This window comes from Anopheles nili, chromosome 3 (assembly GCF_943737925.1).
Source record: "Anopheles nili chromosome 3, idAnoNiliSN_F5_01, whole genome shotgun sequence".
NCBI classification, from domain to species: Eukaryota; Metazoa; Arthropoda; class Insecta; order Diptera; family Culicidae; genus Anopheles; species Anopheles nili.
Genome location: NC_071292.1, coordinates 36,083,888 through 36,149,318, shown reverse-complemented (window position 1 = coordinate 36,149,318; position 65,431 = coordinate 36,083,888). Strand labels below are relative to the sequence as shown.

Genomic DNA, 65,431 nt, shown 5'->3' with positions numbered 1-65,431 from the left:
TGCGTAATGGAGTTTAGAACCATAGTACACATTATCGCACACTCAGCCACATGGGACAGTTCGTCTAGCTAACCACCACACAAACAAACCAATTTCTTACGCGTACTCCTTCATGCGAAACCTCACGCCATTGGCTGGAATTCCCCTGGAACTGGACTGGCGCCACTAGAAATGGTCATCATTCGGCGCGACTTCAAATCCATAAACGCTGGAAACTTAAAACCTCTCTAAAAGCTTGAGCTGTTTATCTGATGCAAACCCTTTGCAAGAAGGTGTCATCGATTATCAAACGGGTACAAGGTCAGAAGAATATGTTTATAAGCTTTCTTCATCACGATGTCGTGTTACGCCATTTTATGTATTAGAATCCCTCGCAAGATACTTAATTTTTCATTAACTCACAATTTATTAATATACTATTATTGGCATCATAGTCATGAAACATAATCTCATCTCTTTATTCTTGGGTATGTTCATGCACGATGTGTAGATTAATTTTGACGAAAGATGAACATTTTTGAGTGAAGGTTTTTCTACATTTCAAGTACGTTGCAGCATCTTACACACTCCCTCTCGAAGATGTTTTGGTGAGAATCTTGGTGACATTCGAGAGATCGTCACGAACCGTTGAGACCTTGCTAGCAAATTGCTAGTCACTTACGTGGTATAAATAGTAGTAAATCCATGCATTTCGGAGAATGAAAATCCCATAAGACGGTATCATATGAGTGAGGTGATTGAAAAAAAAATTCAATCAATACACGCTCGTCAAATCCTTAACGTCGCCGACACTAGGCGTATAGCTGACGAAGATGAACTTGCTACCTTGGCCATTTCCAGCTGTAAGCAACGCTTAATTGTAGTAATGTGTCATCAATTATCTTCGAGGTCAATGTCAATGCTTGTGCCCGACGGTCGAAGGAGGTTTCGTGGTTGTTTCTCAAGCTCGAAACGGTGTAGAATCTTTATCGTCTCTTAACAGTTCGCACTATTTTCGCACCGCTGTGCTTCCCACAACCCTCATGCCTGTAGCCATGGTTTGTCCTTGTTTTCGGGCTCATTCTCATCACCCAGCAGGACGCCGATAAATTACCTCCAATCTTTGATAATTTTGAGCATTTTTTGCTCATTTTTGCTGAAAGTGCACAATACGTTTCCGGAAAGGTCAGATAATATGATTCATGAAGCATTCGGGAGAAGCTCCGATACCAAAATTTAAAAAAAACGTAAACGTAATCAAGAAAGAGGCGGCAAAATACATCAACAATAAAAATAATCCTCTCTGTCATACTTTATAGAACTTGCAAAACCGGATCCATTGAATTTAAGGCATTAGCAACCGGTTACATTTGCTTTCAGTATGGATCACACAGCTTCGCGTACGGCTGATATTTTTTTTCTCTTTTAATTGAACACCCAATTTTAGGAACAGGTCTTAACACACATTTTTTCAGTTTTTAAGCACGTGAGTAACATTCTTTTGCCCTCAGCTTACACGCTTACAGGTTTAGCCAGACGAACATATCTGACAATATTTAGATGTGGGATTATGAAAAATAATATCAATAATCACATGATTTCATGATTGATGATTTGCGTCAAAAGCTTTCTTCATGAAATTGACTGCTCACCAGTATCGTGACAGATTGGAAGAGAAAGTGCATATCTCCAAGTAGCGAATTTGAATACGATCACCACGATAAGCAGCTGGAGACGCCACGAAAGTTTGCGATTTATTGTCCCTCCTCCCCACATCCCAACATCGCACCATTATTACATTTTTATCGCAAATTTTGTTAAAGGTTGCAATATTTTGAGCCAATAAATAAAGTATTTTTACATCGTTCTATCGTGACTTTCGTTTGCCATACATGTTTTGTATCCTTTCATTCAATGTTAATTACAATACAAAATCAAATAAAGCATCGCAATTTCAGCATTCCAAATAGTTCCAAACCAGAAGTAGAATAGCTTACCTTAATTAAAAGCATTAAATTTCAGTTATGTGAGATTTCACAATTTAAGTTACCAGTTATGACGTTGTACTATCTTTCGTCAAAAGTATCGGCTACAATGATATAATGGAGCCCGGCAATCCATTAAATCAACATGATTTATTCACCAGCAGTCGTAAAATATCCGTCAATGCATTCCCCGCCAGAAATACCACCTTTCAAGACAGCTGTTTAGTGCATTCACGCCAATTGCCCAGATGGTTTCTAGGAGAGCAAGTGTTTGAACTGAGGCTGATATGATTTACAACAGGAACCGCAAGCGCTGAGGTGAGATACAACTCTCGGAAAATAACCAAACCACCCTGACCAGACCAGAGCCTCGATGGTGTAACAATCAAACAATCAATAAACACTTGAGCTGTTTGTGTTGCCAGAGGCTCGTGTCTTCCTTTTGCTTGCAAATCGACAAACAATCGTTACGCAACCCAAAAAAACAGCCACACGATCAATCCGGCTGCTTCCACTATTGATAAAAGCAATGTTCGCTTGGTGATAGTTGAACACATCCTATGTATCATCCGAAAACCCTCGCCATCAACATTATGATATATAATATCGCGACATCAATTGACTACGTTTGTCAATGGCAATTCACATGATCGCAAAATCTACGATCGGTTTGTGCAATAATAGTCACCTATGTTTTACGCATTTTTATGATTTTTGCACTATTTTGTTCTTCTGCAAATTTGTTTTAGCTAAGCTAAGTTGGTCTACGTTACATTGCGGCTGAGCTGCGTAAACCGTTTTGGCGGCGTTCAACGCATGTAAACCGTATGGTTAGATGGGATGTCGAAATACACGGCATTTTTGTTATCTTCACTCGCGGGAACCATACATTCGCCTCCAATGGCCACGAAATGATATCGAAACTCATTCATCAAACCAGATGTATCCAGCTGAAACGACTTTTCGGTATCTCGGTCGATCCCAGGAGGGAATACGCAAGGGCCGAGAAAAGGGAACATCCGAATGAGGTTTAAAGGTCTGTGTGTAAAGGGTCTCTTTGTGATGGAAATGCACGGGTAACATAACCGATCGCCTGTGTCCCATAGGCCTGCTGCCAAAAGGAGCCGCCTCGTGCCTCTTGCTAGCTTCGATGATGCCACTAGTTAGGACTGAAACCTTTCGGCCCAATGCACACCAATCGCCTGCCGCAGCATCCAACGGACCACCACACCGAGGGTACGGGCCTAACCTTGACTCATTTTCGGTACTAACAACGTCGCGACTGCGTCTCTTACGTATGATCGCAGGTGATCATGATTGCGATGATGCTGTCCCCACCCAACACGGGCCAACGCTGAAACGCATGATAAACAAGTCACACTTCGGCCAAGCCGCGGGAAGATGAGAGCCATCTTCAGCATAACAATGCATCTCGAGACGATGACCGTAACGACTTGCTAAGGGTGCTTGACTATGAATACATATTTATATACAACGCATAGCTTAAGCATCGTCCTGTCCGAGAGGCCCGATTTCGGGTGGAGTTGGGTAGGGCTCAGTCTCCCAAACAACTCAACCCGCGGGTCCGTCAGGCGACAGGTCGTCGACGTAAACATGCGCCAATGGGAGGAATGGAGATGCAAGATGAAGATTGTGTGCTATAACCGTAGCGGACATAAATAGTCGCCGGCTTATTATGCTTGTCGATGGCACGTTTCGCCAGTGGAATACAAATCGTTCGACACGATGCACGAAACACAGCCACAACGTGGACGGACTGTATCGAATGTCGAATGTCAACTTAAAAGAAGTTTTACCACTTTTCCACCCGTCCAGCGAATCGCAAGGCAAGGGATGCAATCCTCATTACACAAACATGTATGAGCCAGCACACCCACTACTGAAAGACGTTCCGGTGCTTCTTCGGGTGTCCAACGCCAGCCTGCACTTGCCAGCTGATATTGACTGCAAAGTTTAACAACATTTACAAACGAACCGTGAAAAGCCAATGCTGTGAGAACAATGTAAAAAAACGCGCCCTGAGCCGTGTGAGTGGTATTGGCCGCGAGCCTGCTAAGTTTTCACCATTTGCTATGCACGGACGCCATTGCCATTGCGGGTAAGGAAAGGGGCCTTACGTTTTTATTATTAATGAAACTGTCCGCCAAGTGCATTTAGCAAAAACCGCTACACTACACGTCGCTCGCTACCCAATTCATTGGCAGAAGATGCGACCTTTACGGCGACCAACGAGATGCTAATGGCGATGGCGATGCGACGATTACCGGCTTTTCGAGGCAAAGATGTAACCTCTGTGCCCATATCGTCATTTGGTTTGAACTTTACCTCTTCCATACGCCCTGTCCCGATTTCACTGCCGCCGGAGGTACTTTCGGATTCATCCTGCAAAAAACAGGTCCCCACTTTTAGGCTGTGCGAAGCAGGGAGATTTATTTTCCGATTTGCAAAAAACACTGATCATTGTCTTAACGGTGTGACTTCCTTGAAGGAACTTGTTTTTGATGTTTTATACAAGCAATATGTGCAAATATTTTATTGAAATAATCATTTTCAAGAGACAAAAACAACAATTGCAGTTGAACAGGAAACTAGTTTCGAGCAGGAAACGTTTGCGGTCATCGTCAAATGATCGAAAATTCATCTTAGAAATGATACAACAATAATAACACGAACTATCATTATAGCTCAGTTTTTTTAACTTGCTGTCGATCGTGCACAACTAACTTTTTCTTGCAAAGTAAAAAACCGATCGATGGTCGGAATAAGAATTCTTCAATTCAATTCAAACATTTGTGTTTCACTTTTAACAGTTTTCAATTGTGCAGCTTTTAATGTTACTTGAAACTTTTGTTGGTTGAGCTTCCATTTTTTTATATAGTAAAGAACCTTAGGTTTAGCTGAGGGCATTAACCGGCAAGGTTATCATTTGAATATTTAATCAACATAAACTTTCAAACGTTTACGAACAAGTCAAACATTAAGACTATCAAATTACAGCTACTTTATTTTATTCATCAGCTGTTCAAAATTATATTTCTTTTTATTTAGAAACACTACTGCCATCAATTTTAAAAATATTTTCAATTTATTTACAAAAAGTTAGACACGCACACAATAGATACACATTTTTCTTTACATTACAATGATTCGAACTATATGAAATGAAATCCTCTAGGCGAGTATGTGAAGTAAATCTCCTAGTAGAAATGTCGTGGAATGTACGTTACTAGCATAATTTTAAAAGTTGAAACAGCACCACCGGTAGAATTAAATTGCTACCAGCTAGGGCATCACTTCATACTGGCTTTCTTTGAAGTATTTTCGAGGATCTTGTAAGAATTTGTCCAATAGTTTATCACAGTTCGAGTTGCTTGGTAGCACCAGGGATTCTTCGATATTGCGTATAAAATTGCTATGGACATCTGTTCGAAACGTGTACTCTTCAATAGCCGTGTAAATGAGGTTAAAAATAGGCTGCGCTTGGGAATGAAAGTACCCCCTGTTACCATGAATAATCTTTACTCCATCAGGAGCTTCGCAAACGCTCATGTACATACAATGATCTGCGCGATAATTCCAATAGCAAGGAAACACAAATAACCGATCCGGATTGTAGTGAAACAGTACGTTTAGTATATCCTGATCACCCCAAACCAACTGCAAACGGTACTCCCGATAAATTGGCAGTATGTGTTCTTCCCAATGAAATTCCCTCATTCGAGTAAGATTCATTAGCATAACGCCAGAGTTAACTCCCAGCTCCCCATAATACGGGTGGCGCGCAAAACGGTTATACCATCCTGCGTTCGTGTCCTCGTGCTCAGGTGCCATTCCGGCAAACTGTGATGTGTTGAAGTTTTGAAACATTGCCCATATTTCTTGTACAGGAGATAGAAATACAGTGTCGGAATCAACATACAGGACCGAGTCGAGATGATGAAGTAGGGACTAAAAATATTCAATGCAATCATTAAAATCAATTTAATTCAATCCAACACGCTACGGTTTAATTCTACCGGTAAAAACAGCCGTTGTGCAGCACATGGCTTAAACAATTTCCTCCATTCGTCTTGGTTGTTTCGAGGAAAAGTCAACGAATGTATCTCGTACGTAAATACACTGTTGGTGATCTCCTGCCAGTCATTCAGCTTCTCCATGAAATTAATTTTCAATTTTTCCTCTGAGATTATAATAAATCGCAATGGTGATAGGTTTCGGTTGAATATAATTGCTGATTTAATCATGTTGAGTGCTTCGTTGTGCCGTTCGTTACATGCCACCACCACGACAGATATCTCTGTGCTATTGGAAAAATTTGTTGTGAATTTTCTGGAATGAGTTGAAATATATTTAGATTAAATTTTCGGACAAAAAAACAACGAATTTTAAATGTTACAAACCTTGCACTGGCGCCATTCGTTACACCATTTGTAATCTGATCAACTAAATCCTCTTCGCCAAAATTGTACCTTTCGCCAACCCGGTAAATGTAGTACAAGAGTAGTAAAAACGAAGCTGCCGCAAGCAATACCAAATATCTGTAGATTTTCATGATTTGCTGGTTTCTGTGCGCATGTAGGCATCGTTTGCTGTAACTTTTTTCGTACGAGCTAAACCAAATGTTGAGTATTCATTTTCCTGCGTTACTTTCAAATCCTGATATGGTACTGTAGTTTGACCGCTTGGAATATTGCAAACTTGTTCAACAATATTTAGTGTCTTTTAACCTTGTGAGCATGACTTTGAACCCTTTTCCGCCTTCACGCAGAACTCATATATCACTTTGCAACAAGTTTTAGTTTACAAGCACATCTGGTAGAAAAATAATTTCTTTTTCTTCTTCTTTTTCATGTGCAGAAAGTTTGGTTCAATGCGACCAAATGGTATGATATAGCTCGTGCACAATTTCGTTTCGCTCTTGGCTCACTTCGAAGACCGCTTGTTGTTCCTCCTGTTCTGTGGTAAATGCAATGTTCAGTTTTTGCTACAAGTTTTGTAAACAAGCACCAGATTTGTTTTCAAATTAATGTATTTTGACATTTTACTGACGTTTTTCTTCGTAAAGGTCACGGCTATTTCGAACGAAACCACATAGGTTAGTGGTTTGACGCTAGTATGACAATCTGATGATATCATATGACATATATGATATGACATATTTAGATTTACGAATACTATCAGTGTTTATGTTTGGAAGAATCAGGAAAAGCTGGGCTACTTTCACGCACCAAAAGCTTTGTGTCAAGCCATTTTGACATGGGATACAATAACAAAATTAAGAAGCAATAACAAAGTCACTTTTTCACACTCTTCAAAGACTACGAGCTGCAAATATAGTGATACTCCGAGAATCCAACCATACATTACAGGTAACGGGTCAGCCTGTAGCGATGTCGTCCACCCAGCGTGCATTCGCCTCGAAATTAACGAAGTAAGTATTCATATGTCTGCATTCGCTTCACGGTGACGGTGACGCCCTACGACCTAAACCCTAGCCATTGTTGTTTGCTTGGTGATTCCATAAAATCAATAAACTGCTTCTCTCATAGGCACAATTCCTCGGATATACGGAAGAACGTAGCAAATTACCAACTATTATCCAAAAGTGATAGCAGTTCCGTTTGTTCTTCGTCTGTAAGTGTTTATTTATACATCACCAAAAACACGCTGTTTACTTTTTTGATTTGTTTCTCAGATTTCGTTGTGCGATCTCGTGGAACCGATCGACTATGAGGAGTTTTTATCTCAACATAGCAACCTGTTGCAAAAAGACCATCTTAGATCCATTCTGGATTTTCCTCCCGGAGATGTGCAGGTGAAGATAGTGCAACGAAAAATACGCACCGTCGAACATGTGATTCCTAAGGAACCCTTAGACGAATTGCCTCTCTATGTGCAACACTGTGTAGACTGTTTTACTCGCCCATGGAAAGTAGTGGAATTTTCCGCTCGACACCATTCTAGCTCGTGTAATGCACGTGAACGCAAGGATAAAGATGCCCTAAGTCCCACAACGTTCCAACAAGAATTTGAAATTGATCGAGATTTCAGTACATTGATATCATTGGATGAATCAGTTACCTCTACTACTCTCTATGCCAGCGAAAGTTGCACCCCGAGTAGCCGCCAGTCCATTGCAAGTCTCTCTTCAGTGTCTACTTGTACAGATACTCTCACTCCGCGCGGTTCTTGGGCATCGTTCGATCTTAGAAGCTCAGTAAATGACCCTCTCATTACGGGTGTTTTAGAAAGAGTACCACCGGAAAGCGTAGATCAAAGTAATGAAACCAAACGGCAAGAAGAACGCCAACCAGCGCTGTTCGGTTTGTATGCGGATGGCGAACTGGAGGAGGCCGTTGAGAAACGTTTACCGGCCGAAATGCCGGTGGAACATTTGGGTAACCGGATCCATGTAAAATGTCTACATCTAAAATTAGAACTTGAAGTTGAGCCTATTTTCGCTTCAATGGCTATATATGACGCTAAGGAAAAGAAGAAACTATCGGAAAATTTCTATTTTGATATGAACTCTGAATCATTGCGGCGGATGCTAGTGAACCATGTGCCATTCGCCGATATTAGCACGCAAGCTCGAGAAGCCATCTTTGACATCACAAATCCGAGCAACGAACTCTACCTAGTGATAAGGCTAGAAAAAGTGCTACAAGGAGATATTAAAGATTCGGTAGAGCCGTACCTCAAGGACGACAAGGACAAGTATAAAGATAAAGCGAAGTCGAATGCGTCAGATTACTGTGAACGTCTCGGAAAGTATCGTATGCCCTTTGCATGGACGGGAATATGCTTAACCAGTATCTTTAACGGCGACAGCATGGAAAAAGATGATCGCGAAAGCATCGGCTCGGCTTCAAGCTCAAACAGTTTAGATCGCAAATCTTCCACCAGTAGCTTTGATCAATTCCGTAAGAGAGCGACCGATATGGGAACTCTCACGCGTCGTGGCTCGCTGGAGAGAAAGATGGAAAAACGTCGATCATGGTCGCCGGATGATTTTGCCAACAGCATTGAAACGTTCCGGCCGATCACCATTACGGTAGCTAGCTTTTTCAAACAAGAGTCTGATAAAATGAAGGATGAAGAGTTGTTTAAGTTCCTACCGGAATTGAAACGACCAGCGGCACTAATGAAAAAACACAAATGCATACCAGGGTCGATAAAGGTAGAGATATCCCCTGCTCCGGAAGAGCTCAAATATGCGTTGACACCGGAACTAGCCAAAATTGACGCTTATCCTGATGATCATTCGCGACCAGTGAAGGAAATTTTGGAGTTTCCATCGACACCGATACTAAATCCACATTACGCATACCGGAATTTACTCTTCGTATCACCTAAAGAGCTTAATTTCTCTACCCGTGCAGGGTCGGCTCGGAATATAGCGGTACGTGTACAGCTAATGGCTGGCGAAAATCAAAACGATGCTCTCCCTGCTATATTCGGTAAGAGCTCCTGTTCCGAGTTCAGTACGGAGGCGTACAGTGCCGTCAACTATCACAATAAACAGCCAACGTTTTACGATGAGATCAAACTCGAATTGCCAGCTAATTTGAAGCAAAATCATCACATCCTTTTCACATTATTTCACGTTTCCTGCCAGAAAAAGGAAAAGCAAGAAATGCAGACCACAGTGGAAACGCCTGTTGGTTACACTTGGCTACCGGTACTGAAAGACGGTGGTCATCTTAATGTCGGCGAATTCAATCTTCCCGTAATGGTCGAAGAACCTCCGAGTAACTATTCATTTATTCCACCGGACGTACAGCTACCCGGAACCAAGTGGTTGGACAACCACCGTCAGGTGTTTTCTGTAACAATTGATGCCGTTACCTCGGTACACGCAATAGATGACTTTTTAGATAAATTTATTTATCTGTGCGAGTGTCTTGAAATGCGCAAAGTGCCGCCACGTATAGGTGAGGGCAATATGGAGAAGGAGTTCAGAAAAACGCTTCGTGAATTGCAGAGTGCTGATCAAGAACAGCTAGTAAAAAATTTGCAAGTAATTCTGGACAAGCTGATAGAGCTGTTGGTTACGAGCTATAAAATTGGTGGAGAAATACTGTCAATCGGGCAAACGGTGTTTGAGACTATTTGCCAGATATCGGATAAAATTTTTGTAAGTATTGATTGAATCGATTTATCATATTCACTTGTACTCACTTTGTATGCCCTGCTATCTATCGCATTGACGCATTCGTTATAACTAATTTTCATTCGTTTTTGTTTGGACTTTTAGTTCCTTCAGCCAGAGGAGCGGTATGGGCGACAAAATATACTTAGTACTTACATTCAATATCAATGTAAGATACCGCATCCAATGGATCCAAAATGTAAATTGGGATCGCTTCAAATTCCTAACAGACGACCAGCGTCGGCCGAGGGCATGAACCGCAGCACAAGCAATCCCGATCTTATGGAGGCCCTGAACACGAGTCGTACAGTTGACCGCGCTCTAAGTATGCGATCCGATGGATGTTCTCCTGGATCGGGAACTAAAGATGGACTAGTGAGACTACTGCACGAAGAAATCGCCCTAAACTGGGTAGTTGCCAGTAGCTCCGCAGCTGAACTGTCGATGACTAACTCATGGATGTTGTTTGAACTGATCGTCAAAAGCATGATCGAGCATTTGGAGCTAACAAATGCGCTAACGTCACCCCGCAAAAACCGCTTTCCCCATCAGTACACAGATGACATAGCCACGTTAGTGCACCTGGTTACTACTAAAGTGGTTGGATATAATAGCAGCGATCCCAAGCTTGCCCAATCGATAAATTCCAGCTTGGCCTTCTTCATTTTTGATCTGCTCAGCATTATGGATCGAGGATTTGTATACGGATTGATCAGAACGTACTACAAGGTGATCATGACCAAGAGCTCTTCAACCCCGGATATGATACACTATAAGCTCGACTTTTTGCGCATAGTGTGCAGCCATGAGCATTTTGTCGCATTGAATCTCCCGTTTGGAACACCGTACACCGTTCTGTCTGCACCCTGTAGTCCAACTCCAAGCGTCACTTCGAATAACAGTCAAAACTCGTACGTAAGCGTCATGACAGGTAACGATCGTGCCTTGTACGCGGATCTGAGCGTGGAATTCCGTCAGCAACATTTCCTCGTGGGTCTGGTTCTGCAGGAACTATCAAACGTGTTGGATATTTCGAACACACAGCTTCATGGAAAAGCTATTCGTTGCCTTCGGAATTTACTTACTTCGCATGATCTGGATCCACGTTACAGTGATGTGGATGCGAGGGCACGCGTCGCAGCTCTCTATATTCCCTTGCTGGGAATCGTTATGGACGTGATACCACAACTACACACACCTGTGTCGCAGTCACATGATCGATTGAATACTATCGGTCATCTAGATGATTACCAGGGTCCAGCCACCTCAGTTCCCGCTTCCAGCACCATAAGTCCTGAAGTGGCTTTTGCTATTTCAGGAATACGTCGTTATAGCTACGTCTCTGAAACACCGAAACCAAAAACCGCACTAACAAACGACAGCCGAAACCTGTTGGCATGCTTTCTGTGGGTGTTGAAAAATCTTGAGCCAAGCACGTTGGTAAAGTACACAATGGGACTAAGTCCGCATCGTGTACACCAAATGCTGCAAGTATTAAATATCTGCATACCGAATTTCGAATACCGTGGCAAAAAGCAACCTCCCAGTACATCAAAGCGAAATACGTCGAGCTTCCGCAAAACCCCAGATATGCGGGAAAAATTAGAAGAGTACATCCGTGGCACCGGTTCGGCAAGAAATGACCTCATCAACCGGCGCAAGGATGGCCGTAACTCGACGGAAAAACTTCGCTGGAAAAAAGATCAAATACGGACGCAGTTTTATGATAGCAATATTAAAAACGAAGCAGAGCTGGAAATGAGCAATTTCATAGAAGGTTCACTTGCTACCGAAGTGTGTTTGATCGTCTTGGACACACTAGAGATGATTGTTCAGGTGGCTTCATCTTCCGAAGTTCATCACAATCTGCTTGGAACCGTCTTGAAGGTTTTGTTGCATGCTTTATCGCGTAATCAGAGCACACTGGCGTTACAAAATTTGTTTGCGTCACAACGCTCGCTGGTGTTCAAGTATCATAATCTGCTCTTCGACGAAGAAACGGACAACTGTGCCGATCTATGTTTGCTGCTGCTGAAACATTGCGGTTCACAGCTGCCCAACGTGAGGTCCCAAGCAGCGGCTTCGTTGTATTTACTGATGAGGCAAAACTTTGAAATTGGGAATGTAAGTATACGGTCGGGGTTGGTGATTGATGTAAAAGAATTTCGGTTAAAATTCTATTTTTCATTTTAGAATTTTGCGCGCGTCAAAATGCAGGTTACGATGTCACTTAGTTCGTTAGTGGGCACCAGCTCATCGTTTAGTGAACAATCACTTCGCCGGGCGTTAAAAACGATTCTTGTTTACGCTGAATCCGATACCGATCTGCAGGAAACATCATTTCCTGAGCAGGTGCAAGACCTGCTGTTCAATCTGCACATGATTCTCTCTGACACCGTAAAAATGAAGGAATATCAAGAAGATCCCGAAATGTTACTTGATCTCATGAACCGCATTGCAAAGGGGTATCAGAACTCACCGGATCTCCGATTAACTTGGTTAGAAAACATGGCCAAAAAACACACTGAGCGTTCCAATCACACCGAAGCTGCAATGTGTTACGTTCATAGTGCGGCCCTTGTAGCCGAGTATCTTAGCATGCTGGAATCACAAACTCATTTACCAGTGGGGGCTGTTTCGTTCAAGCATATTTCACCGAATGCTCTCATAGAATCGGCCGTCTCGGATGATGTGGTGAGTCCCGGTGAAGATGGTATATGTCTTGGAAACAGTTTCACCGAGGGCGGCTTAAAGCAGCTGCTCGATCATGCGGCTAGTGCATTCCAAGCAGCTGGTATGTACGAAGCCATGAACGATGTGTACAAAGTGCTCATTCCCATATGTGAGGCAAACCGCGACTTTCGAAAACTTGCCCAAATTCACGGCAAACTGCTGGAAGCGTTCAATCGAATTGCTCAGCTACAGGGTAAACGTGTTTTTGGGACGTATTTTCGCGTTGGCTTCTACGGCGCGAAGTTCGGAGATCTTGATCAGCAGGAGTTCATCTATAAGGAACCGACGCTTACAAAACTGCCAGAAATTTTCAGCCGGCTGCAAAACTTCTATGCAGATAGATTTGGTCCAGATGTGGTTCAGATTATAAAAGATTCAAATGCGGTTGAAGTTACCACCCTAGATCCGGAGAAAGCTTACATACAGATCACATACGTCGAACCTTACTTTGAGACGTACGAATTACGCTATCGGGAGACCTATTTTGAACGAAATTTCAACATCAGTAAGTGACTATGTGTGATTGGAGGTTTTCCGTAGTTGTACAAATTCCTTTACTTTCTTCTAGAGCGCTTCATATTTGCAACACCCTTCACTAAAACTGGAAAGGCACATGGCGAGTTGCACGAGCAGTGCAAGCGAAAAACTATCGTAACTACGGCCAACCATTTCCCTTACGTAAAAACCCGCATCCAGGTAGTGCATCGGCAGCAAATCGTTCTTGAACCCATTGAAGTGGCTATAGAGGACATACAAAAAAAGACCGCAGAGCTAGCAGCGGCTACCACGCAAGAACCGGCAGATCCAAAAATATTACAAATGGTGCTTCAAGGATGCATTGGTACTACCGTTAACCAGGGTCCAATGGAAATGGCTCTCGTATTCCTTTCCAGCATTGCAAATGGAAACACGATACCTACGAAGCACCAAAATAAGCTACGGCTTTGTTTTAAAGACTTTTCCAAAAAGTAAGTATTTTGCTAACTATCAAAGCTTGCAATTGCAGCATATAGATACTAATTTTTTTTGTTTTGTTTATCAAAGGTGTGCTGATGCGCTGAAGAAAAATCGCAACCTAATTCTTCCCGATCAAAAAGATTACCAAAAGGAATTGGAACGAAATTATCAGGTATTTACCGAGAAGCTTGCTCCGCTGATAACCATCAGTCCATCGCAGGTACAAGGGCTGGTAGCAATTAAAAATGATATTAATAGCACCAATCGCCTAACGTGTTCACTGCGTTTTTAAAAGGCCTCAACAAACGTTTGCTCTCTGCATATTTACTCTAGCAGCACGATGCTCTCTTCGCATGTTTATTAATTACTACGAATTATTTGTCAACACCGAAATGTAACCAAAAATTATATCATTATTATTGTAAGTCGATTGTAAGTTACGTCCTGAATAAGCCACCTTAAAAGTGTCTGCTTATTCCGTTCTGAACGCCCTGGTGGTGTTTAAAAAATTGCGTATACAGCACTTTGTCTCAAAAGCAATTAAGGTGAATATTCAAGACTGGTCATAAACACAAAAATGAGGAACATCAATCATAGACAACAAATGCTCTCTATTTTATGAAAGCCTAGGTATACGCATTATAGAATGCAGAATATTTTGTTCTTAAACTTTCCACTCTTGTTTCGTTCTGTTTTGAATTAGAAAGTGCCAAAGATTTTAAAATTACTTGAGCTTAAGCGTTATGCTCTCTATATCTGTATCTGCATTAACGTAATATGGCACTACTGGCATTTATATGAGCGCACATTTATTGTTTGATGTAAGTATGACATTAAGCACAATATGAAATACCTCTTCAAATGGGTAATATAGTATCGTGCCCATGTATGTCCTTTTCTTTATATCAGTGTGAATGTGTTGATGATGATCCACAAAAAAATAATAATTTACATATTGTTTATCTACGGCAATATTTTACACCTTAGCATGATACTTATTAGGATCAAAATATTTTCTCTTCTATACGATATAAATAAGTAAATAGCGAACTTTCATGATAAGTTCGTTGGCATTAAATTTCGATATGATACGGAAAGATAGTGTGATATTTTTTTTTCATCCGAAAGATTACTGATGGCTCCAAAAAATTACCTGCTATCGTAAATACATACTTTCATGATCTTTTCGCTATCGACTAGCAGTCTTATCTTCAATAAAAAATACATTTACCAAATGACATCATTTCATCGCGAAATCACTCTGAGGATGCAAATAAATTGTGGTGATTAACCCTTCTTTGCATGGTGATAGACATATCCATGATAATATTAAGTTAACAAAAAAAGGTACTAAAACCCTTGTACTGTAAATTTGTTGTTGCTGACAACTCCTTAAGCAACTATAGTTATCACAAAATAACAAACGTCTCTGTGAATTACCAGGCCTAGAACTAGTCATACCGCTTTTTATTGGGATTGGAAGAAAAGAAAAAGATTTTAAATCATGCAAAAAAGGGTTAAGGACTGCCTTGCTAGAGGTCATATTGAAATAAATATGACAAAATTCAGTTGGGCAAAGATACAATCCTATAGACAGTTTAAGAGATTCCAATATATTTCGATTATCTCAAATAAACAGAACACAAGTTATTTGGCAAACACACATTAGGTACTCGACTATCCGCTGACTATCTTTATGGCATCCGTTGTTAAATATTTAAAAAATGAAAGGGTTAATGAAATATAAAAAGTGTTACATTTGAATAGAAATAAATTAAATAGGAGCTAATACAGAGAGCGCATGATTTTTAAAAACATTCGATTGAAATGATTGGCTCAACACCTTGCGTGCCATGTCAGTCAGAGTGACTGACGGAAAATTTGCTAGAATACCATGTCACCCATTTTTGGGTTACGGCAAAATCGCTTCATTTTAATATGCTTCGCTCATTCAATGGCTTAAGCCTCTATCGATTTTACAATTCATCATCAAGGTGATGAATGTTTTGCAAATGAACTCCATAATCCGTTGCTTCACTACCTACGAAGGTGTCGTAATTATCTATGATTTCCTCATGCGATAGTCTGTCGTCGTGATCGTCATCGCTAGCCGCGAACAGATGATCCACTTCATCGCTAGCTACCTCACTAAAATATGAAATTTGAACAAAAAAAAAACGTTTAAGACAGGATTCTATACGCATAACTGTGACTGGATTGCAACACGTACTCATTGCTTGGTACTACCCACGAAAGGATTTCGTTTCCGTTCAAAAACCCATCATTATCTTTATCAAAGTCTTTTTTAAACTTATCCATCTCAACAATCAACCACTCCTTGTCTTGGTCCTTTGCATTTTCTCCAACAAACTCCTGGAAATCAATGCGTCCATCATTGTTCTTGTCTTTCACACGCAGCGTTTGTCGCAGAATAATCGGTAACATTTGAGGGAACTCCTCCGGGGAGATGAATTGCACGAATTCGGTTGAATCTAACTTGTTGTCGTGATTGCTGTCCGCCGCTTCAAACATTTCTTTGTCGTCCAGTATGAGCTTGCGTTCCTCCTCGTTCCGAGGCTCTTCGAAAGGCAATCGAACTCCTTCCTCATCCTCGCTATCCATGCCATACGTTTCCTGCAGATATTCCTCCCATGTTACCGATTCGTCATTGTTCAAATCAACATCTTCGAACCGCTCGGAGGCTTCTTCCTCAGCGAGACTTATGAACGAGCGTAGAATCCAGACTTTGAGCTCGTGGCGATCCACGTATCCGTCCGAATTCTGGTCCATCTTTGTAACCAACACCGCTAGTCGTTTCTTGGATTCTTCAGGTGACAAATTATCAAACTCCTCGGCTTCTTTTACGCTTCCCAGAATTGCTTCATGATCGAATTCGGAGTAATGTTCCCCACCTTCCATATGATGGGCATCCCGAGGAGCATACGCACCATCATCCGTGCGTTCTTTAGTGTGCGTATGGACATGCTTATGCGTAGTTGCACATTGTACGCAACCGACAATAAGAATTAGATACAGCGCTGGTAACCATATTTTCACAGACATGGTGAACTGTTTGTTTTTTTTTAAACAAGATAAGTTGGTTATTGAAGCAGATGGTTTTAATACTATCAATAAAACAGGTACTTGGATTAAGAAAATAGAAACAGATGGAACACGAAGGATTTAGTTTTTCTGAATGAGAAATAAGAAAACAAAATACATAAATCAATTTTCCCCTGAGTCGGTTAAATCGGTTCGACTGGTGACACAACAAACGCACCGCATACACTGATATGTTGAACATAAACGGAAATCTATCTTACGATTCTCATTTGTTATGTCCTATAACCATGAGCCGTCTTGGAAGTGAAGTACTTTTGCAACTTATATGCAAACCGGCAGCTTTATGCTATGCACTGCATACAGCTGCCTATTATTTTGCTCTTTAGGTCCGGATTTACTTGTACAGCGCTTATAGTACAGCGCTTTTATGCACTTTTTCAATGCATAGTTAGTAATATTTTCTTGTTAGTGACATTACTCGCTTGTTCCTGGTGCTGGTTTTGACGTTTTGAAGTGATATTGGACGAGGACAAATGCAGGGATCTTCTACCAGAAATGCAATCTGCGTCAGAAATAAAAATATCGCTTGCGAACTAATTAAAATGGCTTATTAAAAGAAACATACAATCTACCGAAACGTTTTTTAAAAGTATATTTATGTATGTGCATCATTTTGCAGTATTTTTACGATCCGTTATGTTATTTCATTCTTCAAATGATAATTATTTCTACAAAAGATTAGTACGCACTTGTAACACAAAGGTGTTAGGTTGAGCGTGAATTATTGACCTTTCAAAATCGTTCGAACAAAATGCTAACTAAATAAACGTAAGCGATAAATTGTACCTTCTTTATAGGAAATCTAAGTAGAGCGAAAGGAAAGGAGAGTCTGTAATCAAAAATTGCGTACTCATGCTATTTATTTTAAAAATTAACGGACAGCCTAGTTATGGGCTACGTTGGTCGTTATTTCCCTTCTTTTTTTCTTAGTACTAGATTATTTTTTCTGCAACAAATTTTCAAACGTAGGGAAACTAGCAAACGTAGTTTTTTTTTACAAGTCCCGAAGAAAATCTAATAAGTGTCATAATTATTCGTTTCCAAAAATAATGAAATGTTCATGAACGTTTAAAATTTTAGTTGATTTTCATGGTGCACTGGATGTTAAATTTCGGCCAAATTTGTTGGAAATTTTGCTATGACCACGCTCTGCTAGTCTAGCCGTTCGTCTAGTGCCAGAAATTGTGCATCATTTTCTTCTCGCTCCAGTGCCTGAAGATACTTTCTTCGTTCTTCCAATACGAGCTCTACGTCGGTTTCATGTTTGAGAGCTATCTCTAAAGCTTTGTTCCAACGGTGCATGCGCAGGCAAAATCGAATTGCTTCGGGGATGCGTTTGTTATGCATTAGAATGATTTCTGCCTCCTGTATGCGCCCGTTCATAATCGAGTTTTCCGCCATATGTTCAGGGTTCGAAGGAGGTAGAGATTTGATGTAGTTTAGATAGTTAACTTTGTCAATTTGAAGAGATGCGGAATATGCTTCTTCGCTAATCTCAAGTTGATTTCGCTTCGAGGCCATCGCCGCCAACGTAGCCCATAGCAGATGGTTCTGTACTAACCGGCATAACTTAAGCGCTCTTTCCCACTGATTCTCCGCAAACAGTTTGTGCAGTATTACGCAGTAGGTTTTCACGGACACGGTGAAAATGGCACCGGAGCTTCGAAACGTAATATTTGCTCCTTCGAAGTTTTCCAGCGTAATATTTTTTCCAAATTCACTGGTATCATACGTGAAAGTTGTGAGTGCGATTAACGTCGGATCCGTACAAGCCTCTCCGGGACAGTACCATACGCTGTAACTAAGATCGTGCAGTCCGACTAGGATATTTGTATCAGATGACCACGCAATCGTCGTAACCTGAGTGCCGATTTTATGAGCAACGTATTCTGGGCCACTATGCACGCCGGTAATGTACAGATCTTGATTGGCGTCGATATAAGCCAGGTACTGGTCATCGGGGTTTCCAAAGCGACATACGGCGACTTCTACGACGGACGCTTTGCTGTGGATGGTGTAGGGTTCTTCTTGCCGCGTTGCACCAGGCAGTAAGTCAAACACATGCACTACCGTTTGATCGGAGTGATCGCGCACAGCCAATGAATCCATTCCGAGCGATATGCAGCGCCCATTCAGCTGAGGGATTTGGGCCTGGGAACCGGGGAATCTAGGGTTCAAATGTAAACGCCCAGTGTATGTATAAATCCAGATCGAGTTATTATCAACCAGGATAAAATGTCTGTGAAAAATAACACAAAAAAATACGTAAGCCAAAATGGCATCGCTCAAGAACATATTTTATCGTTTGCGTACTTTTTTCCAAGCATAATGATGCGAACATCACCTTTCCCATCAATAATGATCGGGGTGTTGATGTAATGTTCGTTGAAGATATGTACTTGATGGACCGTGGCCACCACCAAGTGTCCGTATCCTAGTTGCCATTTGATAATACGTTCCGAAAAGTCCAACGTGTCGGTAGTCCGTGCTACGATGTCTTGCAACTGGATCGTTTTGCGGCCGGTGGTGATTGCCTTCAAATTGCGATTTCTTAGCTCCCGTTCTATGATGTGTCCAAAGAGTAAGGTTCCAGTGCTGGTAGACGATGCTATTTGGGTGCTGTCGGCGGACCATGCTATATTAAACAGCGATCCAGTCACCTGTTGATTGAACCGCACGATGCTGTGGCTCCACTAAAGATGATAACAAATATAGCACAGTACAAGATGTAGCAAAAAACACAAAGTTATATGTACCCAATCAACTACTATTGTTTCAGTTACCCCTGTATAATGGCACAGCTTCAGCATATTGAAACCACCAATGGCTAACAGTTCTCCATCCGGGCAGAAATCAATCGACGTTACAGCATGATCATCAGCTACGCTCGTGTACACATTCGTACCCATTGTGTCCCAAATCTTGTACCGGCAGTCCTCGCCCCCCGTCGCGATCATACCGGTGTTGTTCGACCAAGCCAGACATAGGACCATCCCATCATGTGCCCTCCATTTCGTCAGTTTACTGTTTGCTGCCAGCGGTTTGATCGCCACAAACGATCCTTGACAATAAACGATAGCTGTTGCGCTTGGAGACCATCTTGCACAACGAATTTGCCCTTCATTCTGCACAACGGTTGAGCGAAGCATTCCAGAACGCGACCATATCTTAATGATCCCATCCTCACCGGCGGTTAACAGACTGGTACCATCAGGACTCCAGCGTGATGTCACAATAGTGCCAGAATGAGCCAAAATGTTTCGCTCAATACGTGCACTTTTGTTCATTATTACAAACCGACCATCGGCACCGGCTACTAGCAAGGATTCGCCTCCTTTGCCACCGCCGGGCGCAGTGACCCCAGGGGTACCTATGATAGAGCCCCTTGCGACAAGCCAGTGTAAATCGGTAGGAATGAATCCTTCGGGTAATTTAGCAACTTGAACCATTTCCCGATTCGTCGCACTCCATTTGTACACTTGCTGATCGTCACTGCACGTGTACACATCCTCATTGTTACTCCATCCCAGGGCTGAAACAGATTCATTTAATTTTGAATCTTTTGTACTATAGGTCTTGAATTTCATTGTAAAAGGCGTAGCACTAACTCTTCGAAATATGTTTGAACCCAGATTCAACTTGTCAATTGTTAGGATAAGTTGTTAAAATGGTTACTATGGTAACCTACAGCAAGAGAAGTTAGCTGGAATAGTGAAAATCCTAACAAAGAAATTTTCACTCCAAATCAATGACAATATGTGTTTATGGTATTGATTAGATCACGGTTTTATAGAAACATTCATTGATGAAATAGTCGGAGAAGCATTTACTTCAAGCAAGGCGATAAGAAATGAAAAATAAATTTCGTATGAGTATTTGAAATTGGTGTACATCTAGATGTACATTTGTGCATCCATTTGCATGTTTGTTATGATGTTGTTCTTTTCATGCATTCACGACGACTTTAATTTAACGTCGAAAATAAAAACCGAAAAAAATTTTAAATCATCTCAGCGATCGTAAGTTTTCAACGCAGAATTCAATCTGATATTGTAGCTAAACACGCACACATTCAAACAAATATTGCCAATGCATCTACTATCTATGTAGATAGCCAGGTCAGTAAGACGTCATGCACGAAAATTTTCTTTTGACATCTGGCTCAACAATTATTATATCATTTTCAAGTGTTGTTTATAATGTAATGTTGAATAACTTGCTTGACTAAAGATAAACTCGTTACAAAATAATTAATTTACTTTCTTTTATATTTTGAAACGGATTATTCTGCTAAAGTTTTTCAGTTTATTTCATTGGAGAAACTTGTGCTCTGATGATTGTCATCCTCCAAGTGTCCCTTGGCATTACCGATCGTTACTTTTGTGTCACCTTGCGCTCACAGTTCTCGGTTAGTTCACTATTCAAAAACAATACACAAATACGTTCACAAGAAACTAAACAATTACGTGAAGAGAGTCGTCTGGAAAAAATTCGCTAGCAATTAACTGTTAGCAACCGGTCTGTGCATTCGAGGTAGCTTTAGTCCACTAGCACGAGTTTAAAGGAATCCTCAATTCATTAATATATTTCGTGCTGTTTTGTAATGCATTGAAGAGTTTGTAGCAAGTGTTTGCTAACGGGTAGCAAAAGTGCCACTTCTCTCCGTTCAAACCCGACATTTGTTGTACTCTGCAAAACTTTACCCATCCGTTAGCCACAGTTTTACCAGCAGACGAGCGTAAAAGGAAATATGATTCAGGATAGTGTCTGACGTAAGTATTCGTTTGTAGGAAGTGTGGTTCAATAAATACGTTTGAAAGAGTGTTCCGGAAGTATTGTGATCAAGTAGGTATCCCGATTCTCTCAACTGTGGGGCTAGTTTAAACACTTAAAGTCCCTTGAACATTCATCGATATCACACTGAAAATCATCGCTGGTTTAAAAAAAAGACCACAGAAGCCGCGTGAATCGCCAATGGCCAGAAATCATATGTAATAGGGTTGGAATGGGGGTGGGTGGTATCCAAACCCGCTACGCCATTCGTTCTACGTAACACAAATTGAATTATATTTTCGTGTGCTTCGTCCCCGTACGCGTTGCCCCCAATCGTGTCTTCTTCGACGCGCTGTTCCAACTTGTTCCCCTGGTAACGACGTGTAATGTACACAAAATAAGTGAAAATTAATGGACCTTTGAAGAGTGTTCGTGAGATTTTTTTCCCGTTTCATCTATGTTTCGCGAATCAGTGTTCAGTGTTTTTATTTTAATCCATCCTTTTCAGTGCGCTTATTTTTTTTTGCTCATCTGCTTATGTTCGTCATTTCTCTTTCTCTCTGGCAGGATTTTTATGCGTAGCTTCGTTGGTGTGCGTAACCGCGAGTGTGGATGCAACAACGTGTGCGTTGAGTCTCGGTGTATTTTGCTTCACTCACTCGTTCGTTCGTTCGCTTCACTTTCAGTGCGTTCGGCTCGGTGTTGTTCGGTTCGAGCTGTCAAGTGGCAAAATTCAAAGGTGGTGCAGCGGATGAAGAGTTTTCCCTCGACCTGCTGCTGAGTGCTGCTGTTTGTTGGACCGACCTTAGTGCAGTGCAGTGCAGGGTGAAAAAAGAGAAAGCCACCATCGTGGAGTGGAAGAAGTTTTCGTTGTTGCCCTGAAAGATAGCACCCTGTGGCCGTCCGTGACCAAAGTGCAAAATTCCGAGTAGAATCAATAGGAGCGTGTGATAAAATTTTGCGTTCATTCTCTGTTATGTTATATGCGCTGGTTTGTATGCCATAGCAAGCCTAGAAGCCTGAAGCGATAGTGTGATAAAAGCGCATACATAAATGCAGTGTTTCTAAGCGGTCCCAAGTGATCATCGTTTGTGCCAGAGAGAAAAAAAAGAAGTATACATACACATATATTTATTGGAATATATTGGAATTGGTTTCCGTGTGCTAAGCGTCCTCTCGGTGAGCTCTGTTAGAGGGGAAAAAATACACTCCATCCCCCTTAGCAAAAGGCGGAGGTGAAATCAGGCCGCTATCATCATCTTCCCCATCAGCCGGAAGTGGTCAAGTCACTGCTGCGAGCGATAGGCCGAGTAGTGAGAGGAACGCGACGGAGCTTTATTCCACAGCAGTAAACACAAATAAAAGGCGCAGCCAGCGTTAACCGAGAGAAAAGCAAACCAACGATGGCCCTGGTGCGGAAGAAACTCGATGACAAAATACTGAAAACGTTGCGGGAGCTGGTTGGCGTTGGTGGAAACAAAGAATGCTTCGATTGTGGCCAGAAAGGGCCAACCTACATCAACATGACCATCGGTTCCTTCGTATGCACCAGCTGCTCCGGAATACTGTGAGTATTCGCCAGCCGGCACACTTCTCATTTCCAGTAAATTACCGCTGGCCAGTAATTTGATTTACGCCTGTGTCATCACTTTGACTTGTTTTACCCGAAACAGACGATTAGACACGTTCTTGCGCAGCAAATGCGTCACATTCACAAAAGGCGGGAAGTACGAACCCTATACTCGTGGCTGTGGCTGGGTTTTACCAGCGCTCCTTATCGCGAAATGAGTTCTTTATGAAGCTTCAGAAACTAACGAGACATTGCTTTGTACGATGGCTCGTAATAATTGCAGCCGCCAAGATGCCGCTGAAGATAACGATTCTAAAAAGAGCAGAAGACAAACATTTATTTGTTCTTGCGTTTCCATCCGGGCTGTTAGGAACTGCGGCCATCACAACTATCCGACGTGCGTAGCTTAGAAAAGCAAGTTACAGCCGAAACGTGCGTTAGATAAGTAACTAATGCGTTGATCTGATGATCCTTTCTTTTTTCTGAATATGAATCGTGACGTGGCGAGTGCCGCGATACAAGTGTTGCAAAGATTCAAAGAAAAGGAACCGTTATAGACGGCTTTGGGGGTATTATTAGTTTTATACATTGACTTAACCTTGATACGTTGGAGCGATTGATAGTGCAATGAGATGGGAATACGTTATAGCATCGCATGCGGTTAGACAGCCTTTACATTTCATACAAAACAAATGGTTTTTCCAGAAATAATAAGATGATCATTCCTTTGATGACTACAAAAAAGAGATAAGTTCTTTCAAAAACAGCCTTAATGCTTATTGAACAGCTTTTTCTGAGAAGAGATGTGTATATGTAAATATATCTGAGATTTTATTTCTGTCAAATATACAGCTTATACATATTTAACTGTAGGCTATTTTTATTTTAATAGTTAGCATGGCTGACTTATATTTTAATCGGATGGCATCTATCGCATTTGTAGGGAGTGATTGCACATTGCCAATGTTGTATTAGATTTTAAATATTTATTGTAATAGTATTATCTTTTCCTTTTTTTCTGTGTTCGTTGTGTATGAGCGCCCTTCGAATTTGTGGACGAATAGGGGATTGTTTCTCGAAAGTCGTGTAGCTTTTCGCAATAGCCAGCTTTGGATAAGGCCTCCGGAAATCACCATCTAGGGGGTAGGACTATTTAAGCATTGCCGTGACGGTCCTCCCCGCTTCAAACGACGATATATACCACGGACCGAAGATCGAGCTATTTCCACTTGGCTTGCCCATGTCTATGTTTGTAGCGGGGACCCCATCATGATTACGGCGCATTCCTGCGAATGGAGAAAAGATTATGTCGGAGGTCGTTCGCCCGTAATTGTCAATTCGTTACAGTGCGATGCACACACATGAAGCCGCTAAAACAACGACGCGCCGACGTCGACGGACGTCCGAGACGACATCAATTCCGTTTGTGAAGGCTCTTCACGTCGTTTAGTCATCAACGCTTCGCGCCGACATTCCGTCTCCTTTGTGCCCCGGTTTGGTTTGGTTGAGCAAGCTGTGTCTCGCTTGCACACTTCGATCCGTCCCTTCCGGAGGGTGATTTCTGGGCTCAATGGCACGTTTCCGACACCGTGTGTCCTCCCCGTCCGTGATGCTGGAACGCGGCAATACATCGACATATTTTTCCCACTTCACTTGTTTGGTTTGAACTGGACTCTCGGTGCTGATGTCACGGAACTGCTGCTCGCCATCGCTGGCCTTTGCCATCGTCTCGTGCTTGATGTGATCCTCACGTTCATTTTGCTCCGCCTGGAAGTGGTTAGTGTTGATTGGGTGGCTTAAAACCTGCATTTCTGGTTCAAAACGAGTGCAAATAACTGCATCGTGCGAACGAAGTGGCTGAAATCGTTCACAGGTAGAAAGGATGGCCGTTTGGGATGTCCAATGGTGTCATATGGGCCCAATGGGTTGGCACGCGAAGAGATCGGAAGAGCCACGGTACCTACAGGACAGGACAGGTACACCTTTCTTCTGGTGGTTAGAGGGTTGTATGTGGTATGAAGTTACCATCTGAATATGGTAAAGTCTGACACCTGAATTATACGGCTAGAGATGTTTCTTCGATTTTTCGATGATCGCGCATTGCATTAAGTGCGTTGCACCGTTAACAATCACCACACACAACGACATGTAGTTAACCGTTACCGTTTGTAGATTAATGCCGTGCGAAACGGGGTTCCTTTGACCATGATGCTAGCTTTGCATTATGGCCGTGGCAATAGAATGCATTTCTGATTTGTTGCGCAATTATTTGGATTTGCAAGTACCCTCGGTAAAGTAGAACATTGTATATGTAATTACGATGGCCAACGGCAGTAAACAAATGCCCCTTTTGAGTGTTCTATTTTTCACCAGTGTACCATTGGCACCATTAAGCTTTTGCACTGTTATAAATTAGTTAGAAAATGTGCACCCTTTGTTGGCGCTAATCTGTGTCTTTGGATGGCTCATCTCGTTCACAGTGGGTCGCTTTCGCAGTGGTAGAATTTGTTTTTTATTCATCTTGATTACGGCGCAATGTTTCGCAAGTTGCGGGTTCCGCAACTTGTGTTTACAGTTACAGAGGAAACGAAAATGTGTGCTGCTCTGCTACTTTGCTTTCATTTCCAGCTCCATTGGCGTTTGCTTAGGTCAGCAAGTAAGATCGCAAGCAATCAAAACAAACTCCGTTGTGTTCTCGGTGCCCGGCATTCTGTTACAAGTGAGTGAAACCCTTCTCATCGATCATGAGCAATCTGAAACAAACAAACGGAAAAAAAGAAACTCCGACTGGACGTCGAGGCTACCAGCTTTTGGTGGTGCTGCTGGTGCTTCTTCACTCCTCGTCATTGCTATGCGCGCATTCCAGTTGCGTTTTTGTGTCTGATTTGCTACGCCTGAAACTGCTCGTGATTCGGTCCGACATCGGCAAAACCGGTTTTTGGTTTCCATTTATGAAATTCCAAGCTCTCTCGGCGCGCTTGCTGCTTGGTAGTAGGCCTAGTGCAGCCTGTCGCGTTGCTAAATGCGCGCGATATCGCTTTTGATGCTTGCATATTGTGCTGATTCGATGACGCCTTCGTTGACTCATTCCCTGGTAGAATGGGAGAATAGGATAACCCTTTATGCTTGTCGCTTTTTCACCCCCAAAAACGGTGTGTGCGATTCCATGATGAGAGGTGTGCATTTTATTGGAATCTTTTTTGGCAAATTGTTTCTCATGGCGAAAAACACATAAACACCAAAAGAAAACGAACAACCTACTACTCCCTTCTGCGGAAGCAGGCTCCCTCAGACCTTGAAGTGTTCGTTCGCATTCGTAATCGTAATCACCTTCAAAACTCCCTATGACTCATCTGTTGCACCAGCACATAGCAGTTCCCTCAATGCCGTATATTTAGTGATCGTGTAGCTTGATTTTTTGATAACTTGGACACACAGCATGTGTGTTTGGTACTAGCGTTACATGATCTATACTATATCGTTGTATATCTTAGCTCATTTACGCACGTCAGCAAAACCCATCTGCCAGATCCATGGCCCAGATGAGTATGCTCTCTAATTTTTTGTTCCAAAGTTCTGCCCAATACAGGTATGAAAATGTGGGGTCCACCAAATGCGCTTTAAAATTTAGCAGTCCATTCGTTATCAAGAGATTATGGCTACGTAAATACAGTAAAATATTTCATATGCCGACTATACGTTACGTTTGTTTTGTGTTACACGTAACATGTTTGCCTTACGATTTCTTCTATCATACAACGGCATCAATGTGCGCCTCAGAATGCATATTGTAAATAAATAGTTGATTCTGAGAAACAAATAGTTTTTCGGCTGTGTATACAAAATATACGGTAGCTGCTAGAAGGAAAGTTAAGCAACAGCCTTTTCGTGGAATTATGTAACACCGACATCACGGATTCGTTGCGAGAAAAAGGATGTGTGTAGTTGATTTGTTTGGCTCGTATTTCTTATGATCGCCCCACAAATCTTTATTGGCCGAATTTTTGTTGTTGGCAGTTCCATCGACCATAACAGCTGCCAATTCGTTGCGCTGTTCGTTTCGATCGTTTGCCGATAAAATGCCGATGGAATCATTGGGACGCACGGGCGTCGGTGGTTGTTGAGCACGTGGCGAAAATGTAGGGCGCGGTAGACACCCAACACCCAACCGTCGTAGGTGGGAAGCGGAACTTCCATTAGTTTGATTGACATGATGGTGCACGGTCGTAGTTTCGTTGTGCAAAATACCAGCCCGAAAAGGTTCACGATGAGCCAACGGCATATGGTAGCTTGCGAAGTTCATTTTGAAGTGGTAGGCAAATAGTGGTTTGGTGTTTAAAATTTAAAAAAAATATTTATACATCGACAAAAAAGCAAGATGGAGAAACAGTCAGAAAGATGGGTAAGGTATGAGTATGAGTACGTTGTTGAAGCGGTATAACAAAGGTCGATTATATTATCGATTGACAACAACTGAGATCGCTATTCGCTTTGGCTCTTTTCCCACCTAAAACCCGCATATATATGCCCACAAAGCGGGCGGCTTGTATTTTGTTGTTTCTTTCTTGATACGTTGGGTGTTGGCAATTCGCCATAAGCAACGATTATGTTAAAAAAAGTTGCATCTCTATCGCTACAAATATAGATATCCGTATTATCAATTCACCCGATGAGGGTTTGAAACATGTCGCAAATGAAAAGTGATGGAGCGATTTCGATCGGTTTTAGGTGAGACAAGTTCCAGATGTTTTTCATATCATAATTTTAACAGGTAAAATTCGGAACAAAAGAGCCCCAGCCAATCAACGTTTAATTGCTAGGCATGTTCTTCATGGCGCTCGGAATTGACCACACAGCACACGACGGTCGTGATTATTATGCTGAACTCTTTGGAGATTAGCCACGCTGCCGGTATCGAATTATAAAAATTTCTCCTCATCTTTCCACGAACTTCCTTTTTTCCTCCATCTCTCCGCCCGATCGCTCCAGTTGAACATGATTTGCGTGAATCGGGTAAAAAGAGATGCTTGGCCGACAAACCGGTCAATGAATGTTATACACATAGGTTTTACTTTCCTTTTTCGCGTTCCGCATAACAGAAACCTCAACTCGGTTGCGCTAAACTCGCCGAACGGCCATGGCTTCCGCTATGTGGGGTTTTGCTTTCATCGTAAATGATACATGAAATGAAACGAATTTGATACAAACTACTTCTTGACGCGGCCGACCAGAGTTCCCTCTGGTTTCTTTTCATTTTATGATTTTGTCTAATTAAGGTTGATAATTTTACAATACAATACACTTCGATATAGATTTCCAATACAATTCTATTTTTTTTTGCTTTATTGATTGCTTTAAACATCAAAATCGCCGCTGCATGTTATTTTTTTTAGTTTCTCGCCTCTTCGTGCCGTGAACTCATCCCGTGTAAACGCAATATAGCGAGCAAAACATATCAAATATGTATGCAAGTCCAATTTGAAACTCATGTGTTAACGCTTCTTATAAATGTTGACCAAAAGTTAACGTTCGGAGAGATCAGCGTTTCATGGAAAGTTGGGGGTTTTATCTTTAAAGAACCCATAGTAACACGGTTTACACTGTCTCTTGCTAATGTAATGCCGGCTATGGTTAGGACTGTGTGCAAATCTTCAGTCGACAGTCCAAATTGGCGACAATGTTGATGTGTTGAGTCATGAGATCTTTTTCATTACGAAGCACAACAACTGAACAACTTGCATGAATGAAAGTATCAGCACAATGGCGCGAAGCCTAAGAAATGTCCAGTTTCATTTACGCCCAGTTGGCTTCTGTTGAGGTATGTTACTGATATACATGAGCATTATTCGAAGCCTAATGAAAGGCGGAAAGCAGAGGGAAGGTGTCCCCATGGCCTATTTTCAAATTTCCTGTTCTATGCAAGCAAGCTACTGAATGCTGGAAGTATCTCTGGCAAGCAAAATGCAACGAAAACAATAAAGAAAACGATTCAGAACAACTACGAGGAGGCATTTTAAAACGAAAGAGTACGCTTCATCATCCGTCAATGGTAATAGGGTGGATGCAAAGAAAGGTTTGCCCTTCGGGTAGGAAATTAACTATCTAATTTGCATGCCAAATCATTGTCGAGGCTTGTGAAAGCGCTTTGAGAAAGCGAGCTGTGACGTACCTTTTGTGCACCAACCTACAGCAGTGCGCTAGTTCAACATTAACCACGTATTTTTTTCGTTTGGCTGTGGTCTATTTTATGATGTGAACCACCATAAAGACTAATCCTAATACTGATGCATATTTTGCTCCGTGATACTGTCGCTGAGTATTCTTCACATGCAGAAGAGCACAATGCGAATTATCTTGCGTCAACTATACGAATCCGTATTTCATTTACGGTACTGCGACGATTGTATTCGTGGTTAAAGTGTTTGTTTGCAAAACTTCATGCTTCCGGGAACGGATGCTTTCCACAATGGAAAATCACGATTTCATTCACGTCACCTGAAATGGGATAACAACTACCAAAATATAGCTACAAAAAAAAATAAAAGCAGAATTAACGGATACATATACAAAATGAAGAAGACCAGATTATTACGAACAGGGAAAACCCTCAACTGTATTTCTTCCTAGTCTGCGGGATCGTTGCTCTTGGCTTGTCCTTTAGCACCCATTCCTCCGCATACCGATCATTCCCAGTGGTCTACTTTTAGTGCGCCCGCAAAACCCCGCAAATTTCCTTCGCTCCATTCAAACCCGCTATATCGCTTCAGGCGTCCATGCCAAACAATTATTATCGCATTAAAATGAATCGAAAATCTAACGCAAACATGTGATGCTCAGAAGGTGTCGGCATCGTTTGATGATGGTGCCGATGTAACAGGCGCACAGATCTTCGAACAGACTCGACGGAGTGTCGACGTATTTCGCCTGGCACATGTCGTGCTTCTCTCTCCTTTTTGTCTTCATCCGATCAGACAGGGGGACGGGTGTCGGTATTGATTGAGTCTACCTTCTTCTGTAGGGACGGAAGGATAGGTTTCTGCATCGTGCAGCTGACCGCCGGTATGTGGCACTCAGGCACATAGAAACGTGGTACACAAGAGTGAATGTGTGAGTCAAAGCCCGTGAAACATGGCAAAGATCAATTTATTTTGCTGTTCAAGAACCATCGGAAGATTGTAGCAAAAAAGATTTATGTAATAATAATTCATAGTTTGATTATATATACATTATACATTATATTAGAACAATTACAAATCAGTAGTAGGTAAAATTCGACAGTTTGGTTTTTTGCTATTTTTTGTTTGGTTTGTTTCATGGTTGTTTTTTTTTTACAATGAAGCTAGGCTTGTTAGTACATTAAAATTTATTTATTTTATTTATTTACAATTGTCATATGTCCATCGAATCTAGAAAAATAGTTTCTATTGAAAACGTCCAACTAATTTGTTTTTTTTTTTCATGGCAGAAATATACATTTTTTATTGATATATTTTTTAATTTACTTTATTTTTATTTTTCTCATATGTCATTCATTTATAAATTCATTCTTTCATTTCATTTCTTTATATTTTATTTATGTATTTTTCATCAAAATTTTTAAACAACTGCTTTTGCAAAAAGATTGTAGGCTGTTGCCGATAATAATCGACAGATAATCGTTTGTTTTTCATTGGGATATTATTCTTAAAATCTTTTCTTTAGATGGAGTCGGGTTGTATACTTAACAAAAGCATCTTGTTATTTTCTTTTAACTAGGATGAATAATATTAGTATATGCTCTATCTACTGTACGCCAATTAAAACAAATGTGTGTCTTTGTCCCGATGTTGATAATTGTTTTAAATTGGACAACACCTTCATATGCCGGTCGGTGTTAAGTTGAAGCAGCTCGACGGCTATTGATGGCAAGTTGTTAAAGTTTTCATCCGATTAAAAAGATTACCATCACCTTTCGAAGCAAAACATCCATTCCAAGCTTCGGTAAAACAAGTCTCGTCGAGCAGTAATGCCTGAGGTAGTAGAATAGCTGAACTTCACCTGTTAACCAGCGTTTCCGTCACCTTCGCAACTTTGCGTGTGATGAATCAATCAAAAAGGTTTGATTCGTGCTGCAGTACTATCTGATGCAGTAATGCCGTACCCCCTACAGCTGTTACAGATGATTGCGCGCGGGTGTTGGTGCTTTTTTTCCTTCTTCCTCAAGGCAGCAATGCCATAGGCCCTCGTAGGCTGTTGGATGGCGAGCTTTAAAGCGTTAACCATGGGCACCTGTTAGCTGAACGTAAATCAACGCCGGCATTTCCATAGCGGTGATCGTTTTGCTTTGGTTCGTGCTAGTTCATTTTTGTAGTACACGATTTACAACAGTGTTAATACCGCCTAGACGTGGGCAGACGTTGGATGGATCTCGTCGCGTCTGCCATTGGGTCTACATTTAATCTGCATTTTTATGCATCCACTTTAAAGAGTCGATGTGTTAAACGATGGCAAACAGAGTAACTATATTCCACCCCTCCTTTCGAATAGAGCGCGCAAATAGAAGCTAGTTCGTATTAACGCGTGCAACAAGCCGGCAACAGCTGGATCATTTATCAATGGTTTGCGATGTGTTTGCTTTATTTTTATCTTGCACTGGTGTCTTGGATTTTATGTTCCCGGAAGTTGACGGCAATTGTGTTCGCTTTTAACGCATACGATTATCAGCTACAAGCTGTCTTGCACGTTCTTTCGTATCTTGAAATTCGAACGAATCGGCAAATAAAGTCCGCAAATGCCTGATAAGAAAGAAAACCCCAACCACAGGTTTCGCCGAGTAGTAGACATATCAGAACTCCAGTCAATTGCGGCGAATTTCGACGTTTAACTTGCTGCGGCATGCAATGGAAAGAAGAAGGGGGCTGTGTAAGCAAACAGTCGGAACTGGAAACATTGACTCGATATATTCTTTTCTTGTTTTATGTCCTATTAGACATAAAGCTATTTTGAAATCATAAAGTAATTGCATTTGTCTACATGAGTGTTGTGAACACGCAGCAGGTTAACGTCTTTCCAAAGCTCGTTCATTTTTTTGTGAACTTCTCCGCTTCAGTTTCCGGTTCCACCACAGACACAGAATGAATGAGACCAGTAAGAAACCACACAATGGCACCTGGCAAGTTTGAACGGTCAAAGTCACTCAACTTCTGCCCGAAGGATGCTTTCACGGTGAATTGAATCGTACGTTGACTACGAAGGTAAATTTTCCGCTTCGGTTGAAATGACAACTGCTACCAACGGGGAGAGATGGGAGGAATACCAACAAAAATAACAGCAACAACTAAGTACCGTGCGGTCGGCTCTAAACTGTGTTTAACTAGCGTTGAGCGGCCACCACCATCCAAGGTTAGAAGGGAACTTCGTCGCGTTTGTTAAGCATTCGCGGGGGTAATTATCGTGTTCAATTCTTCTGCGATCATAGGCAGGTGTAGGCTGGTTTGAAAAGAGTAAAACCATACATTGTTATTACCGGCCCGTATCGGCGGCACTCCTCTGACTAGGAATAATGATCCTGAGCCATTAAATGGTCGGAAAAAAACCACGTCGTCCGTGATGCGTGCGGCGGGATTTACTGGATGGCAATAGGCTTGATTTTGAACAGTGTGCTATTATATCGGAAGCCTTAGGTGGTCATTTTTTTTTTAATTAAGCACGTCAATAGTTTTAGCCATTCTTTTATCATATTCTCTCATACACTTTACACAGTTTTGTAACAAAATCACAGCCCAAAGGGTATTAGAATACCTTCGCAGTCAGCAGTCAATGGCGTACATTTAGCAAAAATGCACCATGTCCTCGTCTGTTCGTTTGTAGCAGACATAACTCATACGAGAAAACAATGAAAGTAAATGCCGTAGAAATGGTGTGAAATACAAACACGGTAGCGTTGAAATGCAACGCATTGAAGCCGCGAGACATTTCGTTTGCATTGCTAGTGGAAAGTGGTATAGAGGTTAACGATGAAAAGGAAAGAAAAAAAAACAACAGCGACGATATCCATCCCGTGTGGCGTCGTGTGTACGCTTAGCTTATTTATTTCTTCTTGCTTTTGCGGTGTGTTGAATGCACCAAAACGGAGAAACGGTCTGCAAAAGTAAAAGTTTTCCACATTGGCATAAACGCTGGCACCAGCATTGCCGCTTTACGGCGGCAGGAGGGCGTATAGACACTGGCCAGGCCAAGGAGAAGCAAAATGAGTCATACCTCGTGGCTCGTTGGATAGGGATGGGACTCACAATGCCTTGTGTGGAGATGGTGGCTCGATTTGAATTCAAATCATTCGGGGCCTATAAGTTGCGTTGTATTGTGGCGTGAATGCGCCATTTCGCTTTTTTAGCCGGCCAGACCAGGCCAGGCCATCGTGTACCGATGATTTCCCCGATCGTCACTGGTCTAGAGAGACGGAGCTTTTGGGGGTTTTCTCCGTCTAAAGGCGGGTTTCTGCTATGTTTTCCTTGATGGTTGGGATGCACTCGAGTACGCGAGGAGACACGATCTCTGTCATGGACAATGCTTTGTCTTTCGCAAGAAGGCGTCAAAGCGTCCCACAGACCGTGTCGCGACATCCGCGTGTGTTCCGCTTGGAGACGACCGCCAAAACCGATCCGGAGAGAAAATCACACAAGCACTCTAGTGTGCAGTACCGACGCTGCAGGCAGCCATAAAAATACGGCCTTTTGCTCTGTGTGTGGGGTTCGGAAGCGCTGGCATTCGACCATACTACCGTGGATGCTTAAGAAAGAGCTGATGTTGACGCCGCTGATCTGATGGATTTCTGTGATTCGTGTTGTTTTCAAACGTGAAATGACGCCGTCGTGTACAATGTGTCGAATTATTTCTGCGTATAATCTATGGGTGCTGAGTGCTTCTGTAATGAAGAGATTAAATATTAAAAGTATCTCGTTACATTTCCACACCCATTATGGCCTGGTGGTAGTATGATGAGGTGTATAAATTCCGTTGGATTCGCTTATACGCGAACGATCTCCATCGACCTAGCTGCTGATCTCTCTGGACGAAATGTGACACGGCTGTAAACAAAAATTTAAAAATAGCTCCCTTATTGCCACCCGCCATTGCACACTAAACGGCTGACGTTCGCGTCGGTAAAAGGTGTGCAGGTTATGGGATCGTTTTTAGATTTAGCACGACTGCCGCCCTTTCATTGTTGATACGCGCAACCGTGCTGTCTTCTATGATGCCCTCTAGTAGCATCGAAACGACCAGTTTCGAATTAGAAAACTGACCCCACGTTGCGGAAGTAATGGGTGCGGTAGCATTATTATATGATCAAAAAGTATCCTACCAAACAGGACTCCAACCGCTTAGCTGATAATTTATTGGGCGTCAGACAGCAGCGCGTCTGACGTAGTTTTGCCGTTCGTGTGCCTGCCGTGCTGTTTGCGGTGAAATCAAGCGCTCGATATAACGTTTTAAGTAATTACGACGCAAAAGTCGTGATACGCGGCTGTGCCGTGATAGAGAAATAAAGCAAGATTATTGATCCCGTCTACTAGTTTAGTTTTACTGCGCGCGACCGTTTCTAGTTAATACACCATTTTTTTTCTTGGCTCTTGATTCTGCTTTGCAGTGATTATATGCGTGTCACTCCTAAGGGAGTGGTTTATTTTTTCCGCTGTTTATGCTTTTAAAAGTAGCATCGAATGCTAAAATCTGTATTCGTCCATTGAACGACGTTTTATTGCCACCGTTACTAATGTTACTAAATATAGCCGAGCGATGTTATCGCTCAAACCAGTGACTGATAAGATCGGAATGTGTTGCAAAATGTTGATGCATCTCGTGAGTACAATCTAAATTTCACACTACTTGGCTCGCTCATTGCTTCTCCCAGGTGTTGTGTTCGCTTTTACTAGCAGGAATGCTGTGAGAACCGTGCAGTCCTCCCTATGCATACTAATTTCTGTAGTATTCTCTCGTGTGCTAGACAGATCAACAGCAATCGCTAACTGCTGCTTGTATCGTGTCAGGAAGGCTTCTCATCATTCATTCATAAAGCAATTCTACTCATCGACACGCCAGCATTCCATTCTAGTTTGATTTGCCTGTCTGCATTCACCACGGACCCGTGTTAAGAGGGATGGTTTACCGTGAGACCTATAACGGTTGACATTTAACTAGGGTACCTCCGTACAGCTGATGTAGCGCAGATTAAACTCAATCCAAGTTACTGTTCCCTGGAGGAGCGACAATAAACGAAAACAAATCACGTTTTTCCAACCAGTTCATTTCGTAACTAGAGAAGTGGAATTTATTCCATCTATTCAGTGGGGTTCTTTTGTTTGTGAGCCATTCCAAAAGTTTGTCAATTGAACCATTTTATTGGTGGATGCTACGGTCAATCATTTAGCAGACTAGTTAAATGCTGGTGTTAATATACTAGCGTGCTTGTTCATGTTTCTTAAAGTAAAATTATGTGCTGAAACTCTTTTAAAGAGCACCCTCTCTACCAAAACTGTTATTCGCAATTTCATTGCATTACCAATTCTCAATTGTATTTGTCTTTTTTCGACAATCTGTTTCATGTTTACATACGTATCTGACATGATATCATGCCGATTATCAATGTTATCTGATTAATTTACGTCTTAATGAAATTGTTTAAACCATGTAGACTTCCTCGTTATTGTTCCTGTAAGAGAGTAAATCGTGTTTGCGGCTGCTTTGAAATATGCATTTTTTATTGCGTCTGTAACTTTTATAAACAGTACACACTAATCAGTGAAATCGGCCCGATTACCGGAGTAGTTTTGTTTCGTATTGCGAACCGACAACAATTTCTAATCCGCCGCGCTATAGCCACAGGAGATGATCGTTTTGACGGGAATTCCTTGCTGCTGCTATCAGTAGATTTAAGATGAGATTAATGCGCAGTACCGTTTCAAACAAATCCCATACAAATCGGTCAAGGGCATTTCATGAGTGGGGTACGTGAGAAGTGTGATTAAATATAATTCCTCAAGCTCTCTGTCTAGACTTGTTGAGCGCAGGATAAATATGCAATATGCTAATAACTGAGGGAGTACATCACATCCCCAGATTTGTTTGCTGGTTACTGATTGATCGCTTGTTTCTTTATAATTTGATGTTATCACAATGGTGCCAAATTATCTGTTCTTCAATTTTATCAGATTTATATATAATATTAAAAATTATCGCCGATGTAAAAAAAACTTTAACTATTCGGCCAACTCAACAGAATTTGTATCTCCTCCTCAGCACTCTCGATCTGTAGTAATAATTATTTTTTTCTGTTCACTTTGCTTTTTGCTTGCAGAAGAGGAATTACGCCACCGCACCGTGTGAAATCGATATCTATGGCCACGTTCACCCAAGACGAAATCGAATTCCTGAAACAGAACGGCAACGACAACTGCAGTCGCACTTGGTTGGGCCTTTGGGATCCGAAGCGTGCGATCAAGCAGGAACATCGTGATTTTATGATAGACAAATACGAAAGAAAAAGGTACGGGTCCGATATATTTAATTTCCACATGCAGCACGATCGATACACGATGCAGCTAATCGATTAGATTAGGATATGTTATCTAACGTCCTTCGGTATTCAATTGGTTTGGTGTGAATGTTCCCTTGCAGATACTATTTGGAGCCAGCTAGTCCACTGAAGTCGTTGCCCACCAACACGTCGAGCTCGCTGACGTCACTCTCGGGTGGAAGCAATAAGAATGCCAATGAAAGTTCAGTTCCTCTTAAAACGCCTACGCTGACGCCTCCGGCCACGCTACGATTAAATCGAACCAATTCCGGCTCGTGTAACGGACTGAACAATGTCAACTCATCGACGTCATCGTTGACCAGTGCGTCGGGTGTTGGGACCCAATTTCAACAGCAGTTTACACCGGACGATAGTGGCTTTTTCGGTTCGGATCCGCCCAAAATTCTGCCCCCGACACCGCAGAAAAACCACGTGCTTCAGCGAAAGAATGGCATTAAGATCAAGCATCCGTCCAATGGGTTGCCACCGACGTACGAGCGCAACCAGAAGAACGGTTTGCTGAGCAATCGCAGTACAGCTGGCAGTCTAACGGGAAGCAGTGGCGACATTAATGCCAATAAGTTTACACCAGATGCCGACTTTGTGGCCGACTTTGGCAGCGCAACCATCGTCAACAACGTCAGCAACGGGGGAAGCCATTACGGTAGCACGAGCAGTCTTAAGAATGGCAACAATGGCACTAGTAGTGAGAACGGGTTTTATGCACAGCACAACGGAACTAACGGGAAGGCATCCAATAGGGAGATGGAAAATTTCGCAGATTTCGACCACAATCCGATCTTCAATTCAGCAGGTAAAACTATTAAGCCATGTTAAAGTTAGCCCACAGTGTAGCAGATCCGGGAGAGAGTTTTCGGCGCCTGCCATTTATAGGTTGTGTAGACGAATGCATTTAAGCTTGGCGGAAATGTGAAATATGGTACAATATTGGGTTGTACACACACACACACACACACACACACGCAGTCATGAGGCATCTATCACACACCCTTGAAGTAGGTTCTTCGTTACCATTTGTAGTTTGAGGTTCCTCATACCTCTTCGTACTAGAGATAGAAAATCACGATATGGCGATAGCCGGTCATAAATCATGTGAATGTGTATATTTTTATTGTTTTTCTTCCTCTTCTTGCTGCCATCGCGTGTTTATTAGATGCCACAAAATTAGAAAACATGAAAACCTACTTCAGTTGCAACAGTATCGACAGTAGCACTACTAACAGCGTCAGCAGTGCGGCCAGTGTGCAAAGCCTGAACGGGTCTGATCCATTCGCGAACTTTTACTCAAACACCACTGTCTTAGGCAACGCGACGGAATCCAACGCTGGCACTCCCACAGCCTCATCTGGCTCGGCATCCACGGCAATGTCCGTGCATGGCGTTGGTTATACATGTATGTCCCCGGATGAAAATGCGCACGGAAAGAATCATACCAGCTTTGGATTTGGTGGCACTTTCACCGGTGAGCCTCGTTATCCGAGTGACGAGTACTGCATGGACGGTAGCAATGGCACCGTTGCAGGTTACGCTCACTTTAATTACACCCAGCCATGGGGAGGAAATGGTAGCTTGAAGAAGGCGGATTTCAGCACCGTGGGGAACACCGCGAGAATAAATCACTTCAATAATAATGCAGGCAACGAGTACGCCCATCACGACAACGTGCAATGGAATTTTTGGCAACAGTTCGGGAACAACTGTTGGCCAACTGATGAACGTCAGCAGCAACTACATCGGCAGCAGCAACAGTTCCGGCAGAGTAGTGCTGTGCAGATGTTAAGCCCTCAGCACCACACAACTGGCCATGTTAATTTTTGCTCAGATCAAAACCGATGGAGTAAGTGGTTTGGGTGATAAATTAGCTGAGTAACTGATGCCAATAAGTATCGGCATGGTGTTTATTTTTGTTTGGCTTTCGTTTGCTCGTGCCTCCAGCACGATTTGCTTGATATCGAATCATGAGCAGCTTTGCCAACCGTAGCTAATTTTTCATTTATTTATATTTTCCAACCACTGTGCCACTGTTAAGTCTATGTTTCATGTATGAGTCTTTTGTTGATAACGGTTTGTTACAGTTTGCAGCCCACTCTCATGGTTTATTGCAATTACAATGCTTGCCGAAACTAGATAGCTGACCTATTGGTTGATTAATTGATATCGTACGTCATATTTTTAGCCGTTAAGTTACGTTCTATACTTTACGCGTGTTTCAGTTAAATCACACATTAATCACATCATTTCTGTATGCTTTAGAATGTAATTATGTATCTCCCATAAGCCTATGGTAATTATTATTCTGCTTTCTGTTGTCGTCAAACTATCAAACAGGTCTTCCGATGGCGTTTGGTGGGAACAATCCAGAAAGCAACGTTATCAATGGCAAGAACAATAATTCGTCAATTAATTCAACACCGTCCGTTGATCGATACGCAGCATTGAAAGATTTGGACGACCAATTTCGAGAGATCAAGCTAGAACAGCAAGCTGAAGCAAACAATAACACAATAACGACTAATGGCTTGGCGAATGCATCCAGCACAAACGACACAGTTACTCAAGGTAAGGCTTGTCAAGGATTTCGTGGTCCATCTTTTAATAAATTATCACATCTTTTTCCCCCCAATTCAGTATCATCGGCAAACCCGTTCAAAACGGCTAACCCGTTCCAGCAGCATTCGCAACAGCAAACGCAACAACAATCGATGGCTTGGCCAATCAGTGCCATCAACGGCACGACAGCGGATGTACGACACCAAACGGCCTCTGTGGCAGTGAATGGAACTGGATTCTATGCTACGTCACCGTACCAGGGCGGCGGTTTTGTGCAGGGAGCTAGTCCGCATCCCTTCAACGGTAACGTCACCAACGGAGGTGTGAGTTATCTTCCTGCGGCAGGTTACCACCCGAACGGTAATGGATATCCGGGAGTAACCGGAGCGAACGGTGGTATGATGGGCGGCCAGTTCAATGTGACAACAAACGGCAGTGCAACGCTGTTGAACGGCGTTCCCGGTGTGTCTAATCCGGTGCATCATTTTGGGAACTTTGGCAACCCATTCATGGTATGCAATGAGATATAGTCATTCTAGCAGAGCAAATGTTGAAAATAATTTTTTGTTTTGTTTTCTCTTTTTTTTTTTGCTTTTTCAGGCTGCTGGTACTACGGCGGGCAACTCGAATAATCCCTTCTTATGAGTAGCTTCATAAGCTTCATGTATAGATAGTAAATTATACATTTTACGGAAACATGTTTGAATGTGTGTTAAATTCGCTTCGTTGTTTTACATTGTGTGTAGATGATTAGGACAAGAATCTAGTAAATCATGCAAAGAGTGAAGATTATTTAGCGAAAATATAGAGAGAAAGATAGCAGGGGGCGTTAAATGTCGTCAGAAGCAGATACTATGCTAATGGCCATAGTAGCTGTGTTGTATATACATTTTAATTTAAAGTAATTCATTTGCAAACTAACCTGCACTTGCAACGTTTAGATTTTATCAATCATCTAGCCTTAGGTATCATTTGCATAATAACACAAACATTACTAACCCATGACAGTAAGCGTTCGCAGTTAGCAAGCAATGGAAACCAGACACAGCTTGGCTTTCATCCGTAGACCGGCAACAAGTCTTACATCAGGTCTGTAAATGCGCACCAGGAAAATAAGCAAACAAAATAGCAACACCACTGCAGCATACACAAGGTTTCATTTTCTCAAAAGTGAGAAAGCTAGTTGATCCTTAATTTTCCAGTTCACAGGCATTGCATCATTGCATCGTCTAGACGGGGAGTCTCCTCTATACTGTTTGGCTTAAAAGTTGCATTGGATAAAAAAGAAATAGCATAGTTAGGGCCATAGTTTTCGCTTGTGATGACGTTAAACTAGCAAATAACGTTCGTTTCAAACTGTGCGCGCTTAATCCACGTTTCTGGCCATCGGAATCGAACCGAGAGTACCGAAATTTGGAGACCACTGGGCTAGAAAGTAAAGCAAGCTCTAGAATGTGGAAATCACAGACAAATGTTGATGCAAGCCTTGTCTCGAAGAGTTCAGTAGTTCCGCAGAGTCGATTTTGAGCGTCATTCAAAATTGGATATCCGTGCGGATGAAAACGCCAGCTGGCTTTTTCCATTTCTTAGTCACTGTATCGACGCAGTTATGCTGGTGTACTACACACATGTGGAGTGTAAGATCTGCTGAGATTTTCGGTTTAGTTTTTTACATGAAAATGAAAACGCGAATATGCACCAAAATTGGACCACATGCAAACCAAATGGGCGTCCACGAACGATTTCCTGGCCCTGTCCTAAAATGTGGAATATTTTACGTCGTGTTGTTGTTAAAAGACGTGTTTGTAGGATACACACTATAATGAACAATATTTTAAATCAATCTACCGATCAAATCGAGAAACGTTCAATAAATTAAAACCTCCGTTGCAGAATAGTGCGTGGCATACGCCATGAGAGCAGTTCCGGAACTGCATCTTCGCGAATTAACGGCTGCCTGTTTAAAAATGAACTAATCATATGGTTGTTGTAGGCGTATGGTACAAACCGACGACCAAGCAAACGGCGGTGTACTCTTTTACACTTTACAATTCGTGACGCATAGATTCTACACATGGAACGTGATAAAGTACAGAAGTATTAGTTGTAAATTTTAAGACGTTTTCTGCCCTGATAAATCTAATTGAGCCCACAAAGCGTTGCTCAAAATGCAGCAATGGAAGAAGGAGGAGGACATACCGAGAAAAAACTAAATGGCATATGTAGATAGAGTGTGGAGGCATGTTACGCGAAACAGAACCCATTTTAATCCAGCATTATTTCCTCTCTTCCTAATGAATTTAAACCGAGCGTTACATTTTCCTGCAATGTGAGTAATCTTTTACCGAATGCCGTAAGAAAAGTGCTTAGTGAGGAGAAATTAGCTAACCTGGCAACGAACGTTATCGTAGCTTTCCGAGGCAATCCGACACTGAGACATACCGCTGAACTGCCGCGGAAGTGAAACGTTTATTCATACACCAAGTAATTGGCCCACGATCGAAGATCGACACTCAATGCTTAAGTGCACCTGGTGACTAAAAGCTCACGGGTAACGTCAATGAAAACGCTTATGTGGCCTTACATTAAACAAAGATGTAAAACGAGGAATAATGGAAATGAATTTTTAATCGCCATAGCGCAAGAATATCACTACAAAGAAGTTCTGCATGCGACGGCACGAGAACACCAAATGCAGTACCTATGAAAATCGGAATTACCAGCTCCTACTGTGGCATACAATTAATGAGAACGACACTCGTTTAAACCGATCGCCATGTGGAAGAAGCTATTGGCATCATTTTTAACAAGTTTCCTATAGGCCGGATTTACCGAAGATTTACCAAAATCAAAGTGAAGAAGATAAATCGATCTTTCTGAAAATACAACAAACGTTCTATCTCTCTTTGTAGTTCAAAATATCGACTCGCACGTAATTGCGTTAGTGAAAAGCAAAAATGGATGCTAAAGAAATCGAACAAATTACTCATTTTAATCTATATTCCGCCGGATGAAAGATCTGTAAGGGAGCTCTGCAAGTGATAAAAAAAACTAAAACAAATGTGAATATGGTTTAACAAGAAACGTTCGCCTTCTATCGATAAATAGTAAAGAGAGTTAATCAAACACAGAAATAATATATAATTCAAGGGACGGGCTAAGAGCGAATTACTAAAAGTAGGACTGTTTGTACGGAGCACAGCGTAGACCGTAGATATACGATGCTGAATTGAGTATTACTTACAAACTTGCTATCATCATCCATTGCGATAGGTATGAACGCGAGTCCGTATTTTCCGTTCATTTCGCGCACGACCAATGGATCCTTGAAGCATTTGATTACATTGCAACCTTTATCTGGACGGTTAAAAATAATCAAAATTGAGCTGAATCAAAAGCCTAACAGCGCATCTGTGCTAATATGCGAACGCGCACCCGCACCAACCCGTCGGACAAAATTGTCCCATTAATTTGTGTACTGCTTAAAACATACGGAAATGCTGAACGTAATCAGATAAAAAGCTTATGCTTCCTGCTCTGTTGTGCCTTAATTTGCAGCGATTCTAGAGAGCGCGCGCGCGCGTGCGGAAGCTTCGGATGATTTTCTGTGGGATTTTTCTACCGCACGACCAAGGGTGGCTTTAGATGGGTTTGCGCTATTAAGTTCAAACGAACACGGGGCGCGTGTTTCTAGGTTTTGCTTACCTTTTGGAGGACGTTTTGACTCGGAATCCGTCCCGTGAGAGTGTGCTACGCTTTCGGCTAAACAGGCAAAATATTCTTTCGCACATTCAGAACAAAAATCAAAAGGACGTGCTACGCTTTTGAGGTACATGTAACGGAAAAAGATGGCTTTCTAAACGCTGGACCACCAGTACGAGTAAGCCAGTAACGTTGTTTGTTGAGCTAGCGTAGCGCTACAAAGTTCCCACGGACGGTAGAATTTGAATATAGCACGAAAGTGGTGATACGAATAAATAAACGAACGCAGAATGCACTTATGACAAGAAGTATGCAAGCAACTCGGAACAGATAAACACGTTGTTGTGAATACGAAACAAAATTGTACGCCAGTATCGCTGGAAAGATTTTAATCTATATATCAACTACAAGCAGTTTGAAAATAAAAAAAAAATACTCTAGCGTTCTTCTCTAGCATTGAACATGAAATAACTATCATACCGTTTGCCTCCCAGCCTACGGAAGAACGACGAATACCAATTGACTACACACTAAAGGGTTTGGATAGGACGCGAGAGCAGACAAGCGATTCAATTTTATATACATACTACTTATGGAAGCCAGTTATGTGCTAACTATGTTTCAAAGATCGTAAATAAAGAAAACTACTATTTAATATTTATTAGGTGACACGAGTGACTGGTTTATTCTGTTTTAATTCTCGCAGAACGCTCATCATCATCATCCAACAACAGTGAACCGACCGACGTCATTTTTGTCATATTGCATTCGAATTTCCCCCGCCTAGCAGCGTTTTATAAAGCGCATTGTCATTCCCGTTGAATTTGGAAACTCCTCAAAAAAGGCTGGAGTGGTACAAAACCCAGGAAGTGTTCATAATTGCCATCCTATAGAAGCAGCTAGAAGATTGCTTTTTTCTGTCGAAGACAATATTTAGCAGCTATTATGGAAAATTCATTACGTTTCGCTTCGATGCGCAATACCCGCTATGGGCAAGTGCGCTTCTTTCCTTACTATCGGTGGATCGAGTTGGTTTGTTTTTCATCAAGCTAATTTTAAAACACCAAGTAAAGTGATGCATTTGGCATCTGCTGATCCGAACGAACGAAGACGAAAGCAGGACCACCATAAGACGTGACGAAATAAAAAAAAACACCAGACCGATGCGATGAGGCGCAGTTATTCAGTTGTAGAAATATTTTATTTTCCGTTACTTCGCTTGTTAAATCACTTAATATTTTCGTATTACTGCTCAGCCACACACACTCTCTCACACGCACTCCCTATATTGTTTTACGGCTACTGAACTACTAGTAATGCTTACGTACACTAGCTTAGTCGGATTCTTAACAGTTGTTCCTAGGCAATTCTGGATGCGTTACGATAGTACGGTCGAGTTCCGGTAGTGGTGACCTGCCAAGCATCATCATACGTGAAACATTTTCTTTTTGCACTACGCGTCAACAGAAAGATCAATGGCGAGTTGAGGATAAGGATAAATATTGAGCCTTAGGCTGGGAAATCAAACGAACTCGTAAACATTCAACTGGCTCCGTGACAAAGCAAAGCAGGCCGGGCCGGGAAAGCGGTGCATTTTGTGTTCAATTCACTTCCGAGAAACACTACCTTTTAACCTTCACGCTTTTTTCCTCTCTCTCTCGCTCTCTCTTTCTCGTTCTCTCGCTCGCTTAACGTCTAGGATATTTTTCTGCTGGTAGATAGAAGGGAGCTGTTCCGTGTGTCGTGTTGCCTAATGTCCCACACGGTGCATGCATTAGATGAGCGCGCGCGTTCAGTAGATTTGAATGATTCCGGACTCCAGAAGTTTCTGAATTTTGGAAGCTACTTGTGGGTTTTTGAGATGTCTGGAACGATACACACACACACACACAATGAAAAATGAGGTTAGTAAGAAGCGCCAGCAGGCTCTCGCTGGAAGAAGATACTCACTCTTGTACCGCCTTCGGGTCGTTTTGCATCTGCTCTAAGATGACGCGCATCGCCGGGTCCTTCAGGATCTGTTGCACTTCCGGGTCGTGCATGGCTTTCTTCCATACCTCCTTCGGGTCGGAATGGACGGCCATCGTGCACGCCCGGTAGCCCTCCAGCGCTTCCGCATTGTTCGGGTCGATCTCTAAGGCTTTCTGGTAGGCAGTGAGCGCTTCCGACGACTTCTGCATCACCTGCAGGATCTTGCCCTTGCGAATCCAGCCCTTGATGAAGGTCTCGTCCAATCGGCAGCACGTCTCGCAATCCTTCAGTCCCAAATCGAACGCGGCCAGTTTGGTGTAGCAGGCCGCCCGGTTGCTGTACAGTTTGGCATCGTCCGGATTACGCATGATCGCCTCGGAGTAGTGCTTCACGGCCGCGCTGTAGTCGCCCTTCTTGAAATACTCGTTACCCTGCTCTTTTTCCTCTTCCGCCTTGGCCGGATCGATGTAGGCTAGTCTTTCCATTTCCTTGATTTTCTTCTCCGTGTCACTGAGCAGCGACTTCACCTCGGGCGTCCGGTGCTCCGACAGGGACTTCTCGAAGTAGGTTTTGGCGGATTTGTAGTCCTCCAGCTTGCGGTACGCATTGCCCGTGCGGGTGAACGCCTTCGCGATGAGCTTGTAGTCCGCTCGGTTCTCACGCCCGACCTCGACGGCTTTTTCGCACTCTTCGATGCACTTTTGGAACTGCTTCTGCTCGAAGTATACCGCCGAGATGTTGTTGTGGAATGTTATGTCCGTTGGGTCATGCGTCAGGGCCGCGCGATAATGTTGCAGTGCCGTTTCGAAGTCCTTCTTTTTATATGCCGCATTGCCGAGATCCTTTTCTTTCAGTGCCAATTTCTTGCTTTCCGACAGATTCTCTTCTTTGGTGGCCATTGTGTGTACGCCTTTTTGAACTAATCGATACGATACGAGCACGGAACGGAAACGCGCCTAGTTGCAAGGAAATTCGCGGAATGAAGTACCCGGCCGGAAAAGAAACGTCTCGATCGCAAGGAAGAATCGAGAATGTACCACTCCTTCTAGAAAAAAAACACACACGCTCTGCGTCTTCGTACCGCTTTGTGTGCGTTTCTACCGTAGTGTTTGTTCTAGCCGCACGGGGGGTTTTCTTTAGCGAGTAAAAAATATTGCGCACCGACACTTTCTTAGATACGAATTTTGGGTCGAATCTGCATCTGCAGCTGGGAATACGCGAAATTCGCTTTTATTCGCACAAATAATACACTGTACCGTCTACCGCATGGGAGAATAATCGAGAAAATGCCAAAAAACTGACGTTGAAATTTGACGTTTAACCGGGGTTTGCGGTGTTTGTTTACAGCTCACGTTTCGCGCCTTGGCGTTCCGGAAGATAGATGTAGATGTACCGCACAATGTCACCCATGGATTAGAGTGCAGATCAGCTAATCCTTTTTCTTTCCTTTGTGTAATGATCAATGATCTTAATAATACAACTGATGGCAAGGAGTTTTAAGTAGTAGCAAGACGCAATTTTCCGAATGCAGGCTAAAAATACACTCTGAAATGCGCTGCAAGCCTATCTAATGATCTTTCAACAGGACGCTTCTATATGATAATGGCAATGTGTTAAGGATGTGTTTGCGGATGTGGATGAGGCAATGTGTGCAATGTGTTTTTCCATATTAACAGCTTTGTGCATGGTAATTTAATACTTGACAAAACAGGTCATGCGCTACTGGCAAATGCACAGACATCGCACATACGTCTATGTGGTGGTACCGCTCATAGCCGATTTATGGATTGGCGCGAAAGGTGGTTAAAATGCAGGCGAATTCGCGTTCTATGCCAAATTTGAGCAACGTTCTGTACAATAACTCTGAATGGGCGCCCTCTAGCGGACCGATTCTATATTTCCTTTTTGCTACAAACACCAGGTTCCCTTTTTTCCTTCTAGCGAAAACGTACAACAGCGCCATCTATTGAATAAAATGTTTATAGCTCTAAATCGGAACGACGTGTAACGATTGGTAACGATGAGTAACGACGTTGCTAATCCTTCGTTGTTACACATGATTAACGGTTTGCGATATTCAACAGCTGGCGGTCGTTATGGTTTCGTTATTTCATCCAAGACAAGGCTGTAACGAATGCCACATGTAACGACGTGCAACCGGTCGATTATACCGACAAAATCTAAATTTCGAGATTTCCATGGTAAAGACCAACTGCGAGTTGTTTGAGCTGCAATCATGCTAACATGATCATGGGATTTTTAGACTGTTTGGATGAAATAATAAAATGATAATTATGACTCATGCAATTGCAACATGCTTTCCTCACTCAGTTGCTCTGAACATCCAATTTAGTAAGCGAAAAATACAAACTAATACACAATCGTTATAACCATTGAGCCGTGATTGTAACACGCGAGTATTGCTGAAATATTTGAATGTTTCATTCCAATCTACGAAATGAATCCTTAAAAAAATGGCACGAGTGAAGAGCAGCGAAATAAACAACCTGCAACCTGTCGCGAAATAAAGTGCAATAACGCTCACAACGAGCGATAAACGAAGATAACTCTTCCGATTGCCGTCATTATGTGCCGATTTAACGCTTCACAAATGCAAACGCTTGTTAAGGTTTTCACTCCGCAAATGGGACGACATTTCGTCCCAGGCGGAAAATTGAACAAAAAAAAAAGGCCGCCCGTTTTTATTTCCGAATCCCCCCGCTTCATTTCGGCTGTGAAGCAAACGAGTTTAAATTAAATTTATCACGAAAATAGCTCAACGAGCTCCTTTCTTTCTTCCTGCCGGCTGCATCGTCGGTTCTCGCGTGCCAACGTGTACCAGCCAGCAGGCAAACAGATAAATCAACGCGCTGATTTAATTAGAACCTCCCGCTTTTTTTTTTTTGCTCACCCCCCTCAACCCAAATGTCCGATGCATCGTGAGGTCAAGCGGTTTTGCATTTCGCACGGCGCTCAAGGATCATTTCCTTTCGGTTAGTTGATTAAGCGCTCGCCGTGAATAAACTTAATCAACGTGATTCGGGGCGAATGATTAGCGCACTGCTCCGGCGGTGATTAACCTAATCCCGCATATGTCGCATGACCGAGGCGAACCCGAATTGAAAGTGTCCACACATACGCGCCCACACGCACCCAAATCGAACGCCCATAACTTTATTAATAACGGTTCAAATTGGATTCAATTAAGCGATTTTCACCATCACCATCGCCCGTTAATGAGGACCGCAGGGGGGATCACACGAACTGGACAATCCCCAATACGAGCCAATTTGTGAAGCCCACCGACAACCGACGCCAATGGGAGCGCATTAGAAGCAGCGACACAATTAAAGCGATGCTCCATTCCACGGACCGGATGGATAATAGAATTTTACACGCACCGATGCAGCGCACTAGCCCTGGACGGACGGCCACTTGGTGCTTTAATTTTAATCAAACTCCAGCTGAAACCGGGCGTTAAATTACACCTGCACCCACCACGAGACACACGCGCGCTCGTGTGAGTGGCACAGTAGTGAGCTGAAATAAATTAATTTCATTTCCGCATCCCTTGTTTTTTGTTTTTTTGCTACCAACTCCCACGCCCGCGCGCGCGCGTGTGTGTGTGCTTCTAGCGTGTGTTTGTTGCGGCATTTCCACGAAAGATCCGACGATGTGTGTGCATTTGTGTGTGCATTTTTGCAATGCAGCCCCGCATCGTAGCTAAATGAACTCGGTTCGGCATTGTTCTCTCACTCTCTCGAGGGCTTCTCGCTTGGCGCCAATTTGCCATTCGCTGGGAGTGGGAGATTTGTCGGTGGTTGGGTTTTTTGCTCTCCGTTTTGTTCTTGTTGTTGTTGTTGTTGTTATCTTCTCCAAGGATTCCCGGTTGGTGCACGTTTGGCGATGAAATAAATGCATCGAGTCCGATCGGCGATCGCATTAATGTCCTTTTTGCGGATGGTGACCCGCTCAAGGGCACCATTTTCGGATTACGCACGAACGCACGGTTTCAACCCTTCGGATCGGGCGTTGGTCGGTTGTTTATGACCTGATCCACAACAAAACGCTGGCGGTGCTTTCAGCTGCGGAATAATATTTATTATTTTCGAGTAGACCTAAAAATTGATTCGCCTTTTCAAATAATAACAGCAGCTCGAAGCATTCGGCAGCGTGGTTCGGCGGAGAACATTTGCTTTAGCATTGGCACTCGGTTTCGGTTTCACGCGGGCAAACTTTTATTAATATTCGGCGCGAAAAGGGGACTACGTTGCAGCGTTAACGCATGCATTTGTGCGAAACACCGAGGTACCGAGGTGCATTGTACGCACACCCTGCACTGCCGATCACGTGTCGCTTTTTGCCGGATGATCATGCATATTTGCGTTTCATCATACGCCCGAACGGAGCCAGATTATTATTATTGCACGGTGTTTCGCTTTTGTTTTGTTTGTCCGCACGTCGTCGTTATTTGTATCAACATTTGGTCGCAAAACACAAAACAAAACGGCCGGTTTTTGTTTGCCCCGTCGGAAAATGCCGCGTTTTTTTTTTGCCGCAAATAGGAGCTGGCTTTCCCTGGGGGGGTGGCAAATATTGTCGGAGATTTTCACCCTGGCAACTTATCACCTTATTAACGTGGCGGGCAGACGGAGCATCTTTCCTGTTAATTCAACTCCACCCAACCAAAACTATCAGTCGGTTGTGCGCGCTGCTTCGGAGTAATTAGTTGCCGGTGGGGTTTGAAGTTTTCGCCTTCGCAACTTTTCGCCACCGCAAACCGTCGTTGTGACGGTCGCATCTTCGCCACCACCACCGGGAACCGTTTGCTCGGGACCCCTGGTCTCGTGATGCGTTAATTTGTTTCTTTCACGGCTGCGAAGGGGATCCACAATACGGCCTCACGAAAAACCCACCCTGTGCCATAATAAACAACTCTTCATTAGCATCGGCGCTCGAGTTCGCTCGCGCTGCATCCCGAGACGGCGTTCACTGCGGCACACAAAAGGATTTCCTTTTTACAAACACCCAGAGGGTGTATGCGTGGGTGCATATCGTGTGCATCAACCGGCACATGCACATTCCCGGGGAAACACGCTTACAGGGATTCAGGTGCGAGGTGTCGGAGGACTCCCGGGTGAAGATATTCGTTTGGAACAGCAAATTACACACTTTCGGTCGGTTACACACACATCCAAAACGGAGGGCAACAACATTTTAACATTTTATTCATCCTCCCCTCGCGGCAAACATGGCGCTCCCTGCTAGCTGGGTAAGCATAGCCCTTCGGCGTTGGTTTCGGGAGCTGAGCTGAGCCAAGACAGCGCTTACGCGAGATAGCACGAGATAGCGAAAATAATAATAACCACGCTGGCAAACAGCGCACCGTGGAAGCGAATGTTTTTGGTTGCCGTTCCCGCGGATGTGTGTGTGTGGGTGAGCCTCGGATAGCGAACGAAAGCTTGCCATGCATCCTGTACGCCTTTCTAGAACTACTCTAGCACTCTAGCAGGGCTCGACTACCTGCGCATAACTTCTCGATCGTAAACCATGCACCCTTGGTTGCGATTCTGATTGCAAAACGTGTGTTAAAGAAGCAAAACACTGAAAAAAGCCACCTTCCGTGGCGAACAAATGACCTACACCACGACCACGACGATGTGTGGAAGTTTTCGAGCACACGACGTCATTTTTTTACCGCTGTTGTTGTTGTTGTTTCCCCCCCCCCGGTGCTGGTGGAACTCGTGGAAGATAATCAAACCGAGAACGCGCGTTAAGCTCGGTTCTGGTATGACGGAACGTTCCCAAGATGTGTTATGTTGCGCGGTACTCCCAGCGGCCACGAGTGCCAGCAAACAGCTACACCATCGTGCAAAGTCTGCTCGAGTCGCTTCAGTCGCTTCATCTCAGGGTGAAGAACTCGGAAGGAAAGTTTTCAGGAGAGGAATCCAAAAATAGGGGTTTGCGAGCAGGGCATGCCGAGAGGACACGCCGACGGACGGTCCCCGTGGGGAAGGCGCATAAGTGATATTATATCGTCTATCTGTTTATTATGCTGTTAGCAGATAATGCCCGACAAAAGGCTTCGAGTTCGAGGAGAAATTGAACATCTCGCACGGTTGGCTGAGCTTGGCCCGTTTTTCGGCAGCGACTGGCAGTTGCTGTGGGAGTACTGCAACGTTCTGGCATCGTTCTGGCATCGTCCTGGATGTGTTACATGCTGCTTGCTGCACTCGCGGCAAGTATAATAAAGCACGGGAAATTAGCTGCATTCCACGTGTGGGCTGCGTGCGGATCATGTTTTGCTCACTTCACTTGGGAGAAGTAACGAGAAGTTGTCGAAAAATAACGCTACCTCGCTCCGGGAATACACGCTCCGGGTGGTATAGTTTGAGAACAACGTTTCGTTTGCTCGAGAACGCTTGTTCTACACAGTGCTCTAGGCGTGAATGAATAGCCCCCAAAATGGGGTCTTTTTCGTTGACAATAGGTAGTTGCGGACTCAAGCGGGACCTAAGCGACAGTTTTACCAGCAAAACTTCAACCACTTGGTGTCTCCATTAATAAGGCTCTTTTAAGGACGTAATGAGCGAAGCACGCTCAAGTTGGATGGAAAAAAGCAGACCATAACTGAAATGACCACGATGGGCAAGGCAAAAATAAAACAACCCCTAGCTAGCAGGTGGGTTATCAAGAGGTGGTCAAAAGCGAAAGCGTCATTTGAATCGTTCATGAGGTGTTGAATATCCAATGCAATGGATGCTACGGAGAACGACTTTGTTCACGAAGATGAAAGTGATGAGGAAATTTGTTATATGCTGGTATTTAATGAAAATGATTTGTGGGAAAATTTATGATGAATTTAAAGGTAGTATAAAAACAACCGTGCGATGATTGTACCTTATTTTATTTACTAAAAACCTTTTTCCTAGGATTGCAAAATCGCGAGCATTTTTTGTACACGGAAGCATCTTATACTCGTTTTAATAAAATAAGTTTCAAGAAAAAGAACGCTGAAGATAGAAGGGGTCTCTAAACGAATGGATGCACTAGAGAGCAACGAAGGCGACAGTCAGCGCTGTAGGTCCTTCCAAAGGAACGTTATCCTCTTATTCTAACGCTAGCGAACACATCCACGATAGGAAAAGCGAGTATTTGGGATGCTAATGCGTATCTCCAGGTTGTAATCTTGAATGAAAGAAAACACAAAACACGATCATGAAGCTGGGCTTCACCGATTGAAGAGTAAATGTCCCAAATGTTGTGCGCTTGAATACAAGTAATGCCCAAAACTAGTTCGCAAACTTTTGTTAAATGTGTAAGCATAAAGCTGCCAATGAAAAAAAAAATCACAAATCGATGGTAATAAAAATAGGACGCGAATCCACTCAATCGATCGTGTACCCCAACTGAAGAGATTAATGGGAAAATAAAGTGTAAGCTATTATAAAAAAAACATATCTTCTGTAGGGCCGAATTGAAGCACAAAAAATCCGGCCTAATCCTTGTTGCGTGTGATTAAACCAAAGCTCCAGCAAATTAGAGTGTACTTCGTAATCAGCGGATATGGATATTGCTCCACAGAAAAGGATCGTTAGCCACTTCCAACACCTATACATGTCGAATATTATCGTTTTAATGCTGTAAATGTTCAAACACTGCTCGCGGGCTTTGCAAGTTGAAAACCCACAGGATGCAGCACTGACGCCTCATTGACGTGACGCCGACGGCGTAGTTCGATGTAGCTTAGCTGCTATTTACTCGCTCTTCAACCACACATGCCCACACCCACACACACCTGTGGTTCAAAGATTGTTCGCGAACGACCGTGTCCGCGGATCCGTGGCGTGTGTACATTCCGTACATTGTTTGCCCACCGCAGGATTAATTAAAGATTATCAATAAGCATAGTTTAGTTTTCAGCACGGGCACGGACCACCACCGACGAACGTTCGATCGCGCGCCACCGCCCGTAACGGAAAATCAACGCTTCCGGGACGGGCGGGTTTCTTGAAGAATGCCGAATCCGGTGCCTGGTTTCGATACGGTGGTTCCAGCTCGAGCGAAACCAGCGGGATGAGCCCACAAAACCGCATCATTATTGTTGTGGTTCGGCCCGTGTGCAAAACCTTAAACATTATCAACTTGGCGAAATCTCTCGATCAAACAACGGCAACGGTTATCCTTGGCAGCAGCCTTTTTAATGTTTCGCCGCCGGTTGCGTGTGCGTGGCGTGGTGATGGTGGTACCAGGACGAGATCCCGCAGGGAACGCGCCATTTTGTGCGGCTTTGTCATCCCACGCGGCAATGCGATGGCGACGTTTGCACACGACAGGCGCCCCGTGTGGAATGGTGTGTCCTTTCGCCGATCGGTGGTTCGTCCTTGTGCCATACGCGTCTCGAGCAGTCTGTGCTGCATGCGATTCAATTAAACGTACCTTTACGTGAGCCGGCGAAGCTCGGTGGCCACCGGTCTCGCTGGGCAAGACAAATTGAACGAAAGCTAATCTCGAAACAATTAACTTCATTAAACGAGACAAAAGCCGCCAGAAATAATTGAAAATATAATACGATTCAATTGTCGATTTCGAATGCCCGAATCGAACCGAAACGCCAGATAGCTTGGGCCCCGTGGGCGATATGTGGCGACATTCCGATGCCCTGTGGGTTTAATTATGAACGGTACGGTTCGCGTCCGGGAGTCGAGCGAATCTGCGAGCGATTGATTTTCCCGGCAAACCCGACCGACCGCCGACCAGATAAGCCACATTCAATAAGGCAATTCGAGGGGCGAAAAAAGGCAGGCCCGTTTGCAGGACGCTTCAGCTTATTCAGCATTAATAAGCAATGGCGTGGTGTCAAGTTAAATATTTTTAAAGATCACTTACGGCAATAAATAGTTAATAGGTGTAAATGAGGCGCCTTGCTGCGGGCGCTGTTTCACACATGCAAATCGGTGCGTGCGAGGCGAAAAACATCAATTATGCGTGCTGTTTGCTCGCTGGCATTTTGCTTCGGTGCATTTTTAATTGTGTCCGGAGGGTTTTTTGTTATCATGGTTTTATGCCCTTTTTCATGTGCCCTTCCTCTAATTAGAAGCGATCGGGCAGCAGCTTCTACTGGAGTGCAGTGTCTTGTCGCGCTTCCGTGATTCCGATAATGATGAATTGCTTGAAACGCGGAATTTATTTCCCAGCAGCTGGGACGTTTTTTGTGTTCGAAATCAGAAATAAAAAAGAAATAATACCACTTCTCCCAGTTCGTTTCCCCAGTCGCAGTGAACGATAAATGTACGACCCAAAATGTGTGAGATAAATTGTACAAATTTATTCCCCCCTTTTCGATGACTGGCACCTGCGTGGAGAATCTGCGACAGGAGCGCTTTTCAGCCGTGGGGGGATCGAAAGAAAAATGCTCCCGATCTGCGTGCACGTATAAAATACGCCACTAGCGAGAGGGTCAGGGGAGCTTTTTTATCAGCATCACAGCCGCCCTCGCACTCGCTGCCGTTTTCCAATCAGATAGATTTTCAATTTGTTCAGATTAAATTTGTACCAATTAAACGGGTGATTTGGCGGGATGCAGCGATGTTTTTCTATCATTTTCCGCACGGGGCGACCTCCGCAATCGGGGCGAATTTTTCCGGCGTCATGCTGCCGGAAGTTTATTCCATTTCCGCATCGCCGACCGCTGGGATGCGTCGATGATGGCACCCGGCTGCATGTGCGGGCGTTGAGTGAGTGTAAACAGATTTAACGGGTTGCAAAATAGTAACATATTTCACCGAGTTCGGGCACCGGTATCGGGCTCTGTTTTTTTCTTTTTTTTTGCTTGAGTGTGTGTGGTCCTTCTCCTTCGCTTTTTGCCAAGCTCCGTTGCACCTTTTTGCATCGAATGGGCTCACGCAGCACACACGCAATGGGAAACGCGAAAGTGCACATTTTCCGGTGGCGCTCGTTGGGTGGATTGAAATTAATGCATTTCCTGCGACGCGAGCAAACAGCAGCAGCGCTCTGTATTGACACCCTAATCAAAGCCCCGTTTTACGTGCACTAAAACGGACGCGGGTGCGTTTTGTTTGCGCTGCCTGATTGGTGTGGGTGCGCAAAATGGCACGCTTTTTCCGGCTAAGATTTATGCCGCGCACACTTGTTTCCGAAGTGTTTGCGGCTTGATGAACGTTCGCGGTGCGATCGAGAGATGAGTTTTGTTTGGCAGCGGGTAATAACGCTTCAGGGTGCAGGTTGATTAAGGCATGTTAATATGGTGGTAAATTTGCAGCACTATCCTGCCGAAAGTGACTGTGTTCGGGGTCAAAGTGAGCGTTACTGACACGCCAAATCCTTACCGATTGCAACGGATACATAAACCAACCAACTAACCGCTTCGATTAACTGATCAAAATTCGTCAACCCTCACAACCATCACCATCTTATAGACTGGAACTGAATTATATTGACCGGAGATGGTATATGGAACGCTTTGACAAACTTGGTGAGAGTTCTGGTTTTCGTTTTTGTAAAAGATGTAAAAAGAAGGACATGTGTACAGCTCAAGCCCCATTGACCCATTTATATTTAAACGATTTTTTTCAAACTCTGAAAGGAACCTTGCACAGGTACTCTGGTCACAATTTATGATCGCAAGTTGAGAGTTGTCCGTGAAGCTAGATCTACACGCTGGTAGTGAATCGTAGAATTAAGCGATACATTTATTTGTAAAAATGAAGCTAACAACTTTTTTGTCCGATTTGGGTCAAGTGTGCGATTCTAGCCGCCGATAAATAAAAATAAGGAAGTGTACAAGGCTCTAGTTTAACCGATGGATTAAACGGTTTAGAAATGTAGGGTATGTGTGGTTTATTCATTCCTATAGTGTGGAGATTAGTGGGTTGCATAATCATCTATTGAAATGTTTCGAGGAGAAGATCCTTTGAACTCCCTCTTTTTTTGTCTATCACTCAAGGGGATCTCCTTTTCCGCTCTCTGGGGAACATAACTTTACCAGTCGATGGGAAGAGCAAAAAAGAAATATCTTCACCATTGATCAGATAAATCCGTAATCATTTTTTATTGTGAGCAACTTTTACTAAAATTCAGAGGGAGGATGGACTCTTTTGCTTTCCATTGGAAGGCTGAAACTTTCCCACTATTTACATGGAAAAAGAAGTATTTGTGTGTCGAAATTTAGGCTCCTACGCCGACGTTTTTGAGGGATATTCCATTAGGATGAGTACCTTTACTTTATCGTCCACCATAAAGCGTGCTGAAACTTCTCCACTTGTTCAAGTGGTTAAAAAAGCAGATCTATCATATGTGAGCTATTTCGGTTGATCATTTGAACAAAATAAATTCCTTAAAAAGGGCGTTGTTTGCTCTCCACTGGTTCTGGGTGATGTATAATATATTGATGTATAATGTACATTTTTCATTATTTAATTCATCCATTTTAGTACATTTTTTTGACTTAATAGATGAACGTCCACATGTACTTTTGCAAGTGAAAATAAAAACTCCACCTAATTGCGATGATGTTTGAATGAAACGCATCTCGAGTGCGAATTTACTGTTTTTGATCTTCGGATGTTTTCAGCTTGCACCCGACAAAAGGAGCACTTCTACGAGGCGTTCGCCCAAGCAATGGGTGTAAAATGTGATACCATGAATAGAGCCACCGACGCGCAAAATTACAACTCGGTCTAATTTACACCACAACGAAGTGATACACTGAGAAAACGGAGACCGGGAGGAAGGGCCATTTGTTTCAAATGTTATATCAACAATGCGTCATCGCCAAACCCGTTCACATCTCTCACGGCTTCTGAACAAAAGCTACTCGTCCCTTTTTGGCTTCCTCTGTGCTGCCGAGTTTCCGCACCATTTGGGGATAGGAATAATGTCAAATCAAAACTTTATTTATGATTCGGTTATACTGTGCCAACCATCTAGATTCTAGAACATCCCCACCCAGCTCGTGAGCCGCACGTGATGCGTCGAATTCCCCGCGAGAGTGCCCGCGTGGTGGTTGTTCCACTACTTAAGCTCTGGTGCACAGCACGAGGCGAATGCATTTCCCGTTTTGCTGGTATCCTTGGTGTCAGATTTTTCGCCCAACGGGAGTGCGTTTTTTCGCTCTCTCTCTGGTGTTGCATAACACCACACCACACCCACACGCACGCAAGACGTGTGACACAGGTGGGTGACAAGGCGAAAGGATGCATGCCGCTGAAAGGCTCTCTGACATCACCACCGGTGTCCCTGGCCCCAGAGGTTCCAGTGGAGTGAAGCGAACGCTATAAAGAGTGCGAAAAATCAGAGTTGCATAACAATAAGTTTCCATTATGCCGAATTCCCTGCCTATCCTATCGCGCTGTGGGTGGCGGTTTTTTTGCTCATCTTCTTTTTGTTTTTTGTTGGTTGCTATCCTACCCACACAAGTGCATTTGTGTGTGTTTGTGTGTGTTTGCGTATTTTTTTTGCTGCACTCATTTGCTGCATGCTGCACTCGCGCAGCATTTGCCACCACTTTTATGCGATGCGATTCCGAAAGTGTCATTTCGCTATCTTGCTTCCATTAAACGCCACATTGTGACAGTCATTGCTGCCGGAGGGTGGAAAAAGAGGGGGTGAGTGGGTGGGGGGAGGAGGGGGTGTGCAGTTTGCGGGTTGAGAAATTTGTACACCACAATCATAGGAAATTGCATTCAATAGCAAAATTATTATGTGCTGCTAGCGCCGTTTGACACCTTCTCCCGGGGCTCCAACACTCGTTGGCCGATGGAAATGAAGCGCATCAAGGGATGCTTTTTCACACCCGCGATCCAACCGAGAGCAAACTGTGGTTGCTGTTGTGACGCAGCCATGACGGGACGGTTGTAGTCCTCAAGGGCCTGAGATCCTGGCAGGGCCAAGGCCAAACATCGCCATCTCGCATAGCCGAACACTCGCTGCTGCTGCTGCTGCTGCTGCTGCTGTTCGTTTGCACACGGCTGTGAAATCCATTCCCGTGGCTGATGATGTGCTTCCAAGCGCTCTCAAGCTCAGCGGTGGCGTGGCATTTCCGCATAGTCAACGCCAAATCAACAGCCCTGACGGAAGGGCAGGCCAGCTTGACGGAAAAACCTGTCACCGGAGCACCGCATTTTCTCTCTCTCCATTCCGGTGGACAGGCCCACAGGCACATTTCGGTCGAATTTGACGCTGGCTGCCCTCAAACGCCGGTGGGCCAATCGAAGTGAACCCCTGGAACAATGCGCCTAGAACTGGTGCACAAAAAAAGGGCGAAGAATATCAAATATTGTCAACTTTATTGAAGGTTTTATGGTGTGTGCATAATGCGACTTCCCGTGGTGCGCAGTCGGGACGACGGTGGCATGTTCGCTAACTGCATGTTCGCATCGGGTTTTGGGTTCGCCACCCTCTGGGGTGCGCATTGTTTGCGCAAGGTTAATCAGATGTGCGAGATGCTGGCTAGTCTGCTCGGGAGCCAATATCAATATGTGCGACGATGCGGACAATGCACCCGCCTCGAAGGCGACGGACCTGACTCGGCTGCGTGTGGAAATTATAATATATAATTTTCCTGACCCGCTTTTCGCCTGTCATCGGGTGCAATGAAAATCGAACCACACGAGCACAGCTGGTCACATACACTTTTGGGGAGCTTTTGGGTGGCGTGGGGCGTCCTCCATGGCGTTTGTCCGAAGCGCATTTCGGATTGCATTTTGGAGGATTTATTCCCCTTTTTTTCAAATCAAATCCACACCACGCTTTTACGGTCCGGTGGAGGAGCGATCGATTTTTCTTTTTTGATCGCTGGACCAACCCTGACCAAGTAAGGATGCCTGTGGGCTCGTGGCCAATAGTGACCTCACACTGGGGTTTAATTAAAATCATAAATTCAAGCGACCTTAAACGCCTGTTTACGTACGTTCGGTTTCGATCGGACCGGCGAGATGGCAATTAAACTAATCTTAGTTTCAAAATTAAACCATCCCCCGATGCCCGATTTCCCGTGGGCGATTAAATGCCATTCCGTGCTTGAATGCACGCCGTAACGCTTATGATTTACGGACGGATTCCGGTGCGATTCAAAAGCGCTTTTCTTTATGCGCTTGATGACGCGTGAGCACGCTTCGCATTTGAACTGGCGTGTGATGCACTCACACACACAGACAAACGCCTAGCAGTTGCTCGAGCAGTTGTGACAGCTGATTCAATCGTAGCATGCATTGGAAGTTTTTCCCTTCATCGCCACACTAATAAGAGCAGATCTCATTTCTTTTTTTTTGCGAGTTGCTCAACTCGAGCAGCACAACTTTCCGATGTTACCATTAGCAAACGCTTTTCTTTTCGCGTTCCTTTCCCGGTCGATTTTTGCTGGCCGTCCTGTGGGAGAACGGTAGCGTAGATTACGCTATCGGTGGGTGTGTCGCCCTCTTGTTGTTGTGCTCTTATTGTTCGTGTTTGCGATTTTCACACAGATGTTGTTTCATCGATCAGAAAACTTACTTGCCAGGAAAACATTTGCTACCGGTGTTTGCCGAGCCGTTTATGCCGAGTGTCGCGCTGGAGTGTCCATTGGAGCAAAGGGCAACAAAGTGAAGAAAAATGACTTTAAAATGGACCATCAACTGTCCCGTCGCGTAACATAGTAGCAGCCGGCAGACAAATGCTCGACAGGCGTAAATTAAGTTAAAATGTTTACCAAATTAGTGCAAAATGCAGCACCAGCAGCAGCACTAGCTAGCAGTAGTGCTGGTTAGGGCAGCGACCGGATGCAATTATCGTGCAGATCCGCCTGTGTTTGCATTGCTTGGTCTCTCTCTCTCTCTCGTTTTTTTATTGCGTTTATTTGTCCACTTGAGCATATTTCATCGCCTTGCGCTTTACCCTCACCCGAAGCACCGGGTTGATGGAGTTTTCCGGGCCGTGCCGAGGGGAGAAAGTACTAGAACTTTTCCAGACGATGCGACTGACAGTGTCGCTCCCTCGAGTGGCCGGAATTGGCCATTTGGGCATTGGCGAAAGGAGCTGAGCCGGCCAACCGGCTGGGGATTCGGTCAAAAAAAAAGTAGCACCGAACGGGCAGCCGACGAGGCGCATAAAACAAACGTGAAAGCTTTTTAGGTAATTAACTTTTTACTCGGCACCGTTTCGCGGACACCAGCGGTGAGCGTGTTCGGTTGATCGCTGAAATGATACTAATAATGTTAAGATGATAGCACGAATTTCGTGCCACCGAAAGTGCACCGAAACAGTCTCGAAACAAGAGCCACAAGGACGCGAACCCTCGACTATACTGTTGCGAGCTTTTTCAGCTCAGAGCAGAAAGCGAAAACCACTGGTGTGACGTAGAGATGTACGACATGGCCGGGAAATGGCGACAAAACATGGCCCACTTGGATTCTTTTCGACTTGCATGCCAATCCATCCGTAGTTGGCGTTGAAGATTTTTCACGTCATTTTGCTTTTCCACACACCCACACGCGAATCGAAAATCGGTACTGGTGAGGCCAACTCGTGTATGCACCAAACCTCCAGAGGCCAGGATGTTAATATTCTCGAGATAATCGACACCCGAGCTCGTGTCGACGTTGTTGCCTGGCATCTGTTGCATATGGGAGGAATGTTTATCGGGATGTTTATCGGGATTGCCACAAAACTCGAACTCAAATCAACTCAAGCCTCAAAGCTGGTGCGGTGCGCGCAGTGTGTGGGAGGGAAAAAAGCTCTCGCTCGTTTGTGAGGTCGTGTCGTTTTCGATTGTTGCGATTCGGTTGTTATTACAAGCGGCATTAGATGTGCCGTGTCTGGCTTCCCGTCGGATTACACATCATACCGTCGTACATATAGCGGGGAAATGTTTGCCAAAGATTAGCCATGCTCTTCAATTAGGAACGTGTGCGATGGGGCATTGAGCGCAAGGAAGTGTCGAAGGAATTCCACCGGCATATGCAAACGAACCATTCGGAAAACCTGCGTGCATGGAAGCGTCATAATGCTTCCAAAAATAGTGTACGAAATCGCTTAAAGCGTGTGAAGTATTGCAAAGCATTAGGCGTAAAACACACAACGGTACGAATGGCTGCCGTTGTTGGGGCTCAAGGTTTCTAATTATTCAAAAAGCACTACGTAAGCGGTGGAAAACTTCACATTTAGCAGCAATTCGCGTTTCTACCGAATCAAACACACACAGGACACTCACTCATCTCCACGTCCTTATCTGTTACTTTCCCACATGAAACTCCACATGAAACGGGGACACTTTGAAGGAGAAAATTATACATGATGTAGTTTTATGGCTTGCATAAATCTGCCCATTCCTGGAGAATGATGACATCTACGGCCACTCGCAAGGTCAGATAATGGATGGATTTGGATTCGAGCATGCCAGCTGTCGTGCACTTTTATGCGCTGTTTGACCCAGTTTGCTCACAGTGTCACCTATTTTCTCCCAAGAAGCACGTACGGGCGTGCGGGAACGCTCTTGAACCGTGGGATGTGTCAAATTTCTCCATTTATAGTCCGAACGCGGGTCTGGGATGTCGTCGGGGCGTCTCATGAATGCTTTATTACGTACCAAAATGCGATCGCTGCGAGTGGATCGCTCTGCCCGATGGGGTGGGGTGCCAGTTTCTATCGCTTCATTTTCCCCCAAAAAGTTCCACCTTCACCCATTCTCGGCCCAAAAAGCTCACCACAACCACCCAATAAAGCACCCCCGGAGACAAACAAAGCGTGGAGCCCAAATCGAGTCACCAAGGACAAGGTCGAGATCAGACGCCGATCGGATGCGGGTAATTTTGTTTATGAAATTTTGATAGTGCCATTGAAAAGTGTGCTTTACGACGATTTGTGATGCGCGTCCGCTCGGTTTATGTCCCCCGATAGCACCCGGGGACAGAGAAACCCCACAGAGAGAGCGAGAGAGAGAGAGAGAGTCAGTGAAGCTCGATATGCAACACGCTTTTGTGGGTTTCCGATACGGTTTTTGGGATAACGGTGGCGTGCGATGAGCCCCGAAACCGGAGGATCGTAAAACGGTTCACCTGATCCGACGTGCCGGCGGCCAGAAACTCTCGGATCTCGGGTACGCTGGAAACCCGCGGCCCTTTTTAGACCCGACAGACAGACACGATCCGAGGAAAGATGCATATTACTTGCGAGAAATAAACAGCTCCGTAACGTATGTTTTACGAGCCATTCTCGGCGTGTGCTGGGCGAATAATAATGACTTTTCGGGGTTCATTGTCTATCGATCGGTCCGTGGTTTTCCAGTGTTCGTGGACCTCATAAATGCTCCCACGCACCAAGCAGGGTGGTGGGTTGATGGTCGTGGTGCACCCCCACCCACTCAGTCACCCTAGTGGCGGTTTTTTTTTTTGGGTGCGATAAATCTAACGCTGCTCATCGTTGCCCGGCATTTCGGAAAGCTGGTTCGACTTACGGTGACAACTTTCCGCACACTCGTACTCTCACACAACGGTGGACTCAATTCGCTGCTAGAGACGATTAGCCGAAATCGCCGCTCAAAGTCACGATCCGCTCGTATAAACGCGTTCCTATCGCGAATGTTTACTGCCACGCGGTCCGTTTCCAATGTGACTTGTGACGGTTGTGTGAGTGCGAAAGAGTAAGAAAGCGTGCCGTTTTCGTTTTGCTCCATCGAAACATTCGCGCATTTTACTAGCGTATACTACTAGCCGATTGGTTTACTGCTTTTCCTTGCACAGTCGAACTTTTCCGCATAACAACCCCAATCGACATGCAACGTACACGGAGAGTGGCATCTTTCGTCGACCGCATCGATAAACAACCAGCTCTCCCTGGCAGAGTCGTAGCACATCCATAATAAATCCGCTGGCATCAGAAAAGGAAGCATCTTGGCTGCCGAAAGTTGGTCATTCTGCACGGCACAATCCTTGACACCGGACAACGGTTCGTCGGTTTGTGTGCATGTAAGTACTGAGCGTTAAATCACAGGACGATTGTTGAAATAATGTTCCAGCCGTCATGGAGCGTGTGTAAATTATATCGCTTAAGACAAGCATCAATCATGACAAGATGATTGTAATTGCCTGGCAGGGTAAAAACAGGCGAATTTAAGTATGCTAAAAATATGCTCAATATTTGTGACTACGTCGGCGCGACCATCAGGCAGATTGGCACAGATCCCGGACAATGGGGTTAGTGTTTTTTTTTACTTTCATATGGCATTCTAAAAGAGGAGCTACCGCACAACCTCAATTATGAATATATTCACCTAACACAGCTACCCTGGAGGGGAACAACAAGGAGCTACCTTTTTGCAACCCTTCCAAGAACATCTAAACTTTCCAGCATCCTGCCCTGAATATCTAACAACCACTCAAAAATACAAATGATAACCGATTTGACTGCAATATGAAGCACATATGCGCACAAACACTCCTAAAACCTTCATTCCAGGAATACCAAAAAAATAGCTCAGAAATATAAATTTCATCCGATTGTGCTGAAATTGTTTGGATTCGTCATTTTCCATTCGGGGTAATTTCTAATTGTCTTTTCTATTTTCTAAAGAATAGTTTGATTGTTCTCGAGAAGTTTAAAAGGGGTCTTTTTTTAGAAAACTAGACAAATTATTCTCATTTGTATAGATTTTGTTAAAAACTTTTTCACCACGGACCTCTCCTTGGAATTAGTTCATAGAAACTCATATTCATAAAAAAATCCATTAAAAAAGTTGTCTCTTTCTCTCTTAAAATTTAAATTGATAGAACATACTTACACATTTTACGTTGAGTAGTTCATGAATAGCTCAAACGATCCTTAAAAATTGTAAAAAGTGTGAAAAGATCATAGAAAAACACCAGATGCGCCAATTTTGATATGTTTTGAGAACGAGAGAAAAAATATGGATGTGAATAGAAAAATTTTAAATAGTGCCAATTATGATAGGATGAAATAGTACGGGTGCATATATAAATTGAAGAAAGAGCAACAGACACATGAATGTTTACCATTAATTCAACATAAAAAAAAAATGACAAAATCATAAATCAGTCAAACCTCAAAACCAGTAAACAAATTCTGCTCATAAATGCGATCTAGATGTAAAATAAACCAATTTCTGGGTCTAATTTGTTACATGTTTTGAATTGTGATCTATTGTTCTATGATGGCTGAGAGTTGTAATGCATAAAAAGCTTTTTGCTGCTAGAAAAAAAAACTGGTAGCAATTAAAAGTGAAGCTGCAATTGGAGACTCGGTCCGAGGTGGTCATAAGGACACATCACAACACCCAATATGAAAAAGATGTTCCCGAGCCATATTTTTCCGGTCTAATGCGGCATAACAGCTCAAGCTTCGCTTTTTTACATTAAAAGACACACTCGAAATGAGGACCTTTCCACTAACCGTAAGCTTAAATTCATCATTCAGTACCAACTATTTGTTCAAAGGAAATCTGATCATCAACGCCGAACAACAGCGTTTGCCGTATGCTAAAGCAAGCACGAGAATATCAATTGCAACAACTGTTGCGGTTTGCGCGCTGAGAGCATACCTTCAATGGTCTTCAGACAACCGTGCTACGCCGTCATGCGAAATTCACTCCCCGAGAGTATCGGCCGCTAATATTATAACAAAGCCTTCCCGTCCCATGTGGCTCGGAAACTGCGCCCGCGGCTGCCTGGCTTGGTCCGATGTGGGGTGGTTTTTGCGATTTAAATTTTAAATTTTTCCAAAAAGGGCACTGCCTGCAAGATTTACGACTTTTAAATGCTTAACGCTTATCCTCTATCATAAATAAAACATATTTCTGCCTGAAGTGCGGGGAAAATTAAGCTGCATCATAAAAGAAACGTCAAGCGAGTAAACCAATGAACGCGGTAATGGCATAACGCGAGGGTCTCTGGAAAATGAAACCCAACCATCCCGTGGCCGCGGCTGGTTTGCGACACTTGCCCAGAGTCTTCGCGATGGATGCGAAAGAACCGCGCCACCGTCGGTGAACGCGGGATGGAAAATTTGTAGCAAACCTTTTCAGGCGTCTGTTCCGGAGGCCCGTCTCTGCGCGCTGCAACAGCTTCATCGAGCGAGAGTGACACGCGATCGTAAAGTGTCAAAGCTTTCGCGCTCAGCCAGAATCCAACGATGTAGGAACCTTGCACAACATTATGCACGAGCCACGAACGAGCCATGGTCGGTTCGAAGCCGCCGGAAGCAGAAAGCCATTTCACTTAAACCGTGGTACGTGAACATTTTGATCTTACGATGGCGCTTGGGCCGGTTGCGAGTTCCGGCCGCGAGGCGTGTCACGCTGCAGTCACGTTATGCGGCTTTTGTCATTTGCTCCT

At 43.5% G+C, this 65,431-nt stretch overlaps 6 protein-coding genes across 7 annotated transcripts; 2 read left to right on the top strand and 4 right to left on the bottom strand.

Annotated features, from left to right (window-relative positions):
- Positions 1-5,098: 5,098 nt before the first annotated feature.
- On the bottom strand, positions 5,099-6,580 carry LOC128726017 (glucoside xylosyltransferase 1). 2 transcript variants are annotated; one of them, XM_053819795.1, is made up of 3 exons: positions 6,368-6,580; positions 6,002-6,320; positions 5,099-5,933 (listed from the first exon to the last, which is right to left on the bottom strand). In XM_053819795.1, exons 1-3 carry the CDS (start codon positions 6,535-6,537, stop codon positions 5,268-5,270), a joined length of 1,155 nt encoding a protein of 384 aa, XP_053675770.1. In that variant the 5' UTR covers positions 6,538-6,580; the 3' UTR covers positions 5,099-5,267. The 2 variants fall into 2 exon arrangements, with proteins under 2 accessions (XP_053675770.1, XP_053675771.1); XM_053819796.1 differs by having other exon boundaries at positions 6,002-6,314; positions 6,386-6,580.
- A 795-nt stretch (positions 6,581-7,375) lies between these two features.
- Positions 7,376-14,872, top strand: LOC128725232 (dedicator of cytokinesis protein 7). The gene is made up of 7 exons (XM_053818958.1): positions 7,376-7,416; positions 7,535-7,619; positions 7,681-10,122; positions 10,243-12,261; positions 12,331-13,375; positions 13,439-13,838; positions 13,915-14,872. The coding sequence occupies exons 1-7, from the start codon at positions 7,376-7,378 to the stop codon at positions 14,117-14,119; spliced, it is 6,237 nt and encodes a 2,078-aa protein (XP_053674933.1). The 3' UTR covers positions 14,120-14,872.
- A 343-nt stretch (positions 14,873-15,215) lies between these two features.
- LOC128723105 (reticulocalbin-2) lies at positions 15,216-16,890 on the bottom strand. Its single transcript, XM_053816815.1, has 2 exons — positions 16,058-16,890; positions 15,216-15,975 (listed from the first exon to the last, which is right to left on the bottom strand). Exons 1-2 carry the CDS (start codon positions 16,888-16,890, stop codon positions 15,804-15,806), a joined length of 1,005 nt encoding a protein of 334 aa, XP_053672790.1. The 3' UTR covers positions 15,216-15,803.
- Positions 16,891-18,102: 1,212 nt separating this feature from the next.
- LOC128726653 (intraflagellar transport protein 80 homolog) lies at positions 18,103-20,537 on the bottom strand. The gene is made up of 3 exons (XM_053820472.1): positions 19,734-20,537; positions 19,264-19,643; positions 18,103-19,189 (listed from the first exon to the last, which is right to left on the bottom strand). The coding sequence occupies exons 1-3, from the start codon at positions 20,535-20,537 to the stop codon at positions 18,103-18,105; spliced, it is 2,271 nt and encodes a 756-aa protein (XP_053676447.1).
- A 2,589-nt stretch (positions 20,538-23,126) lies between these two features.
- Positions 23,127-40,108, top strand: LOC128725198 (arf-GAP domain and FG repeat-containing protein 1). Its single transcript, XM_053818922.1, has 7 exons — positions 23,127-23,290; positions 36,627-36,815; positions 36,947-37,659; positions 38,035-38,703; positions 39,195-39,425; positions 39,495-39,928; positions 40,017-40,108. The coding sequence occupies exons 1-7, from the start codon at positions 23,127-23,129 to the stop codon at positions 40,059-40,061; spliced, it is 2,445 nt and encodes an 814-aa protein (XP_053674897.1). The 3' UTR covers positions 40,062-40,108.
- A 4,134-nt stretch (positions 40,109-44,242) lies between these two features.
- Positions 44,243-46,340, bottom strand: LOC128726881 (stress-induced-phosphoprotein 1). The gene is made up of 2 exons (XM_053820724.1): positions 45,069-46,340; positions 44,243-44,983 (listed from the first exon to the last, which is right to left on the bottom strand). Exons 1-2 carry the CDS (start codon positions 45,986-45,988, stop codon positions 44,911-44,913), a joined length of 993 nt encoding a protein of 330 aa, XP_053676699.1. The 5' UTR covers positions 45,989-46,340; the 3' UTR covers positions 44,243-44,910.
- Positions 46,341-65,431: the final 19,091 nt, after the last annotated feature.

Excerpts from the sequence above, each read along its gene's own strand:
- LOC128726653 (XM_053820472.1), bottom strand. The coding sequence starts at position 20,537 with ATGAAATTCAAGACCTATAGTACAAAAGATTCAAAATTAAATGAATCT. Across the intron at positions 19,644-19,733 it reads AGCTGTGCCATTATACAGGG|TGGAGCCACAGCATCGTGCG; the intron begins GTAACTGAAACA and ends TATCATCTTTAG. Across the intron at positions 19,190-19,263 it reads ATCATTATGCTTGGAAAAAA|ACATTTTATCCTGGTTGATA; the intron begins GTACGCAAACGA and ends TATTTTTCACAG.
- LOC128725198 (XM_053818922.1), top strand. The coding sequence starts at position 23,127 with ATGGCCCTGGTGCGGAAGAAACTCGATGACAAAATACTGAAAACGTTG. Across the intron at positions 23,291-36,626 it reads ACCAGCTGCTCCGGAATACT|AAGAGGAATTACGCCACCGC; the intron begins GTGAGTATTCGC and ends TTTTGCTTGCAG. Across the intron at positions 38,704-39,194 it reads CTCAGATCAAAACCGATGGA|GTCTTCCGATGGCGTTTGGT; the intron begins GTAAGTGGTTTG and ends ACTATCAAACAG.
- LOC128723105 (XM_053816815.1), bottom strand. The coding sequence starts at position 16,890 with ATGTCTGTGAAAATATGGTTACCAGCGCTGTATCTAATTCTTATTGTC. Across the intron at positions 15,976-16,057 it reads TGGGTAGTACCAAGCAATGA|TGAGGTAGCTAGCGATGAAG; the intron begins GTACGTGTTGCA and ends TTCATATTTTAG.
- LOC128726017 (XM_053819795.1), bottom strand. The coding sequence starts at position 6,537 with ATGAAAATCTACAGATATTTGGTATTGCTTGCGGCAGCTTCGTTTTTA. Across the intron at positions 6,321-6,367 it reads AGGTTTGTAACATTTAAAAT|TTCCAGAAAATTCACAACAA; the intron begins TCGTTGTTTTTT and ends TATTTCAACTCA. Across the intron at positions 5,934-6,001 it reads CACAACGGCTGTTTTTACCG|TCCCTACTTCATCATCTCGA; the intron begins GTAGAATTAAAC and ends GAATATTTTTAG.
- LOC128726881 (XM_053820724.1), bottom strand. The coding sequence starts at position 45,988 with ATGGCCACCAAAGAAGAGAATCTGTCGGAAAGCAAGAAATTGGCACTG. Across the intron at positions 44,984-45,068 it reads GACCCGAAGGCGGTACAAGA|ACATCTCAAAAACCCACAAG; the intron begins GTGAGTATCTTC and ends GTATCGTTCCAG.
- LOC128725232 (XM_053818958.1), top strand. The coding sequence starts at position 7,376 with ATGTCGTCCACCCAGCGTGCATTCGCCTCGAAATTAACGAA. Across the intron at positions 7,417-7,534 it reads TTCGCCTCGAAATTAACGAA|GCACAATTCCTCGGATATAC; the intron begins GTAAGTATTCAT and ends CTTCTCTCATAG. Across the intron at positions 7,620-7,680 it reads GTTCCGTTTGTTCTTCGTCT|ATTTCGTTGTGCGATCTCGT; the intron begins GTAAGTGTTTAT and ends TTTGTTTCTCAG.